This window comes from Lycium ferocissimum, chromosome 1 (assembly GCF_029784015.1).
Source record: "Lycium ferocissimum isolate CSIRO_LF1 chromosome 1, AGI_CSIRO_Lferr_CH_V1, whole genome shotgun sequence".
Classification (NCBI taxonomy): Eukaryota; Viridiplantae; Streptophyta; class Magnoliopsida; order Solanales; family Solanaceae; genus Lycium; species Lycium ferocissimum.
This window is the reverse complement of record NC_081342.1, coordinates 5,207,248-5,278,770: the sequence shown is the minus strand read 5'-3', so window position 1 is coordinate 5,278,770 and position 71,523 is coordinate 5,207,248. Positions and strand designations below refer to the sequence as shown.

At 33.9% G+C, this 71,523-nt stretch overlaps 5 protein-coding genes, 1 non-coding gene and 3 pseudogenes across 11 annotated transcripts in view; 5 read left to right on the top strand and 4 right to left on the bottom strand.

Annotated features, from left to right (window-relative positions):
* The window catches only part of LOC132030109 (1-aminocyclopropane-1-carboxylate oxidase homolog), a 1,709-nt gene extending 207 nt beyond the window's left edge, over positions 1-1,502 (bottom strand). The window contains exons 1-3 of the mRNA XM_059419633.1: positions 760-1,502; positions 160-481; positions 1-46 (exon numbers count right to left, since the gene is read on the bottom strand). The exon at positions 1-46 is cut by the window's left edge and continues 207 nt beyond it. Of these exons, the coding sequence (XP_059275616.1) occupies positions 1-46; positions 160-481; positions 760-1,307 (916 nt within the window). The 5' untranslated portion in view covers positions 1,308-1,502. The remainder of the gene's footprint in view (positions 47-159; positions 482-759) is intronic.
* Positions 1,503-14,195: 12,693 nt separating this feature from the next.
* On the top strand, positions 14,196-15,829 carry LOC132030264 (1-aminocyclopropane-1-carboxylate oxidase homolog; annotated as a pseudogene).
* A 70-nt stretch (positions 15,830-15,899) lies between these two features.
* LOC132030680 (1-aminocyclopropane-1-carboxylate oxidase homolog) lies at positions 15,900-17,567 on the top strand (annotated as a pseudogene).
* Positions 17,568-19,471: 1,904 nt separating this feature from the next.
* LOC132030428 (1-aminocyclopropane-1-carboxylate oxidase homolog) lies at positions 19,472-21,644 on the top strand. Its single transcript, XM_059420093.1, has 3 exons — positions 19,472-20,230; positions 20,644-20,965; positions 21,131-21,644. Exons 1-3 carry the CDS (start codon positions 19,683-19,685, stop codon positions 21,377-21,379), a joined length of 1,119 nt encoding a protein of 372 aa, XP_059276076.1. The 5' UTR covers positions 19,472-19,682; the 3' UTR covers positions 21,380-21,644.
* A 628-nt stretch (positions 21,645-22,272) lies between these two features.
* LOC132030026 (1-aminocyclopropane-1-carboxylate oxidase homolog) lies at positions 22,273-25,202 on the bottom strand (annotated as a pseudogene).
* A 2,746-nt stretch (positions 25,203-27,948) lies between these two features.
* LOC132029798 (uncharacterized) lies at positions 27,949-30,987 on the bottom strand. Its single transcript, XM_059419194.1, has 5 exons — positions 30,810-30,987; positions 28,903-29,017; positions 28,740-28,829; positions 28,503-28,601; positions 27,949-28,380 (listed from the first exon to the last, which is right to left on the bottom strand). The coding sequence occupies exons 1-5, from the start codon at positions 30,875-30,877 to the stop codon at positions 28,270-28,272; spliced, it is 483 nt and encodes a 160-aa protein (XP_059275177.1). The 5' UTR covers positions 30,878-30,987; the 3' UTR covers positions 27,949-28,269.
* Positions 30,988-32,533: 1,546 nt separating this feature from the next.
* LOC132031479 (U6 spliceosomal RNA) lies at positions 32,534-32,635 on the top strand. The gene has a single exon (XR_009408281.1). It is a non-coding gene; the product is annotated as a U6 spliceosomal RNA (small nuclear RNA).
* An 8,854-nt stretch (positions 32,636-41,489) lies between these two features.
* On the bottom strand, positions 41,490-50,786 carry LOC132068043 (putative late blight resistance protein homolog R1B-16). Its single transcript, XM_059461509.1, has 3 exons — positions 48,640-50,786; positions 48,179-48,549; positions 41,490-42,211 (listed from the first exon to the last, which is right to left on the bottom strand). Exons 1-3 carry the CDS (start codon positions 50,754-50,756, stop codon positions 41,490-41,492), a joined length of 3,210 nt encoding a protein of 1,069 aa, XP_059317492.1. The 5' UTR covers positions 50,757-50,786.
* Positions 50,787-59,573: 8,787 nt separating this feature from the next.
* LOC132029469 (actin-related protein 9) overlaps positions 59,574-71,523 on the top strand; it is a 12,796-nt gene continuing 846 nt past the window's right edge. For 2 of the 6 annotated variants that reach the window (XM_059418740.1, XM_059418802.1), the window contains exons 1-19: positions 59,678-59,842; positions 60,318-60,427; positions 61,000-61,059; positions 61,222-61,287; positions 61,531-61,633; positions 62,399-62,613; positions 62,870-62,990; positions 64,549-64,613; positions 65,946-66,035; positions 66,878-66,928; positions 67,084-67,215; positions 67,513-67,602; positions 68,113-68,195; positions 68,268-68,431; positions 68,510-68,553; positions 68,624-68,673; positions 68,956-69,001; positions 70,566-70,616; positions 71,358-71,504. In XM_059418740.1, coding sequence (XP_059274723.1) covers positions 59,755-59,842; positions 60,318-60,427; positions 61,000-61,059; positions 61,222-61,287; positions 61,531-61,633; positions 62,399-62,613; positions 62,870-62,990; positions 64,549-64,613; positions 65,946-66,035; positions 66,878-66,928; positions 67,084-67,215; positions 67,513-67,602; positions 68,113-68,195; positions 68,268-68,431; positions 68,510-68,553; positions 68,624-68,673; positions 68,956-69,001; positions 70,566-70,616; positions 71,358-71,501 — 1,773 coding nt within the window. In that variant the 5' untranslated portion in view covers positions 59,678-59,754 and the 3' untranslated portion in view covers positions 71,502-71,504. The other 4 variants (XM_059419017.1, XM_059419085.1, XM_059418871.1 and 1 more) reach the window with 4 other exon arrangements.

Genomic DNA, 71,523 nt, shown 5'->3' with positions numbered 1-71,523 from the left:
CCAATACTCTGTGCTCAACACTTATGTACCTGTCATTTGAAATAAGCTGAAAACAAAAGTAGCAACAATGTCAATAAGCACAACTGATATCAGTACCAAATAATGTGTTATATTCATTCTTATTGAGTAAATGGTTTAGAAAAGAAAAAGAATACTAGCCTGCAGAAGATCTCCCATGTTCACCACAAGAGCACCCGGTGTAGGAGGAACATCAACCCACTGATTCTGGTGACGCACTTGGAGTCCTCCGATGTGATCTTGTAGGAGCACTGTGATAAAATCATTGTCAGAATGTTTGTTGGTGCCTATCGTGAGTTCTGGCTGAGGGCATGCTGGATAATAATGGCCCAAAATACCGAGGCCCTCTGCGCAATCCATATCTTTCAGATGGCAACGATCAAGACCGAGACCTTCTGACAATAATTCAAGCAAGGAGCAGCCCAATTTCATCACATGCTTAGAGTACTCCATTAGTATATCTCTGCAGTAATTTCAACAAAATTGATGATATGTCACATGTCGATATTTGAGAAAACAAAATATACTCAATTGGCTCAAAGGGACCAGATTTCTAGTTGAATTACCTAGTTCCCCAACAATATCCACCAAAACTAACATTAATCATAAATCAGTTGTAAGAAGCACATAACCACAGCATAGGTCATGGCTTATTATTGTTTTTTGTCGCCGCAGGATACATAATTAGTTACTAAGTAAAAAATGAAGTTGGTTGGTTTTCTATAAGTTCAGAACATTTACCCGCATGCTGTTGGCAATTCTTCTGGACTGAGAGGATCAGGAGCCATTAAACAGAAAAGTGAGTCTCTCCAATTTGCAGCTGGAACAGAAGGGCTATACAAATCAAAATTGCTAGAGTGAAGAACCTTTTTCGTAGTATCTCGAGAGTAATACTTTTTCTTAACCTCGACATCTTGCTCAAAAAACTGTCGTGCTCCTTGCAGCATTTCTTCCTGGACGGATGTTGGAATTCCATGATTAACCACATGGAAGAAACCCCATGTCTCCGATGCATCTCGAACTTTGTCCACAATCTCTTTATGCTTGATTGGATCATTGGCAATACCTTCAAGGTCTATCACTGGAAAATTGAACCGTGTTTCATGTGTATCCAAGGACTCTGGTCTGTTTTTTGGTGGTAGAATGAATATTTGAGGCACCTCAGAAATTCCAGCATCAACAAGCCCTTTGACACCAGCCTTAGTATCATCAAAGGCTTTTAACTCACTCATTTTGTCATAACTACTCTGAACTGTAGCCTGAAAATCATTAGTGCTAGAGACTGCCATCTTCTTTGCTAGGATGTTATAAACTAGTAGAGTTTCTGAGGTACTTAGGACCTAATGGGATATTAAAAATGTTACTTCTCTATGCAAAACACTATCTTCCCTGTCCATTAAAATATAAGAGGCTGTCAAGGGTTAAAGGGCTGATGATTTTTACTGCAGATATTTCTAAGATGTGGAGGATTTCTCAAGATGAGGAAAGACAAGAGGAAGTGACCTAAATAGTGGTTAGAGTTATTGTCAATGAGCCACTAGCATACATGCATCTGAACATTAATTTCCTAGTACATTGAACTAGGTAAATTCTAACTTGGTATGAATCTAGTTTACGTTTTCAACAAGAGCCACTAACTTAGACTCTTGAACCACAATTGTCACTTCATACCAACAAAGTAGCTGTTTGAAGCACAAGAAAACAAAAGACTAGTGTTAGTTATTTTTAGTCCCTTTTGTTGGTCACTGTCTGAACCCACTGACATCCCCCCACCCACACAAGCCCCACCACCCAACCTCAAAAAGAAGATGAGGATAAGATGATGTAGTGGTAGATTAAGCAGAACAGAACTAAAATCTTTCAACATCTTAGCTAATTGTAGTCATGGAGCTAGTTTCTATTGACAGTAGGCATAACTCATTAATAACTAAGAATCACCTAAAAAGAACAAGAATACAGCATAAATGAGTTTGTTTTCTCAATAAATATTGTTACTATTTAATATGACAGTGAGAGCATCCTTGCACTTTTCTCTCCATGACTAACATCAAGAATCGTCAAATGGTAACATGCTGAACCGATCCGATAAAAGAAATAGAGGAAATTTCAGTATCTTTTTATTAAAACAAAGACTATGAATTGCTTAAATGCTGCAAGTATATTAGCAATCATCCATGGCTAGTATATAGAAAATGTGTAGCATATCAAAAATTAATCAGAGACATTTCTATACAAAGCTGATAAGTTGACAAAACTCTTAGCATATACTTGTCATTTGATATGAGCTGAAAAATACTCAAAAGTTAAGCAAAGTACGTCTCAATGCCAAGACAAGGTATTATGACTAGATCATCAGTCCAATTATTAGAACTTTTTAAAGACCCCAAAAATTGAACAAAGTATTTCCAATTGATGCTCTTTGGCTCGTAATGTTTCGATTAATGTTGTAAACTCCGGTCATAGTTATATTTTAGGGGAAATAACCCATATATACAGTCCACACATCTAGTTTGCGGCTGATGTAGCCCGCTATATCATCGTTGTGTAGATAATGTATCTGTTTTGTGCTATATACTTTGTATATATAATGTATATGCTTAGTATAATCATGTACAAACACATGAAACTAACTCAAATTGCAGTGTATAGATAATGTATATGCTCTTTAGAGCTATATATAAGTTGCTCAACTGCTTTTGTAACTTGTGCATCTGCTTGATGCCTTTTTAAACACACTATATATTATAAATAATGTATATGTTTTGTATAACAATGTATAAAAAGTGTATATCCCAAAGATGCTACTGTAGCATACCTTTTTTTTTTTTTTTAAAAAAAAAAAAAAGTCCTACTGTTTTGGGATACTTTAGTCAAAAAATAGATTTTGGGCTAAAAAGACATTCCAAGTTTGGGTTTTTCAGATTTTGGGGTAGCCTTTATCAATCTGTGCTCAAGATAAAAATTGTTTCCAAGGCAAAATCAGAAAAAGAAAAAGAAGAAATAAAACGACAGGAATATTTGACACCGTGGTTTCTGGAAAATGGTAATATTTGACACGTAGGCCAAGAATGCCATCTGCTTTGTTTAGAGGAAACTGAATGACTATTGGGACTAAACAGGTAATAAACCATTTTTTTGCACCGACTGGCCTTCAAAGGCACGGGTCTTTAATTTTTGTCCCTGAAAATACTGGTCTTTAATTTTTATCCTTCGCTTAAAAAAGTAATCGAAAATGTCCGAAGTTTTGGGTTTGAATTTTCGCTTAGTCAAAACAAAAAAATTCGCAAGGCAAGACATAGTGAAAAGTCTGATTCTGCCTTAAGGTCAAAAAAAAAAATATTTTGCCTTGAGGCAAAAAAAAAAAAAGACTTTACCTGATTTCTACAAAAGTTAGGCCTTAAGCCTTACTTTTGCCCGGATAGGCCTAAATTTGCACTTTTGCCCGGATAGGCCTAAATTTGCAACGAAATTCTGGCTTGCAAATTTTTTTTTAATTTTTTGACTGAGCCTAGGTCGAACCCAGAATCTCGAAATTTTTTAGGCGAAGGACAAAAATTAAAGACTAAGAATTTGAGGGACAAAAATTAAAGACCACCCCCGAATAAGGACAATCGTGCAAATTGTCCGTAATAAACTAATAGTTGGGTCAAATCTAGTAAATAGATTAGTGGCCACTGGGCTTAATTTTTCATATATTTTAAGGCAAACTTACATAAATAACTACCTTATTGTCCCTTCTTACCATTTGTAGCTACCTTTTCGAAATTAGCATTCGTAGCTATCTTTTGTGTATTCGAGTGTATTTGACAGTGTTTTCGCTGTATTTGAGTGTACATTTTCGCTCTATTTGAGTGTAAATGTTCGGTTGTATCTGACGTCACATGTATTGGGTTCGAACCTAGGCGGGCAGTGGCAGAACCACACCCAATAACCACTTTAGCCACAGAAGCTTGATATATTTTGGTATAGCTACGAATGGTAATTTACAAAATCACTGTAGCAACTAAATATAAATAAATTAAAAGGTAGTTATTATTAACAATTACCTCTTAGAAGTAGCTATGCCAAGTAACTATTCCATAATTTAATGGGAAAAGGACACAAATGGCCGCTGGGCCCAAAATAAACCCGCGCCCTGGCCCAATTCGCAGAATTGCCCTTCTTTTGGGGTGGTCTTTAAATTTTGCCCCTCTTATTTGTAATCTTTAAATTTTGTCATTCGGCTAAAACCCATGAGTTTCAGGTTCGAACCCGCACTCAGTCAAAAAATTTTAAAAAATTCGCAAGGCAGAGTTTGAATTTCGCTATGCCTCCACCGGCAGAATTTTAGTTATGTTTAACCAAAAATCTGCCGATAGGGGCAGACTTTGCCTTGAGGCATATATATATATATATATATATTTTTTTTTTTTATTATTTTTTTTTTTACTTTTCAAGGTTAACTTTTAGTTATGCCTCACTAAAAGTGTCTTGCCCCATAAGACATAACTAAAAGTACACCCCATAGTGCGCTAACTTTTTCTTAAGGAATAACTAAAGTTATGGGACCGGCATAACTATAAGTTCCCTTATAAGGCAAAGTTTATGCCTTAAGGAAAAGTTCGCCTTGGGCATACTTTTAGTTATGCCTTAACTAAAAGTACGTCTATAAGACATAACTAAAAGTATGCCCCATAAGGCGGAACTTTTCCTTAAGGTATGACTAAAAGTTTGTCTTATAAGGCAAAATCTATGTCTTAAGGAAAAGTTATGTCTTATGGGGCATACTTTTAGTTGTGCCTTAATTAAAAGTCTGCCCCATAGAGCATAACTAGAAAAAGACTTTTAGTTAAGGCTTAACTAAAAGTCTGCCCATAAGTATGTCGGACCCGACATACACTTGTTAAGGAATAACCAAAGTTATGCCGGACCCGACATACTTATGCCAAGTCTGCCCATAAGGCATGAGTATGCCGGGTCCGGTATAACTTCGGTTATTCCTTAACAAGTGTATGTCGGGTATGGCATACACGCGACCCAAACCTTGCCTTGCGATTTTTATTTTTAATTTATGCTTGAGCAGGGGTTCGAACCCAGAACCTCGTGATTTCTGCGCGAAGCTCAGGGTTGCAACGCGAAGGGCAAAAATTAAAGACCAGCAATATAGGGGGCAAAATTTAAAGACCACAAATATGAGGGAAAAAATTTAAAGACCACCCCAAAAGAATGACAATCCGCGCAAAAAAAAAGTAAACAATTCCCATCCGTTAGCCAAAAATCTGTAGCAAGCCTTTTGTGGCGATTAAAAGTCGACACACAAGATTTACAAAGTCGCCACTAAAGGCTGACCGGCCCAATAGCTCAAGCGCTATTTTTTTTTTTTTAAAAAAAAAATAGACTTTTTGTGGCGACTAAAAGTCGCCACTAAAGGCCTGCTACAGAAAAATCAGGCTTTTTAGTGGCAACTAAAAAAGTCGCCACTAAAGGTTAAATATCCCAAAACATGTATAATATGTGTATATTTAGTAAGAAATATTCCAAAAAACTCTGAGGCGATTTTTGTATATAATATGTATCATTTGTGTATAAAAATATATATCAGTACCTATCTGTAATATATAGAAACTGTATAAAATATGAATAACCAAGGTATGTATCATTTTTGTATATAATATGTATCATTTTTGTATATAATATGTATCATTTGTATATATAATGTGTATTATAGAATAGAAAATTATATCATTTTTGTATATAATATGTATCATTTTTGTATAGAAAGTGTATATATAATTTCAGCATGTGTATATAAACTGTATCAGTCTAGTATAGAAAGTGTATCATAAGTATAAAAAATATATCATAGAAACTGCATCATTGTGGTATATAATATGTATCACTATTGTATATGTGAAAAAGAAAATCATATCATTATTGTATAATATGTGTATAATAAATGTATAATTAATTTATAATTTATGTATAATAAATGTATAATTAATTCCGGCATATGTATATATATTGTATCATGCTTGTATATAAAGTGTATCTGTGTATAAACTGTATCATTCTTGTATATACTACTAAATATACACATATTATACATATTTTAGGATATTTCTTATTAAATATACACATATTATACATGTTTTGAGATATTTAACCTTTAGTAGCGACTTTTTTAATTGCCACTAAAAGGCCTGATTTTCTATAGCAAGCCTTTAGTGGAAACTTTTAGTCGCCACAAAAAGTCTGACTTTTTTGTTAAAAAAAAAAAAAAAGCGCTTGGGCTGTTGGGCCGGCCAGCGCTTGGCATTATTTTGGGCCGGCCGGCCATTTTTTGGCATTATTTTGGGCCGAGCGGACTCTTGGGGGTATTAGGCCCAAATATTGGCCAAATGTGACATTACTTACTTTGGGCCATTATACACACAATATCCTTTGGGCAATTGGCGCGAATGCCCTTCAAATGCGCTGGTCTTTAATTTTTGCCCCCGTAATGCGTGGTCTTTAATATTTGCCCTTTTAAGCTAAAAGATAATAAGAAAAAGACTTTACTACCCCTACCCATAACATATAAAAATCGAAAGTCGTAACGAACCCCAAACATCCAATTAAACCTATCCATCATTTCAACAACAAACCTTTCAATCGTTCCATCGTTCCAACATTTCACCGGAAAAATCTCCATTGATTTTCTTTGCTACAACATCGAAAAAGATAAAATACATAATATATATAGCGTTTCAATTGAATGTAATTCAACTTAATTTGATGCTTTATTAAGTTTAGATTTGTTAATATTTGAAAATAACAACAAATCATCTTCTATGAACTAAACAACTCGATACGTTGAGATTCATATTGCGAATCATAATTTTACTCAACAACATAGAATTGATCAAATTTATTGCTTTGTTATGATTTTGATTAGTTTATACGTTCCATTTGATTAGTATACAATGCTCAATGACTTAGACTTGAAATTATAGTAACTTCAGTTGACAAAAAATAATCAGGCAAAGTTCTGAACAAGTATGCCGGAGGAGGCAAAAGTTTACTTTACAAAAGAACAAAGTATGTTGTTAGCAACTTTCATTTTCATAAGTAAAATAAAAAAAATACACAAGTGTTAAGAATTAGACAAGTATGCGGAGGAGGCGAGAAGTTTACATTAGAAAAGAACAAAGTATCTTTGTTAGAGGCAAACTTTCATTTTTATGAGCAAAACAAAAATTTACGCAAGTGTTAAGAACTAGAAAAGTATGCGGATAGAAGTTTACTTTACAAAAGAACAAAGTATCTTGTTAGAAGCAACTTTCATTTTCATAAGTAAAATAAAAAAAAATACACAAGTGTTAAGAATTAGACAAAGTATGCCGGAGGAGCGCGAAGTTTACATTAGAAAAGAACAAAGTATCTTGTTAGAGGCAAACTTTCATTTTTATGAGCAAAACAAAAATTTACGCAAGTGTTAAGAACTAGAAAAATATGCCGGAGGAGCGGCGAGAAGATTACTTTACAAAAGAACAAAGTATCTTTGTTAGAAGCAACTTTCATTTTCATAAGTAAAATAAAAAAAAATACACAAGTGTTAAGAATTAGACAAGTATGCCGGAGGAGAGAGGAAGTTTACATTAGAAAAGAACAAAGTATCTTGTTAGAGGCAAACTTTCATTTTTATGAGCAAAACAAAAATTTACGCAAGTGTTAAGAACTAGAAAAGTATGCCGGAGGAGGCAGAATTTACTTTACAAAAGAACAAAGTATGCTGTTAGAGGCAGCTTTCATTTTCATAAGCAAAATAAAAAAACATACAAGTGTTAAGAACTAGAAAAGTACGGAAAAAGGAAGTTCACTTTACAAAATTACAAAGTATGCCGTGAGAGGCAAACTTTCATTTTTCATAACCAAAACAAAATATTATTAACAAAACAACACCAATAACACATAAGATTGCATAAAAATCAAAATTATTAACAAGACAATACCAAAAAATCAAGACACACATAAATTAACTTAATTCATGAAGTTATGTCGAACAAGCATAACTTTATGCCGGAACCAAGCATAACTTCGGTTTCAAAAATCATAAACTGCCGTGCCGGCATATGTTGCCTCGTACAAAAACATTCTTCAAAAAATCGATTATTAAACAAAAACGAACAAAAGTAACAACATAAAAAGGCTGTTTCCACAGCAAAACTTCAAAGATTCAACAAAGAGAAAACCAAAACGCATATCAAAATCAGCTAAAATATATTACGACATTCATAATACGATATTCAAAAAATCAAAATATATACATGGGAACGAAACTAAAGTTGAAAAAATCGTAGAGACACTATAACAAAACACTATAATTTTAAATAAAAAAGGATCAATTAAATATAAAAAATGACGAAGACAAAGATATCAATTCAACAAACAACAATTTAACATAAAAACAAATATTGAAACGAGCAAAAGATCCAAATTCGTACCTAAGTTTTAGAACGGATGAGATAGACACAAAAAAGAGGAGGAAAGAAGCAAAAAAAAGAAAAGAAAAGAGCAAATGACGAAATAGAAAGAGTTTTAATGGGGTAAGGGTAATTTCGTCAAAAAACTTTCATTAAACAGGCGGCAAGGGCAAAAATTAAAGAAGACATAAATGAGGGGCAAAATATAAAGACCAGCCCAAAAGAAGGGCACTCCGTGCAAAAAAAATGATATCCTTTTCCCTACTTTAATCAATATTCTGAGGTCCTTTTGATTAAAAACTGAAAAGAAGTAAAGAATCGCATAGGTCAAAGCCCAAGATTTGATTTTACTCTCTCCGAATTAAAAAGAATGTTCACTTATTATGTGTTTTTTTTTCAAAAGGGTATCCACTTAGCTAATAAATAAATAATTAATCTTATTCTTCCAAAATTGCTCTTATTAAGTGTTAAGTGATCAAGTCTCAATATTTATTTAATTAAGGATAGTTTAGTCAAATTACCTACATTTGCCTAGAAATTAGTATTTTCTTAAGGAGTGCCCAAGTGGTCACTCTTTTTGATCCGGAAGGAGTACCTTATTACTCCCTCCGTCCCATATTAGTTGTCCACATTACTAAAGATATTCATCTCAAAATACTTGTCTATTTACAAAACCAAGATAAAATTAATTAAAGTTTTCATATTTCGAACTTAACATTAATTGTTTTTTTAAGTAACCAATGTTGATTTAGAGTACAATATATTAAAAGTATACATTTATTTATGATTTCTTAAAGGATGTGTAAAGGGAAAGTAGACAAATAATATGGGTCGGAGGGGGTAAGAAGGAGAGGTCACATTTCAGGTCTTATTAAGTACTCCTGTAGCTCATTTTAATTGTTGTGCTTATAAAAAATAATTGGTCCAAGAAAATCAAGATATAATCAAGTAATCTTTTATTTATTTTACTCTTAATATTAATTGTTTTTGCAAGTAATAAACATAGATTATTTAGCATAGAAAACCTAAATGTGAAGAGTATACACATTGTTATGATAATTAGATTAGCTCAACCTTGTTTTTATAAATATTTACTACTTATTAAAAATATAAATAAGAGTATAATAAAAGTTCTTCTTATTAATTCTTTCTCTAGTCCATTTAGTTGTCGTTCTTACTAAAATAAAATGGTCCAAAATTGTTATTATTTTCAAAAATCAAGATATAATTAGTTTATTAGTTTTCATCATTACCGTTACTTAATAAATGTAGAGAGATATTAATTTGGTGAAAAAGAGAGTAGTATTAAATAGAGATCAAAGAATAAATAAGAATAATTTAGGGTGTGTTTGGTATGGAGGAAAACCTTTTCTAAAAAATGTTTTCCATTTTTCCTATGTTTGATTGATCAAAATGTTTTGAAAAATATTTTCTCAAGAAAAATAAGTTCCTTAAAATATAAGAAAAACAAATTCATTAAGTGACATTCTACGTTCATTGTCTCCTCTACCAAACTCCCTCACCCCCACCTCTTGACCATCTCACCCGCTTTACCCTTGAATGCCCGCTCCCCACCCCATGCCACCCCATTATGTTTTGTTAGACTACCGTAAAAATATTATTGGATTAGTATGTCTTCTTACTTGCTTACCAAACACTAGAAAATAAATAAGAAACCCACTTTTTTTTCAAAAAAACATAGGAAAACATTTTTTATGAAAAATATTTTCCTTCATACCAAACACACCCTTAATCAAATTACTTTTTTAATTAATGTTGGCGTGCAAAAAAAACATAAGCAAAATGGACCTATTTAACTAGTGTGAAGTCAAGACAATTAAGGATGAGAAGCATTGCTACCTTATTTCTCCATTTCAGTGTGAAAGGAGGCTAAGGATAAGAATGAAATACCTTAAATCAAGCTGCTCATACCCAAGCTTCAAAGGAAATCAAAGTGCTAAACAACCCCTATGCCATGGATTTCTTAGATTGAGCAAGAATCTCCAAGGTATGATTTTTCTTCAAGAAAGGTAATTTCAGACCCCAACTCTCATTTATTATGTATAAATAAATACACTTGTAGAAGGTAATTTAAATGTTGGTTTGAGTTCGTTGGAGCAAGCAGGCCTAACTTCCACGCTTTTAACATTATATGGGACTTTGCGCTATCTTATATTGCATTGTGATCATTTTATGACTTTTATTCGAATGATAGTACTTGTACTTTAAACTGTATTTTTCCACTTGGTTTGAATCAAATAACTACCGCAAAATGAGAGATGGAATCATGGAGAATTCATGGAATTAGAGCAATAGTAGTTCATAAGCATTTTGTGTTTCATGATTGAAACTCGTGGAAATCAAGGTATGAGTATACATGGATTACATGATGAGTTTATGATGTTCGGAATGATATACATGAAAGGAATTACGAAGCTTCATCATATAAAGTACAATAGCATTAAGGCTTTTCATGAACTAGGGCATAACTCTACTTTTGATGAGAATTTCATGGTAATCGTGGAAGAACATGGGGTGCGAAAGAACAACGATGTGTGGAATGTTTCCACACATAGAGAGTTAGCCTTACATACCTTTAATGGCTCCAATCTAACCAACTAAACCGATTCTCTGACGAAGAACACCAAAACTGTTGATTTGAGCTCTTGAGAAGGATTTACCGTGGAAATCCTATGTTTTGGATGATGATTCATGTAATGAGTGTTAGAATCGATTGGGAATCGTTAGAATGATCTTACCTTGACGTGGGAGGATGAGAGGAGATTTGTGGGGTCCATTCCCATAAATGAAAAAGAAAAAAAAGAGAAGTCTAGATTTCAAAACAAGTTTTGGCCAAAAGCTGGATTTGGTTCATGGGTTTTAGTTTTGCAATGCAAATGTCAAGTTGCAGGAACAGCTTGCAAGGAAACTAATCCTTTTGATTGGTTGAAGTTTTGGCTACTTTTCCTATAAATAGAAGCCATCGGCTTCTCATTCAAACACCCCAAACAAAAGAGAGAAAGAAGAGTGAGGCATTCATAGATAGAGAAATAGTCTATGAGGAAAAATGAGAGTGTGAGTGATATTGTAGTGAGGTGGGAAAATCAAAAGAGGGTTATTTCTTTTGAGTGTGTATTTAGTCTTTGGAGTATTTTACTCAGACGTACAAAGTGTAAAATCCTTGCTCTGGCGATAAGTTGCTCCTCTCGGCCTGTGGTTTTTCCCTTATTCAGAAGGGTTTCCAGGTAAAAATCTTAGTGTCATTATCCCTCGTTTTATTCTTGTTGATTACCGTATCTCCGTGCTACATTATTTATTCCGTTGTTAATACCGTGATTATTATTTCTGTGGCGGACTAGTTCCCAACAGTTTTTTTCTAGCTCATTTGGTTCAATGGTTCAATCCTTAGCCCAGGAGTATGAGGTGTTACACTTGTGCATTGACTTGAGAATGACAACATTTTGTAAAACTTGGAATTGATTGATAATTTGATATGAAGGAAGCAGTCCTTCCTTGACCTTTCCCACTATATTTCGTCTTTCTTCTTTCTTTTGATAATAAAATATGTACATAATTTATTTCATAAAATAAAGGTTAAATCTGTATGCGTAAAATTCTTTTTCCCTAATTTCTGCCCTTTGATTTTCTCTTCTTCGCACCTATTATTCTCAGTATAGATTCAGTAGTCTGAATAATTTGTGTTTCCATATCATTAATTGAAATAATAATTAACACAATATATCAACTAGTAAAAACTTTACTTTTTATTTTCCTTTTTTTTCCTTTGGGGAGGAACACAAAGGAGATTTCTTTCTCATACTCCATCCGTTCCTTTTTACTTGGCCCCTGTTGACTTCGCATTCCCCTTAAAAATATATTTATTTGGGATTGTTTTACTAAATTATCCTTATTAATTATGCATTAAAAAAATATAAGCTTGACTCCTAGTGCTTTATGTAGTTACTGAATGATAAGGTAACACTGAAAGAAAATAACAAATATCTTGATTTGCTAAAATAGACAAGTAAAAAGGAAAATTTATTTTTCGTATTAGGGACAAGTAAAAAGGAACGGTGGGAGTAGTTCAGAACAGAAGAAGAAGAAGAAGAAGGCTTGAATGGATAGTTAACACTTGATCCTTGGAAAATAAGTTCACTTAATGAAGGAAATTACTTCAATTTGAAAATTCAAAGTGAAAGCTACTTAACACACAAATCCCTTTCACTTTGATTTCTTTTTTTGAAAAGAAAAATCAAAATGAAAGGGATTTGTGTGTTAAGTAGCTTTCATTTGAAATTTCCGCAAGGACTTGGAAAACGACAATATTACCACCTATCACTTAATGAACTGGTCATGCATAATTTGCTATGGATTCTGAGTTTGATTTTGATTGTTTAAGTAAATTCTAGTCTAAGGAAAGGTGAATTTCCTTGAGCTAATGGATTTTCAAAATGGGAAAGTGATCTTAGCAGTTAAGAATACTAAGAAAATTAATTTAACATTTCCTTTTTGGTTGGAGTAACTAGTGAACTTATTATGGTTGATGAGATTAAAAGTTGGGAGAGAAGTTCGATATTAGTTTGAAATTAAGTGGTTTGGAAAAGCCATGTCTCTCTTCATAGATGATGTATGTCCAGTTGTTAGAAATAATTCTAAATATCATGTCTATTCAGGTCTCACAAAAGTTCAGAAGAAATCGGTCATACTTTGTCATATGACTTAGAGCCTGTTTGGATTGACTTATTTTTGGTGCTTTTAAGTCAAAAGTAGCTTTTAAGAAGTAGCGTTTGGGTAAAACAAAAAAGTGCTTGTAAGCACTTGTTTTTAAGCCAAAATGGCAAAAATAAGCCAAAAGCCATAAGCTAGAATTCCTAACTTATGGCTTTTGGCTTGTAAGTCAAAAGCCATAAGCCCATCCAAATGGGCTCTTAGTCGTGTCTAGTTTGAAGAATAATACGAAACTCCCTACCAGAACGTTCCTCTGATTGGGACTTATGACTTTAAGCAAGATATAGGACAAAGTAGTAAACAGTATGTTAGAGATAATTTTTATGTGTTAAATGAAACATATCCAAGTTTGTGGATATAACTTAAAATCCATTAAGAAATATATTTGTCGACTAAGTTTGTGTTACAAAATCATATATTGAGATCATCATCTACACCGTCAACTAGTGAAACTTTACCTTTCTATTTTTTCTTTTTGGGTGCAATGCTAAAAAATGGTTTTTTATTTTAGTTCAAGAAGTACAGAAAAGAGTTTAATAAAATATATTTCACAACTAGCCCAAGATCCACTGCATTTAGAGTCTAGAATATTTTCACTGAAAGAGTAATATCAAATGGAAAAGATTTGTGTATTGTAGCTTTCTTTTGAAATTTCCATGGCACAGACTTGTGCATTGACTTGAGAAAACAACAGAATGTCCATTCATCAATCATAGTAGTATTTTTTTACATGGTCATTCAAGGAGGAGCGTTGCAAATAATTGAGGAGTGGATGCCCATTACTTTCATTATAAAACACACTTGAAGAAGGAAGAAAAATAAGAAAAGTAGTTCCTCTCTCTTTCTACCAGTTCTTGTTTATATTTAGGTATACATTGCTTTTATTTTGTAAAATCGCCCTCATTTTGAAAATCCTCCATAGGTTACAATTTTTTGCTGTAAAATTAATCAACCCTTTAAAGTTTATACCTCAGAACTCAACTTATTTATAACATCAGAGCACAAAAAATGGCAGTCTCTAGCACAGATGATATTCAGGCCAGAGTTAAGGAAAGCTATGACAAAATGAGTGAGTTAAAAGTCTTTGATGATACAAAGGCTGGTGTCAAAGGGCTTGTTGACGCTGGAATCACTAAGGTACCTCAAATATTCATTCTACCACCAAAAAACAGGGTAGAATCCTCGGATACATGTGAAACGCAGTTCACTTTGCCAGTGATAGACCTTGAGGGCATCGACGAGGACCCAATCAAGCATAAAGAGATTGTGAACGAAGTTTGAGATGCATCGGAGACATGGGGTTTCTTCCAAGTGGTTAATCATGGCATTCCAACATGCATCCTGGAAGAAATGTTGCAAGGAACATGATAGTTTTTGAGCAAGATATCGAGGTTAAGAAACATTATTACACTCGAGATATCACGGAAAAGGTGGTTCTTGCCTGCAATTTTGATTTGTATAGCCCTTCTGTTCCAGCTGCAAATAGGAGAGACTTACTTTTCTGTTTAATGGCTCCTCATCCTCCCCGTCCAGAAGAATTTCCAACAGCATGCAGGTATGTTCTTGTAAAGATATGGCACTAGGGCCTGACTCAAACCAATAAGCTAGCTAGCTCATGAGAGGAGGTTTGCCCAAGTCTATATAAGGAGACCACTAGTACATTTTCCAACCAATGTGAGACTTAACCCAATATGACACTCCCCGCATGCCCAGACTGCTAACTGGAGCATGGACGACATAAGATGGGGGCCTAAACAGGGACTAACTTAACTCTAATACCATGTTAAGAACCCCCCCCCCCCCCCCCCGCCGAGACTGCCAACTGGAGCGTGGACGTGATGTCAGAGCTATCTACGCTCCAGCTTGTGGGGAAGTGTTGCAGAATGAACATAGTCAACTTTAGATGTAGTGCATATAGCTTAGCAATTATGTAGGGATACAAACAATAGGGTATCTTTTGATTCTTTCCTTAGTTAGAGCTTATTGTGTTTGTATATATACTTCTTACATAATGGAATAATACACAAGTTATTCTCCATACCTTATGTATTACAGCTCTGAACGTGAATTAGAAAACCAACCATTTTCATTAAATTTCTTTAACTAGTTACTAAGTATATATTATGTTGTGTTATGCCCACTGAATAAAAATTAGCTCCACGACTACAATTAGCAAAGATGATGAAATCTATTGTCCTGTTCTGCTTATCTGTGTAAGCTACTGCTATATCATCTAATATTCTCATCTTCTTTTTCGGGTTGGGTGGTGGGGAAGGGGGGAGAGGACTGGCAGTGGGTTCAGACAGTGACCAAAGAAAGGGACTAAATTAACTCATCTCTTTTGTTTTCTTCTACTGCAAATAGCTAGTTTGTTGATATGAACTATTGATGGTGACAATTGTGGTCCAAATTTCAAATGTCCAAGAGTCTAAGTTAGTGACTCTTTGACATTAACTCTAACCACTATGAGGTATGACCAAATAGCTAAATGTTCTCTTCTTCTTGTCTTTCCTCATCTTGAGAAATCTTCCACATCTTAGAAATATCTGCAGTAAAACTCATCAACCCTTAAACCCTTGATCGCCTGTTATATTTTTATGGACAAGCAAGGTAGATTTTTGCATAGAGAAGTAGAATTTTACTATCCCATGCTTCCCGTTAGGCTCTAAGTGACCAACAGGAACTCTTGTTGATAACATCATAGCAAAGAAGATGGTAGTCTCTAGCACTAATGATTTGAGACCACAATTCAGAAAAGTTATGACAAAATGAGTGAGTTAAAAGCCTTCGATGATACAAAGGCTGGTGTCGAAGGTCTTGTTGATGCTGGAATCTCCAAGGTACCTCAAATATTCATTCTACCACCAAAAAACAGGCCGGAGTCCTCCGATTCATGTGAAGCACAGTTCATATTTCCAGTGATTGACCTTGAAGGCATTGACAAGGACCCAATCAAGCATAAAGAAATTGTGGACAAAATTCGAGATGCATCAGAGACATGGGGTTTCTTCCAGGTGGTTAATCATGGCATTCCAACATCTGTCCTGCAAGAAATGTTGCAAGGAAGACGACAGTTTTTTGAGGGGGATATCGAGGTTAAGAAACAGTACTACACTCGAGATATCACGAAAAAGGTGATGCATGTTAGTAATTTTGATTTGTATAGCCCTTCTGTTCCAGCTGCAAATTGGAGAGACTCACTTGTCTGTTTCATGGCTCCTAATCCTCCCAGTCCAGAAGAACTTCCAACAGCATGCGGGTATGTTATGGACATGAATTAGAAAACCAACAAACTTCATTCTTTTCCTAGTAACTCAATATGTATCGTGTTGTAACAAAAATCATGAAAATTTGTTGGCTTTGTTATGTACTTCCTTGCAATATATTTATGCTTAATGTGAGTTCTGGTGAATACCATTGGGAAAAATAAGAAAACTTAACCAGAAGTCCGGTTCGTAGAGCCAATCAAGCATGGCATTTCTCTTTTAAAATATTGATATGTGCTGTTTCATTAATTTTATGAAATTGCTGCCGAGAAATACTAATGGAGTACTCTAAGGATGTGATGAAATTAGGCTGCTCCTTACTTGAACTATTGTCAGAAGGTCTCGGTCTCGATCGTTGTCATATCAAAGATATGGATTGCGTGGAGGGGCTCGGTGTTTGGGGCCATTACTATTCATCATGCGTTCAACCAGAACTGACGATAGGCATCAGTAAACATTCTGACAATGATTTTTTCACAGTGCTTCTACAAGATCATATAGGAGGACTTCAAGTGCTTCACCAGAATCAGTGGGTTGATGTTCCTCCTGCACCTGGTGCTTTTGTGGTGAACATTGGAGATCTTCTACAGGCAAGTATTCTATTTCTTTTCTAATCTTATATCTACTCAATAAGAATGGACATAACACCTTGTTTGGTACTGAAACCAATTCTACTTATCTTTGCTGCTTTTTTCAGCTCATATCAAATGACAAGTACATAAGTGTTGAGCACAGAGTATTGGCAAATAAAGTTGGACCAAGAATATCAGTTGCATGCTTCTTCTACACAGGTCCAATGCCATCTTCCAAGCTTTATGGACCGATTACTGAATTGCTGTCAGAAGATAATCCTCCAAAATATCGTGCCACCACAGTGAAGGACTATAATGATTACTTCTGTAAAAAAGGTCTAGATGGAACTTCTGCATTGTTGCATTACAAGATATAATCGTGGTAATGTAATAGTTGAGTTTATGATTGACAACTGAGAATTTAACTCTTGATGTATCTTATGTTGAAGCTTGAAACATGCACCGTTATGATTTCTTGATGTCAGCAAATAAATGATTGTCAATATTTCTTGCAGCATTGGAAAAGATATTTCATTTAGTTCTCTCTTTCTAGTTTTTATTTCTTCTTAATGTAGTGTGGCATGACTGATGCTAATGAGTGATGAAAACTAGTATGAAATTCCAGAGGTGAAGTCAAATGACCTCAAAGTTTTCAACTGCATATCTAAGCTTAGAGTCTCTAGTGAGACAGATTGGAAATTCCATATCAGAGCTGAGAATTGAACTTGTGATGTACAATTAGCAAAAAAAATAAAATAGGGCTTTTTCCATTTTTGGCCCTTCGGCCGAAATTAGTTACGGGGCGCTAGCCAAAATATACAAAACTTATACATTGATTATGTATATTATATGTATATTTGGTGCATACAATATGTATATTATATGTATATTTGTATTTAATATACAAAACCTATACATTCGCTAGCTATTATTCTTTTGAGTGGTCCAAAAAATGTAATTATCGCTAAAATATACTATAACCAAAGTTTCATAGATGTTGCTAACAACCTTGCTAAAAAAAAAAAAAAATGATCTTTTTAGTGATCTACTCAAGCAAGAAGGTTCACAAGCATTCTAACGCTTGAAATATCATCCATTATAGAAAATTAGAAATATTTCTTAGTATTAATCTTCCATATTATACGCTTTCTATTCATGCAAGCCATGGATGATTGCCAATATACTTTGCAGCATTTAAGCAAAATTTCATTTCTTAGTTTTAATGGAAAGGGTGAAAATTGCCCTTAAACTATCCGAAATAGATTACTTTTACCCTCTGTTAATTTTGGTATAAAAAATATCCTCGCTATTAGTTTTTTGCAAAATACTTGCCCCTCAAAACTAACTGAGCTCCAGTTTAGATTTGACAGCTATAAAGATATCAAGTAACTTTGTCCTTAGCCTTGAATATAGCAGTTTCTTTTAATGTAGTTCTTTTTCAACCAAAGGAGATTCCTAAGGTAACTATTCAAAAACAGCAAGGAAAGAGTTCTAGTATAACATTAAAAGGAAAACAAACAACAAAGCAAGTACTCCCTCCATTCCAATATAAATGATTTTTTGATTTTTCCTATGGTCCAATATGAATGATTTTTTCAAAGTCCAAACATGTCTTAGTTAAATTTTTTTCAAAATTATTTTCTTTTTAATGAGTTTTTCAACTGTTATCAAATCCCAACATTGACTATCTCTAGTTTTAAAAAAAGATTGGGAAGAAGTAAAAGGGTAATATTGACAAATAGCCTCTATATTAATGTCTTTAATTAACTTTCTCATGGGATTTGTCACACCCAAAAAATCATTTATTTTGGAATGGGGAGAGTATTGTTTTGTGGTTTGATTGTTTTCTTTTATTTAAAAAATAAAAATATGAGGTGTTTGATTGCCAAAAACAGTGAAGAAGAAAAAAATAACGGAACAATTAATTTCTTAGACAAATAGAGCCAAATTTGACATTTCACACAAAACTTGTGCATTAACTTGACCCTTGGTAAATACGTTAATTTAATGAGGGACGTCAATATGAAAATTCAAAGTGAAAGCAATTTGTGTTTTAAGTAGCTTTCATTTGAAATTTCCACAACAAGGACTTGGAAAACTAAAAGCAATTTGTGTGTGAAAGCATTTATTTTGAAAGCAATTTGTGTTTTAAGTAGCTTTCATTTGAAATTTCCACAAAAATGCCAGGTGTCCACTCGGGCTTTGGAATTTGACGGGCTGGTCCATCATTTTGATGAGTTTTAAAACAGTCAGCCCAACCCATCCCTACGAGGCCGATTTGTGTGTTGTAGTTTTCTTTGAAATTTTCATGGCAAAGACTTGTGCATTGACTTGAGAAATAACAGAATGTTCATTGGTCAATCATAGTCTTTTTTTTTTTACATGGTCATTCAAGGAGTGTTGCAAATAACTGAGTGGATGCCCATTCCTTTCACTATAAATACACACTTGATCAAGAAGGAAGAAAAATAAGAAAAGTTGTTCCTCTCTCTTTCTACCGGTTCTTGTTTATATTTTGCTATACATTACTCTTATTTTATCATATCGTCCTCATTTTGAGAAATCCTTCATAGTTTAGAAACTTCCTTTCTAAAGATAAATCAACCCTTTAAAGTTTATCAGGAACTCTACTTGTTTATAAGATCAGAGCCGAAAAAATGGCAGTCTCTAACACAGATGATTTTGAGGCCAAAGTTCAGAATAGTTATGACAAAATGAGTGAGTTAAAAGCCTTTGATGATACAAAGGCTGGTGTCAAAGGGCTTGTTGATGCTGGAATCAGTGAAGTGCCTCGAATATTCGTTCTACCTCCAAAAAACAGGCCAGAGTCCTTTGATACATGTGAAACACAGTTCACTTTTCCAGTGATAGACCTTGAAGGCATCGACGAGGACCTAATCAAGCATAAAGAGATTGTTGACGAAGTTCGAGATGCATCAGAGACATGGGGTTTCTTCCAAGTGGTTAATCATGGCATTCCAACATCCGTCCTGGACGAAGTGCTGCAAGGGACACGACAGTTTTTTGAGCAAGATATTGAGGTTAAGAAACAGTATTACACTAGAGAGAATGGGAAAAAGGTGATTTATGTTAGCAATTTTGATTTGTATAGCCCTACTGTTCCAGCTGCAAGTTGGAGAGACTCACTTTTCTGTTTCGTGGCTCCTAATCCTCCCAGTCTGGAAGAATTTCCAACGGCATGCGGGTATATGTTCATTTCTTTTACCTAGTATTAACTAAATATGTATTTATTTTGTGACAAAAATCAAGAATAAACCATGACACATGATTTATGCCTAATGTGAGTACTTTTGGAGGATACTGTGTTAGGGAATTAAGAAATTTAACTAGAAGACGTACTGGTCCCTGAGAGCCAATCAAACATATTTCTCTACAAAATAAAACTAGAATTAGCTACAAACTTATTCGCTAATCCGTAATCCGTCGCCAAATTGCTCCTAGCTAGCAGAAAGTTTTGATAATCTGTTGGAATAGTATTAGCGACAAATTTTTATGTTTAGCTACGGAATTTGTCAGTCGCTAATTCCTATTTTTTAAGTAGTGAATTTGTTATTTCAAATATTGATGATATGTCCTGTTTCAAATCAATTTGTGCAGGGAAATACTAATGGATTTCTCTAAGGATGTGACGAAATTGGGCATCTCCTTGCTTGAGTTGTTGTCCGAGGGTCTCGGTCTCAATCCATCTCATCTCAATGATATGGATTGTCATAAAGGGCTTGGTGTTTTGGGCAATTACTATCCAGCATGCCCTCAGCCAGAACTCACCATGGGCACCATTCAACATTCTGATGGTGATGTTATCACAGTGCTTCTACAAGATCATATCGGAGGACTCCAAGTGCTTCACCAGAATCAATGGGTTAATGTTCCTCCTATACCTGGTGCCCTTGTGGTGAACATTGGAGATTTTCTGCAGGCTAGTACTCACGTCTTTGTCTTTTTCTAATCTTATAGATATCTGATGCACCCCAACCATATGCATGAAAACGAAATTAATCATTGAAGCCATTTGAAAATCATATACAAATTGAAACACCTTGTTTTGATTTTGTACTGAAACCAGTTGTGCTTATTTTTTCAGCTCATGTCAAATGACAAGTACATAAGTGTTGAGCACAGAGTAATTGCAAATAAAGTATCAAGATTGTCAATTGCATGCTTCTTCCGTGAAGGTCCGTTGCAATCTTCCAAGTTGTATGCACCAATTACTGAATTGTTATCAGAAGACAATCCTCCAAAATATCGTGCCACCACTGCGAAAGACTACAGTAGTTACGTCCTTAATAAAGGCCTAGATGGAACTTCTGCATTGTTGCATTACAAGATCTAATCATAATAATGTAACAATTGGGTCAAGTATTCCTTTTTGTTCTATCTGTCTAGTTGTTATTTCTACTTAATACAGTGTGGGGTGACTATAGTTAATGACTAATGAAAACTAGTTTGAAATTCCAGAGCTGAAGTTTGTGTATTTTATACTTACAATTTACAAAATGTTATTTTCCCCCTAGTTCTTGTCATATAATTATCTCTCTACATAGACACATTCTCTGTTGAAAAGTTATCACCAATTTAATATCGAAATATTTCAAAGAATTGAAAGAAGAGCTCTAGAGAACAAACTATGAACATTAAAAAAGAGAAGTACACTGCTCAGGTTGATTGATCTCAAAAAGTTGGATAGTATTGTCTTTCTGGTCAGCATTTGCTCTCCATATGGTAGGGTTGATTCAGTCTTAACAAAAAATGTCATTTGTCAATTAAAATAGAAATAAATTATGAAAAGGATATATGGAAATAGAAAAGTCCAAATACAGACCCCTTGAAATCTCACAAAATGACAAAAAGTCATTGAAACTTGGATATTGTCGAGGTTTGAAAGTCTTCCTGAAAGAGTGGATACTGCCCATTGATATTGACCTCCCCATCAAAGGTGAGACTAATCTTTAATTCTCCTTGGTAATTTCCAGGAAACCAATTTTATATTTTCTTTTTTCTTTTATCTTTTATCTTTTTCTTTTTCTTTTTCTTTTTAGTGCTACTCTTGGCATTATTCTCTGTGTGCTACAGATTATGCTCTTTTTTTCTACAAAATATGTTTACACTTCCTGGGATTAATTTGACCAATAGTGAAATCGGATGCTTAATATTACAGAGACAGATCCATAATAAAAAGTTTATGAGTTCCTTCGCCAACCTCAAGTTAATACTATCTAGACAAACTGAGTTCATAATAAAATATTTATAACAATTTCACATTATCGTTGATATTAGTTTCTATTATTAACTGTATAAAAATCCTTGCATTACAATCCCTGCGTATAACTACAATGTGAACCAAACGACCCCTAAGTTTTCGACTCCATATCTAAGTTTAGATTCTGTAGTGAGACAGATTGGAAGTTCCATCAAGCCCTTTCTGGCTGAAATAATCATAGAAGTCCTTCAATGTCGTTGCGCGATACTTTGGAGGATTGTCTTCTGATAGAAGCTCCTCAATTGGTCCATATAGTCTGGAAGATGGCAATGGCCCTGAGCTGAAGAAGCTTGCTACTGATATTCTTGGACCAACTTTGTTTGACAAAACTCTATGATCTACACTTTTAAACTTGTCATTTGATATGAGCTGAAAATCCAAAGTTAAACAAAAGTATAAGTTGATTATGACCTATTAAAAATTGAGTAAAGAGACTTTTATGGAAAACAGAAGGTTAAGAAGCAGAGGATGATTCAGGGTCGCATCAGCGGGTTCAACTGATCCCACCGTTTTCTACTAGAACTACGTATACATTGACCGCCCGGTGCATGAAGCATCCTGCGTTCACACAAGGTCCAGGGAAGAGCCGCACCCCAAGAGAGAATAATGTTGACAGTCTAGCCTAACGCAAGCAGCTGGAAAGAGTTTGACGGTCTAGTTACATATCACATAAGATGGGTACTACAGATATTATCTTCAGAATTTTCAGTATACTATATATAGTAGTGTACTGAACTCCATCTACATAAGTAGAAGCATTAAATAATCACTTGGCGGTTCTTATTTCAATTTTCTCACTCTAATCTTTGTTAACTGACCTAACTACAATAGTTATCTAGAGACAGGACAAGTCAAAAAAGTTTCGGTAGTTACACTTTCTGATTCCACAGCTCGAAATCCATGGCCTATAATTTACAGGGAAACAACTTTACCGTTGCTCCAAGCTCCCCCTCAAAATATGTATACATATGCAATAAAAATTTATACGTACATATGATAGAATCATACTCATTCTGAACCCACTGACTCTAGATCCTGAATTCGCCCGGCTAAAAAGTAAGGAGAATAAAAAAGACTTGCCTGGAGAACATCTCCAATATTTATCACTAAAGCTCCAGGTGTGGGAGGAACATCAACCCAATGATTCTGATGAAGAACTTGGAGGCCTCCAATATTATCTTGCAGAAGGACTGTGAAGAAGTCATTGTCTGTGTGTTTGCTGAGGCCTATGGTTAGTTCTGGCTGTGGGCATGATGGATAGTAATTGCACAAAATGCTAAGACCCTTTGAACATTCCATTTCTCTGAGATGGCTAGGTTTTAGCCCGAGACTCTCTGAAAGTAACTCAAGCAAGGTGCTCCCCATTTTCATTACATGATCAGAGTACTCCATTGTTATTTCCCTTCAAGAATGCAAGTAGAGTTGATAAAATTTAATTGTCGAAAGTAGCTAAGAACTTTTAAATAGAGGCATTCACTTGACATGTACCAAAAGATGAAAGCATCATGCTTAATCATGAGTTCAGTATATCATGCTCCTATTTATTCCCTTTATTTTCTTTTATATGACAGTATCTTACTGGACTTAGAGTTTAAGATATAAATTGACTTTTATATTACTCGTCCATCCCATTTTATGTGTGTGGGTTCAGAGTACGAGGGTCAAAGTACATAACTTTCAGTATGAGTTCAAACATATATAAATCCGTCGAAGTTTCTCTGAAATAAAAGTTATATATGTGAAAAGTACATAAAAAGTAGTAGTACTTTAATTCACCACAGTAAATAATTCAAAACATTGAAAGAATTTAATTGTGGTCAAAGAAAATCTCTTCGACTTTTCAAATAGTAATATATAGTGCCACGTAAGATGGAACATGGGGAGTATATAACTGCTAGTGAGAAAAAATATTAAAGTGATAGTTGAAAAGTAAGATTGATCGAAAAAACAACATATCAGAGTCAAATGGTGTAATGAATTGGATATTCTTGATGGTTTTTGAAACTTGTGTAGATAGGGAATGGTGTCAAACATTTTATAGAACGTCCCAAAATAGAAAGAGTGTCATATAAATTGGACGGATGGAGTAGTTTTCAGAAATATCATATATATACCTGCAGGCCTCAGGCAATTCCTCAGGATTAAAAGGATCAGGACCCATAGTGGAATAAAGTGAGTCTCTCCAGTTTGCTACTAGAGCTTTAGGACTATACAGATCAAAATTGCTGTTATAAATCACTCTCTGTGTATAATCGCGATGATACTATTTCTTTTTAACTTCGATATCTTGCTCGAAGAAACGACGTGCTCCTCTCATCATTTCGTCCAGGACGGACTCAGGAATACCATGATTGATCACTTGGAAGAAACCCCAGGTCTCTGATGCATCTCCAACTTTTTCAACAATCTCTTTGTGCTTAATAGGATCTTTATTGATGTTTTCGAGATCTATCAACGGAAAAATAAAATGTGTTTCCTCGAGGCTCGGGGTAGGCCTCGAGCCCGAGACCTCTGGATGGATGAATATCCGAGGGATTTCAGTAATTCCAGCATCAACTAGACCTTTGACACCGGCTTTTGTGTCATCAAAGGCTTTCAGTTCACTGTTTTTATCATAGCTTGGTGAGGAATTGTCCTGAATTTGTTGTGTGTTGGAGACAGTTACCATCTTTAATAAAGGTACAGACAAAAGAATGTACCAAAAACAAAAATGTACAAACAAAAGAGTCTCCTAAAACTATGAAACTTCCAAATTTGAAGCCAGTTTTATGAAGGTCAGGAAGATGATAAGAATGAGATTAATTCCAAGCTATTAACAGCCACTTGGTTGGATAAAAATTGACATAAGCAGCAAATACTTTAGTTAAATCCTAGTGGTCCAGTAAACATTATTTAAATGGCGGCTTTCTTGTTTCTGGAAAAAGTAGTGAGCAATAATCTTATAGGGGCAGCGCTTACTATATATTGTTTTTAAACAATATCACATAAATATACCATAAAAATAGAGGCATATTTGCAGAACTTTATAAAACTGAGATAAAAGCAGCCTCAAAGGAGGCTAATCTTGATCGCACTCGTCAAACGGCTGATTTACGCAAACATCCACTTTTAAGGAGTCCGGAGCCTAAAGGGTATAAAAATACACGGTATTTACCAAAAGGGGGTGCCCAAAAATTTATATACCAAAAGGGGTATATCGTGGGCTGATCCACGATATACCCCAAAATTTTTTTTTCGCCTGACACCAAGTCAACGAAAAATTAAAAAAAAAAAAATTTAATTGTATAACGTGGACTGATCCACGTTATACAATATAAATTGTAAAACGTGGATCAGTCCACGTTTTACAAATATATTTTGTAAAACGTGGACTGATCCACGTTTTACCTCTAAAGTTTTTTTTTTTTTTTTTTTTTTTTTTTTTTTTTGCGAGCACTAAAAAAAAAATTTAGTAAACTTTTTTTTTTTTTGTAACACTTAGTGTGTTTTTTCATACTTTGACCAATGATTAATCGTGTGTGAAGACTCGAAACGTCAATATTTTATATAGAACCGATATTTTTTTTGCGTACAATAATGTAGGCTCAATACATCAAGGATACGTAGACGTTCGGATCGTCATTTTAGGGGTTGAAAAGGTGCCGAAGTAAGTTTTGTTTGAAAAAAACTTAGTGTTTTTTCATACTTTGACCAATGATTAGTCGTGTGTGAAGACTAAACGTCAATATTTTATATAGAACACGATATTTTTTCTGCGTACAATAATGTAGGCTCAATACATCAAGGATACGTAGACGTTCGGATAGTCATTTTAGGGGTTGAAAAGGTGCCCGAAATAAGTTTTGTTTAAGGTTTAAGTGTTTTATTTTTTAAGGTTTTGATTTAAGCGTGTTATTTTTTAATCACGATAAAACATTATTTTGAATATAAATATAATTCTAAAAATATAGGGAGAAAAACTAGTTGTAAAGTGGTCAAACTTTAGATGGTCATAACTTTGCGCTCGGACGTCCGTTTTACGCGTTTTTTTTTTTGAACTTGCGTATTTTTTCGAGATCTATGCGGACAAACTGCCGCAAGGCGGTTTGGCCGAGCCGATTTTTAAAAAAACGCCTTTTATCCCATTCAATTTCGATTTTCCCCCAAATTGGCGTGAAATTTTCAGTTTTATTTACTTATAAGATGATGATACGCAATAGATTTCAACGTAAAAATCCCAAGGTAATGTACCTGTGAATGTCAATTTCACTTCGCGGTTTCAATTTTTGAAAATAAAGTCGATTAATTTTCTCAACATATAAAGTTGACTAAAATAACCTTACGATCAAACAAAACTTTTTCGGCACCTTTTCAACCCCTAAAATGACGATCCGAACGTCTACGTATCCTTGATGTATTGAGCCTACATTATTGTACGTTAAAAAAAATATCGGTTCTATATAAAATATTGACGTTTTGAGTCTTCACACACGATTAATCATTGGTCAAAGTATGAAAAAACACACTAAGTGTTACAAAAAAAAAAAAGTTTACTAAATTTTTTTTTTAGTGCAAAAAAAAAAAAAAAAAAAAAACTTTAGAGGTAAAACGTGGATCGGTCCACGTTTTACAAAATATTTTTGTAAAACGTGGACCGATCCACGTTTTACAATTTATATTGTATAACGTGGATAGTCCACGTTATACAATTAAAATTTTTTTTTTTTTAATTTTTCGTTGACTTGGTGTCAGGCGAAAAAAAAAATTTGGGGTATATCGTGGATCAGCCCACGATATACCCCTTTTGGTATATAAATTTTTGGGCACCCCCTTTTGGTAAATACCGTGTATTTTTATACCCTTTAGGCTCCGGACTCCACTTTTAAGCTCACCATTTAGATTTGTCTCTATTTGTAAAAATTGTGCAAGTATAACCCTTTAAAATTATTCTAACCGACGACACAAGACTCGGATCAAATATTTATTCCTATATTGCTCAAGCTTACGGACAAAACATTACACTGTCATCTAACATTTACAAAGACTGACAAAAACTTAAACCGTAATCTAATGTTTTCTCATAAGATTTTCATTTTGGTGATCTAAAAAGTCCATAGATTGCAAGAGAGATAAAAAGATTGTCATTTTCTAAATAAATGTTCCAGAACAACCGTCAAAAAATTTCAATCGTCAAACTTATCTCTCCTCTAATTAAATTCGCATTTGGTTTGTTGCAATAAGTACCTCTTAATATCTATGTAGTTGAGCGACAATAAATCCCCATTATTTATCACTCCACTTACCTTCCATTGTACAGTAAAACTGCCCATCGTTCAAATCTGTAGAATTTAAAGCATTAGTTGTCCTCCTCACAAGTTGAACCCACTGCTTTTGAAAAAAAAAAAAAAAAAAACCTCACCAACATTTACTACAGGCAAAAGCTGTGTTTTCTTCAAAATATTAGCTTTTGGAATCATAAACGCCTGTATAGTGCACACCTGCATAATTGTTATATGTCCTTTTCTTTTTAAAGGACAAGGCTCATTTGGCATACATCTCGAGACTCTCACAGCTGTAAAGAGCCTTTAATAAAATTACCAAGATTTGAATAACTTTGGCTGGTACGCTATTGAAAAAGGGTTAAAAGTAAAAGGTCTTAGACATGAATCCAATTTAAAAACTTGTATAGTGTAATGTAACTGCTGCAAAATGATGAATTGCCTTTTGAGGGCTTTGGATGCAAGAGAACCAACAATCTACAGATAACAATGTAGATATCACCTAGATATTCCTCCTGTTGCACTGTTGATGTCTAAATAGTTCTAAAATCTTAAAATTGACGGCAAAAGGAAAACAGAGATAAATGCTAAAGAGGGTTGGGAAAGTACAACCGAAATCGAACAAGAGGTAAAAGCGCAGTAAAACTGCGGTAAAACTATGAGACCGTGAACCCATGCAACAAAAATGCGCCTATCTCTTCCTTCTTAATTAGCTTTTGCCTTGGGAGCCTTCTTCTTTGAGGAGGAAGATGATCTCCTGGGCATTGAGTTCTTCAAGCCGATGAAAAAGAATAGTGCACCGAGCAATGCCCAGTTCTGTTCAAAAGAGTGAAGAGATACGGCTCATTAATACATTGCAGATAAGACTCTTAGATAAACGGTAATTTGGTATAATAAGTGTGTGATCTAATCTCTTGAAGAGCAATCCAATGGCTAACCTGAGAGAATTTGAAAAAAAGTAGTGAAAATTCTTTCTTGTCAACATCATAGTTGTAGAAGTCGTATAAGACTGGGGGAGCAACAGCCTGATGCAGCAGCTGCATAAACAAACAAGATGAATATTATTGGTACAAAACAAGAAGATTCAAACGATACCTGTTCCCAAAAGAAACCCCACAAAAGGTTATTATTCAAAGGAAGTCCAATAAGAAAATGACACATAGTATGATACAAACCAGAAGATAAGCTCCAAGAGAGCTGCCGAAGATGAATAGAAGGCTTCCAAGACCCTTCAAAACTATGGCCCCCAGAATAAGATGTTTCATCTGTGGATCACACATATCATGTTACTTGGGTAGAACTAGAAAGAAGGTCAAATAAGCTGAGCCAAAGTGATACCTCCACATGTGGTACTTCAATTCCAGTGTGTGTCGCCACATGCTTTGACAAAACATTGAACTTTGGTCTTAATGCCTTTGCTGCTGGCCCGCCATCAGTCCCAAATTCACTGAACCTATAACCAGAGCAGCTAATGAATGATTCCGGTTTACAAAATAAAATAAAAAGAAGTAAAGAAATCATAACATAGTTTTGCAATTTTTCACCACTACCTTAAAAGGGTGGAAAATAAAAATAAGAACTAATAGGCATGTCAAATTTCTTTCTTTTGTTGCTAAATATACGCATATTAAATAGGATCATCTGGTAGACAATATCCCCACTATTGCAAGTCCAAGACAACCAATAGTTTTATTCTTCGTAAGTTCTTCAGCCCAAAGCATCCAATGCATACATATCAAACAATGAACTAAGCATCAAACCCAATAGCTAGGATCAGCTAGAGGACTAATTATATGAACCATCCAAATCAATTCCACTCAATCCCAAAATATTCAATGCACATCTTTCCATATATATTCAAGAAAATTTCATCACAAAGGAGATCATCCTTGAAGGTTGTTATCTACCCTTTGAGTCTAAATGCTTCTCGAATAATGATTCTATTGCAGAAAAGATAAACGACTACATCTGGTTGCACTCCAGTACATGTTTCAAACCACTTCAATAGTTATTACCCTCTTAACAGATTTTTTTTGTGCCTTCATCTAACAGCAGTACAGGACTTCAAAAAGAGAGGAAACAAGTCAAACAAGTAGCATATGTTTTTATATTTGACCCCATAAACCAAAGAGGATAGTTTATACACAGCTTTCAACACAATGTGGCAATAAACACAAGTTATCGACTTTCCATAGGCTTGAGGAAGGTCAGACATATGTACATCAAATGGAGCAAAATAAATATTATGCAAGTCATCATTATGTCCTTAAGAATTGGCTTCCATACAAACAAAGATTGTACATAAATATAAACTTAAGAAGTGCATCATAAAAGGATACGCTTGTTCAATCCATTTGAAAATGAGTTTAGTAATGTGTTTATTGAAAGAGAACAACTTCTTTTACAAATGGCACAGAAATTAGATAAGTCAGGAAGAACTAATGTGTTTATTGATTGGACAAGAGTATATATAAGCTAAACAAGTATTCCATAACAGACTCATAAGACAGAACCGTAACAGTTTACACCATAAATTACTCAGCCTTAATCCTTGATAATTACATCTAAAAGCAACAACTAACCTATAATACAACAGATGTCAAGCTCCCAATACCAAATTCAACAATCTAGATCGAGCCTCACATTTAAACTTTGTAGTGTGATTCTCCTCTAGCAATATAAAACTCCAATGACAGATCAAACGGTAAAATTGTGGAGGCAGCCACTAATGCTTGCATCAGTATAAGCTGTTTACATCACACCCATTGGGGTGCGGCCCTTCCCTGGACCCTGCTAACGCAGGACGCTTTGTGTACCGGGCTTCAATCAATGCTATACACAAGAAAGTACAAAGAACATAGGCCTTTGACTCAACCTATGTAATATTTGCTCCGTATAGCAAGTCGTATAGTTGTAAATCTACATCTTGAATGGATCAATACACAAAGCAAGAAATACAGTTCCAACCAACAGGTTCCTAACTTCAACATTCAAGTCAAGAAAATGGGCAGATCAGCATGCTGGCTAGTACAAGCAAACCAACAAACCATATTTATATAGTTAATATTTTGTCAAAAATACATATGATATATAATTCTGGATCCATACCATATCTGAAAGGAAAGAACAAAACCCAACTCATATAACCAAATGCAAGCACAATGAGATAAATGAAAAAAGACACATAGTGGTGGTGAAAAAACACATAGTTAGATCTGAAGAGAAAAGAAAAAAGAAAGGCATACTCTTGATAAGCAGAGAGAATGAAGACAGATACAAAGAGAACTCTTCCAATGAATGATATGAACGCCATTACAAGATTGCCTTCAGATTTTGGTTAATTCTTTTTCTCTCTCTACAACTACAAGTACAAAACAGAGACAAGTTCAAACAAGAGAGAGAAAAAAACAGGGATCCTGTTTGGTCTTAGTTTCGTTTATTTATAGGTTGTAATAATATTATATTGAAAGTTAATAAATTAGAGAAAGGAGGAAATTGTTTTTTTCGGTCCCTTGAGTATTGGAGAATTCAGATTTTGGTATTCAAATCCCTTTTTAACTTTTGTTATTTTAGTAGGCGTTTGGCCATAAAAAACAAATATTTTGCAAAGAATATTTTATTGTTAGAATGTATTGGAAGTGAAAAAAAGTGGAAAAAATAAGTGAAAATAGGGTTTTGAAAAAAAATTCAGAAAAAGTAAATGATTCTCATGGCCAAACGGGTCCTTAGGTTCTCAAAAGTATTCATGTTTGATATTTGTTTTGAGATTCGAATAATTAAAGTTGCACGGAAAATTCAGCTTTGAGTGTAACTACTTTTTATAAAGATGACCTCATTATGAGAGTTCAAATGAAAGAGTATTTATCACCCCATCATAACATATCTATTGATCTTCAGTTCGTTGTAATATGAATTTTGGTTCCTTCACTTACTAGGGATTTTGTGACTACCTAGTTTCCTAAATCTCACACTTATTTTCATAAAGTTTTATGAGTATTCAAATTAATTATCTCTTCATTTCTTTTTACTTGTCTGTTGTTGATTTGTCACTTCTTTTAAGAAACTACCATTTACCACGATTTGTTTTACTAAATTAACCGTATTAATTATGCTCTAGAAATATAAATTTGACTGGAAGAAAATGATATGTTTCTCTTAATTTGCTAAATTGATCAAGTAAAGAAGAAAATTTTATTTTTTTTAGTTTCGGAGATAAGTAAAAAGAAGTGAGAGGAGTACTTGAATTATTCATTTTATCAAGACATCATCTTAACAAGATGCAAGGTAATCACAAGATTCTTCCACACTTCAAGATGCATGGTAATCACAAGATTCTTCCACACTTCCTCTATAAATAAAAAGAGGAAGAACATGATCCTAGCTTTGAAGGATGATTTTGGGAACTGAACTTATGATATTAATTAATGACATTAAGAACACCATTATCTCCTATTACCCTAGTCTCTACACCATTAGTCACCAAGTTTCCAGTATAATTATTACTCCTATTATCACTAACCAGCCTCATGTTACTTAAGCTCAACAAACCATGTTTGATGCTCCATTTAGAATAAGGGGAACTAAGAATGCCATCAAGTCTTTCATCAGAATCATATGGTCTACATCATCTTTTCTATCAAAAATATAATTCTATATGTACTTAGATAAATCTGTAATTAATTATCGCATAAAGTTTTTAAATACCTGTATAATCATGTAAAAATAAGTGTGAGATTTAGAAAAGTTTAATTTTTCTAAAATCTCGAATATGGTATAAAAGCTAACAATTTATTAGCAGTAGATGAGTTTGAATATAGCAAAATTGATACTTACAATATTTAAATGGTCCACCTGAACTAGCTTAAATTAATACATAATTTATTGACTGATAACTTTAAACTCATTATGTTTTTGTTCCTTGTCTCACTATCTAAGAATCGTTTACATTGATATATATACTACAATTTAAGTCCATTCAGGGACATCCGATAAAATTGGAACGATACAAAGAAGATTAGCATGATCCTACGCAAGGATGACAGGTATAAATCGAGAAATGATCCAAATATACTACAATTTAAGGATCATTTATATTGGTGATGAAGATATTACTAAAGTAAAGATAAGAATGTGAGTTAACTTAATGAATAGTTATTCAACTTTTATTTTATTATACTAAAGTTATTAAACTATTTTTATAAAACCAATTTTATTTAAAAACGTCAGTTTTAGTAGTTAAGGGATTAAAATTTTAATATCACTACTTTTCCCCGAAAATGTTCACTTACCTTCTTTCTCTTTTGACTGCTTGGTTATATTTAAAGGCAAACGCTCGCGAGTATGAAAAATACTATACTCGCATTGTGATTAATGTAACTGTTGAAATGAACGGTTGATTGAAGGGAACACGTCTCATAACCAATAGCATTGAGACACGTGGCAGATGGATATAGCGAGTAGCTTACCCCTGTCATATATGGGTAAGGAAGGATTATTTTTGTGTCCTTTTCAAGTGTGTCCTTGTTTTTCAAGTATTTTCTTGTTGAACCCCTTTATAACTTTTATTCGTATCATTTTGGTCCCTCCGTTTATAACTTTTTCGTTTCATTTTGATCCCTCTGTTTCCCACGAAAGATAGGGTTATTGTCTGCGTACATCCATCCTACTCTCTTCAGACCCCATTTATAGGACTAGACTGAATATGTTGTTGTTGTTGTTGTATTTTGGTCCCCTTTTTTAGCAAATATTTACTGCTTATGAGATTCAGACATGGAGGATTCTTGTACGAAGTATTTTTCAAAAGATGATGCTTAATTTTACGGAAAAGGCTCAGTTATGCCATTGAACTATCGGAAATGACTCATTCATGCCACTCGTCAATAGTTTGGCTCAATTATGCCATTGAACTATCAGAAATGGCTCATTCATGCCATTTTTCATTAACGCAAGTTTTAAAATATCAGATATGACATTTGGCCTCCAATTAGAGGTCCGTGCTTAGTTTAATTAAACTTGACACAAATTTGTGGGTCGCTTTTTTGTTTAATTTAGGATTTAATTTGTGTTGGTTTAATTTAATGACGTGGACCTCTAATTGGTGATCAAGTGTCATATCTGGTATTGTAAAATCAACTTTATAGAAAAATGGCATGGATGAGCCATTTCTGATAGTTCGATGGCGTAATTGAGCCAAACTATTTATAAGTGGTATAAATGAGTCATTTCTGATAGTTCGATGGCATATTTGAGCCTTTTCCGTTAATTTTATTATTTTTATTTTACAGTTTCATTTGGAAACAATTCTTTTAACTATACTTAAAAGGCTTAACATTCTAACGAGGGCTCATGTTTAGTGGGGAAAAAATTCAGGCATAAGCGAGAACAAGCGATGATGAACATATATGTGTATTGTGAAATTACATATGATATATTTGTTTGTATATTATTAAACTCTATTCAAGTATGTATTAAAAGATGGAGTATATAATTAGGGTGTCAATGGTATAGTTTGACCGGTTATTCTATAAAATTTACACCATATCAAGTGATGGAGTATGTAATTAGGGTGTCAATGGTACAATTTGAGCGGTTATTTTATAAAATTTACACCATATCAAGTTTTCGGTTATTTCATTTTGCAGAACCAATTAGACCTTTTCGATTAATTTTCAATTTTTTTTTTAAAAAAAACATTGTGTATTCATGTTATGGTTACTAATAAAAGTCAAGGTTCAATATCATGCATACTTCTACAATACTTTGGTAAAGACTCTATACATTTTTACCGTTTAAAAGGTGATGGGTCAAGAAACCATTAAAAACGACAAAAATTGGCTCCCACTATTTTACGGTAATGTAAAATAATGTTAATCAAACACAAATAATATAATTTCGATCGCACAAAGTAGGAAAAATCAATCAAGATAGGACTCAAGAATTGAGTCTACTAAGATAAGTATCCAAAAAGAGAAATTTAAATTGTACGAGAGGAAAGATATTTAATACTTTGTAGCTTGCTAGTCAAGAGCATTGGAATACCTTGTCGCTTACTAGTTCCTACTATTAATTTAATTTCAATAGGAGTAATATAATAGGTTTCAGAGCTGGAACTTTAGGTGTTAATTATGTTGTCGGCTTGTAGTCTTTTCCATCATTCCGGACCCAAGGCAAATTTTTTAATAATGTATTATATTTAATATGTAAAAATATTATATTTAATATGTAATAATATTTTGCACATATAAATTTAATTGGTATGGTTCGGTATTCTTTCAATTTATTATTATAAAATTCAAAAACTATCTAATTATTCGGTACATTTATAAATTTATATAAAAATCGTCAGTTTTATTAAAAAAAAAAAAAAAAAAACCTAAAAATCAATTTTGTAAGGTACGATTCGGTCTTCTTAAATTGGTTTTTTTTAAATCATTGACACCCCTGACAACCAATATTAATCAGCTGAAAGAAGTAGATTTGAAGGACTATCATTAGGGAACCTGCATATGGAAGTATCATATTACCATTTTGCATCTTTTTTCAGCCGAGTTTTCCTTTTCGAATTGTTTTAAAAAATTAACCATAAGTTTAAAATATATTCAAATTTAACCAATTGTCCGTACCCCAGTTTTTTTTTTCTTTTTTCTTTTTCCAATGTGACTTTTATTGTAGTAAAAAAAAAAAAAGGTATAAAATGAAAACAAAAGAAATTCATCATTTTCCCATTTATTAATGTTGGGGGTTGGCTTAGCACATGCTATTCACTTTTCGCAAAGTCAAAAACTGGAAATGCAGGCTCAATAAATATTGTAGCATTTATTATTTATGTAAAAGGAAATAGGAAATGGTTAATTATATTCATGAGGTAATATTATAGCATGATATATGACGACTTCATACTCTTTTATCACCTAATTATGATTATTAATGTATATTTTTACTTAATTTAGTTCTTAATAATGATAAAGTAAATTAATTTAATGTGAACACCGGATGCAAATAAGTGTTTACAAATAGTGAAAGTTTTCCTTTGACGTTTGGTTCGAATAATTGAGAAGTTATCTTCTGAAACATGTTTTTTTTGTTAAAATTGTTTAACGAAACAAAAAGAAAAAATTTGTGTTTAAATAAACACCACATAAACAAAAGAGTTTTACTTATATGTATTATACATCGATAGTATTTTTTATATATAATGTCCTTTATATCTATTGTAACAGATAATTTGCCTTATTTTTAACAGTAAAAATATACCGGTTCGTATAGATGTGAATGCTCGACGAAAGAAAAGGATATTTGAGGTCCTCGTGTCTATTTGTCAAACAAATGTTGCATAAGTTCTCTCGAATTTGATTTTTGTGGTTATGATCATAATTGCAGTTCAAAAAATTGCGCGAAATGTCCTTCACATGGACTAGTCTCTAATGTTTGTCCCTCAAATTGGTGGTCTTTAATTTTTGTTCCTCATTGAATAAAAATTTGTGGGCCAAAGTACCCTTATTCTTTTATGAAACTAGAGATTCTGGTTCGAACCCGAACAGAGGTAAAAAAAAAAAAAAAAAAAAAAAAAAAAAAAAAAAAAAAAAAACAATTGTGCAACGCAAAATATCATAGCAAGCTATGCCTATTCAGGCAAAAGTATTGCCTGAAGGCATAGTTTCTATGTAGTTCTTTTTCCGACATAGTTTGTAGTATAACTTAATTTCTACATAACTATGTCGGACAAGGCATACTCTACATAAAAATTACTGTGCCTTAAGGCGTAACTTTTGTCCGAATAGGCATAATTTGCTATGAAATTTTGCTTTGCGATTTTTTCAATACTCTGCTGGGATCAAACCCAAAATCTCAGAAATATTTTCGCCACTTTTTTATTACTTAAATTGGCGAAGGATAAAAATTAAATACCAACGATTTGAGGGGCAAAAATTAAAGACCACCCAAAATAGGGGCAATCGTGCGAATTGGTCATCTGGCATTACGTAAGTACCACGTTAAAACACACTACTATTTGCCATTGATTAAGGAAAATGACGCATGCCTATATTTAGGGCCTGTTTGGAAAGCCACACGGTAATTGAAATTGGTGTAATTACTAGGGTAGTAATTACACAGCTTAGTAATTACATAATAGTGTAATTACAATGACCTGTTTGTTTGTCATAACATAATTACAGTGTAATTACAAGCGTGCTGTTTGGTTGCACAATTATAATTACACAGTTAATTTAATTTAAAAATAAAATTTAATTATGAAAATTTAAAATTAATATTTAAAAAATATTTTCCTTTGATAAATGATATTAAATTAGTTTTTAAATAACATATTGTTTCTTGAAAATATATTAATTAATAATCATATATATGTAACTAATATTGTAAAAAATAATTGATATATATTTTTCAAATTAATAATATTTAATTTTAATTAATTATAAAACTTAAAAGAAGACTTTTTTTGTAAGAACGTCATGGATTGGATGTTTGACAACAAAAATATATTTATAAATATAATGCCATAACATTATTCAAATGTTTGACACAATAAATCCATCAAATGTAAGTGAAAAATAAACAACATACAATGTGAAAGCAAATAACTTAAAATTGAAAATATAACCTAAATTCAAAATCCAAAAGAAAAAGTTTAACATAATGCTCTTGTGTCAAATTTCAACATTACATAAGTAAGTTCCAACATAACTTAAGTAAATATGTAACGACCCAGCCACCGCATATGCAAGATGTAAAACTTTTTTGCCCTCGCGGTTTTAAAACGCGTCTACAAGGGAGAGGTATCCAAGCACTTATAAAGCACTCTTCATTCTCCTCCCCAATCGATGTGGGATTCGCCTAAGGCAAGCCTTACACTCACACCCCCCCCCCCCCTCTTGGGCCTCAGCATCCTCGCTGAGGTTTGCCCCACCATCGGCCCAGCACCAAGACTCCCCGCTCCGATGCAACCGTAACGATCCATCGGTGTAAGGCTTGCCCAGGCGAATCCCACATCGGTTGGGGAGGAGAACGAAGAGTCTTTATAAGTGCTTGGATAGGCTCTCCACCCAGCAGACGCGTTTAAAAACCGTGAGAGACGAGGCTAAAGCGGTTTCTTCTCGTACGGTGGCCTGAGTACATTACAGTTGGTATCGAGCCGATCTTAGGGCGGTGGTGGGGCAAACCTCGAAGACTGACGCCGAGTCTGAGGAAGGAGTGAGTGTAAGGCTTGCCTCAGGCGAATCCCACATCGGTTGAGGTTTGCCCACAGCGCTGCACGGCCGCACGCTCGCGTACCAACTATAACCCGGGCCACGCGTGTAGAAATTGTCCGCTTTAGAGCACTTGGTTCCTCGCGGTTTTTAAAATGCGTACGTAGGGGGGGGGGCGAAAGGCTCTGCGCCGGACAATTTCTACATGCGGTGTTTCCGTTGACCGCGTGGTATCGGCCGGCCGGGCCTCGGCCGAGGATGTTAGTCCCAATGGGGGGGGGGGGGGTGAGTGTAAGGCTTGCCTTACGCGAATCCCACATCGGTTGGGGAGGACAACGAAGAGTGCTTTATAAGTGCTTGGATACCTCTCCCTTTTAGACGCGTTTTAAAACCGTGAGGGGCAAAGGCTCCAAAGCGGACAATTTTTACATGCGGTGGCCTGGGCTGTTACAAAATAATTCAAAAGAAAGGGAAAATATAAGTCTATAACCTCATTCACAACGAAATTATACTTTAATAACGTCACTCGTTATATGTCAAGTTTGTTAATTTCTCATTCTTTCAAATATTAAGAGGTGTAGTTTCAAAAATTATAATAATAACATGGTTATGCTATATGAATAAAATAAAATAAAAATACGAGCAATTACATGGAACCACAAGAAGTAAAGGTTGTGAATGAGAAGAAAGGAAATGAAAAATAAATAATACAAAAAGAAAAATACATTTAAAAAAATAAAAATAATTAAAAAATAAAAAAAGAAATTAAAATAATAGAAATAAAAAATAAATTAAAAATCAAAATAAAATAAAATAATACAAATAAAAAATAAATTAAAAATCAAAAGAAAATAAAATAATACAAATAAAAAATAAATTAAAATAAATAAAAAAGAAACAAACTAGAAAGTAACCCAGTAATTACAGAGTGTAATTACACCCAATTCTCAACCACCCCTTGAGAATTGGAGAGTGTAATTACACCCTTTCAATTACACTCAATTCCCACTAAACTGTGTAATTACTTGGTCAAACAAACAGGTCAAACTGTGTAATTACACCCAATTCCAATTACCTGGGTGGCTTTCCAAACAGGCCCTTATAGAAACAATTTAGTTTATACTTTTCATTTTGCTCTTAACGTCTTTTTTTATAAAACAAAAATCTCGGGACATAGTTAAAATCACAAATTTCAAAAATAAAATCTTTTTTTATGCCTAGTAAAATTATACCACATAAATTGAGACAGAGGTAGTATTATTTAGCATTTTCGCAGTTCCGTGAGGTTAATATCTTTTCAAAGACATTATGAACTTCTAAATTTGAGATTTATACAGATGCAAAAGCAATACAGGAAGGCAGAAACCTAGTACTTATTTAAAAAAAAAAAAAAAATGAAGAAAGAGAAGAACAATAGTCCTGTCAAATATGATGCTTGTTTAAATATACAAACATAATCTTTTAATTTTGGATTTAGGTTTTATTAGTGAGTGATCCAGGCTCTTAAAACTAGCCACAACATCATGAAGAGGAATTTAAGTAACAATAGTTATAATGGACCATTTTACTAAAATTCAGACAGATGAAAATACCATGTTCTCACAATATCTTTCAACCCATGACTCAACATCAATCCATAAAAAGGTAAATAAAGCATTAAAACCAGCAGCAGAATAGCACAAAGCAATCCAAAAGTACTTGTCAAAAGAGTAATTCAACTAATATGTCATACATCTTATAAAAACAGTGTTAAACTTGATTGATTCTCCAAACTGCTTCAGCTAGTCCTTAACTCTGAAAATGGAAAAGATGAAAGAAAGAAAATAAATACAATAAGTAGACAGCAACATCAAAAGGTAAACAAAATTTTACTCATACACATAAGCTTAACTTCACAGTACACCTGAAATTGTCTAGATTCCATTGCAAATAGCGTTGCTTCATTCTTTTTATCTATAATCTTATGTTGATTCAGTAACTTCAACGAGTGGATTATGAATATGGAACATTAAGTTCAGCTCCCAATCATCAGACTATGTGCATGTCTTGAACTAAACATATGAAGCTAACAAATTTGGGATGTCACTAACAATTATCTGTGATCTGCTTGAGGATACAGCTATTAGAAAGGAAATATAACACTATGTCTATTTAGAGAGAATATTAACCCGAAATGGTCCATATTTCTAATATTACCTGAAATGGCCCTTTTATACAAGGTTTATACATTGTCTACAGTAAGTGTATAATGTTGTATATCGTGTATATAAATATTGGTACAAAAAAAGTTGGTTATGCGGATGTAAATTAAAAATATGACTGCGTGGATGTAATAATTTATGTTGGATTGTGTAGTATTGAAATTATCCTTATTAGAAATGCAGCTTCCTGGTTTTTAGATTGACAAAAAGCTGAAGTCCACCTTTGATTGGTAAATTAAGCTGAAACAATCATCATAATTTAATTGATACTTCTCCCATTTCATGGCTAAGAGTAAATGAATTTTAATTTTTACAGAACAAGTTTTAAGCTCACACAAGGTGTCAAAACAAATACTAGTTTCTACTATATTAGAAGAGTGGGTTGGATCGTCGTCCCCCCACTCTTCTAATATAGTTAAAATAAAATAAAAATTAAGGCGGGCCCACTCTTCTATAATAGTAGAAACAAAAATTAAAAAAATTTAAGGTGGGGTCCACGTGAACACTTAGGAGACAATTGCAAAAAAAAAAAAAAAAAATTAAGGTGGGGTTCACGTGAAGAAGTAGGAGACAATTGTTAAAAAAATAAAAATAAAGTGGGGTCCACGTGAAGAAGCAGGAGACTATTAAAAAAAAAATGACATTTAAATAATGATAATAAGTTCAGAAAATGGTAAAGGTACGGTTAGAGAAAATTTAAAGAAGAGAAATTCATGAAAAAAGAAATAACTATTTAAATTGAACACAAAAACTGCTAAAAAAGTCATAAAACCAAAAGATTTAAAACTTATACCTTTGGGTATAAGTTTAGACACATACGTCACACAAATAATGAGGAATAATATCAAGAAGACGAAATATAAATGGTCAAGAAACATATATACATATTTTCTTAAAATGATGAAGTTGGTCTATACTTATAAATTTAAGACTACAACGGATGCTAACACATGAAAGCACTTTTTAGTGTTGTTGAGTAGAAAGAGATGATGAGATGAAACTCGGTAGGAGAAGGCGTATTTCAAATTTTTCAATTGGAGAACCAAACCAGGAAAGTCATATATGAGAGAAGCGGACTAAGTAAAATAATTTATTGGTATTTTCAATTAATTGAATTATAATACTTTCTATAATAAAAATTCCATAATTATATTACTAAAATGTACTCTCTCTGTCCTAATTTATGTGACATAGTTTGACTAGGCACGAAGTTTAAAAAAGAAAGGAAAGATCTTTGAAACTTGTGCTCTAAAACAAGTCATAGATATTTGTGTGAATTTAAATCATTTCATTAAAGGACAAGTTTAAGTTAAATGATTTCTAAACATAAAAATATATCATTCTTTTTAAGACAGACTAAGAAAAAAAATGTGGTATTATTTTTTGTGTTGGGACAGTGCTAGCACGGGATTTCGTCATCTAGAATATAAAGAAAACATGTTTAACTTCAGTTGCGCATTGGATCAACAACATACCTGATAATCAATTTAAGATGGCGTTTGGTGCAGGTTTTGTTGAGCTATTTGTGGATTAAGACCTGAAAATCAGAATATCCCATCTCTTCAACTTGTGTTCTCTGGATGACCATGGCTGACTCGGCAAGCCATTCGTGGCATGACTTTACCTCAATGGATTTTAGAGACGGCATGTCTCCAAAGCGAGAAGGGACAGCCTTCAGATGTCGACATCTTTTCAATACCAAGTGTTTAAGGCGTGGAAACGCATCATCTGAGACATCCCATTCTGAAAAAGAAGGATTTTCTAGCTTCAAGAATTTGAGTTGAAGGAGCTGCTCATCATTTACTTCCCTTGTATTGGAACTAATGGTAACTCCTAGCAGTTTGAGTACCTCAAGTTTTGGAGGAGTTGAGACCGCATTAAGATGTATGCGAAAATTGGACAGTGTCAATTTCTTGAGGTTAGATGGGAACTTCAACTGATTGATCCATGTCAATGTAGGACCGGAAGAAATCTTGAGCATCTCAACCTTGGTAAGGTTGTTAAACGCAGGGAACGAGCCATCAAATTTCAACACTTCACATCTCAGTTTCTGAAGATTTGGTGTTTTTGTCAAGATCTTATCCGCATTGTCCACACAAGAAAAACATGCTGAGGAAAGGGTTTGCAAATCATACATTTTCGAGGGGCTTTCCAAGAGTTCTTTTCCATTGCCCAAAGTGAAAAATGCTTGGTCATATATGTGCAGATGTCGCAATTTGACCATTGTCCAAATTGTATTTGTCAATCTGTATTAAAAAAATAATCTAAAACAGAATCTGAAAAGAGAAGAAACAATCTAACGCGAATGCGAAAAAGAAAGAAAAATAAATTCGAGCCCACCGAATTCACAATGTTTTCTTAAGGAAATTATTCCCCTCAAGTACCGAGATTATGGAATATATCTCCTGTGATTGAACGAATTAACTCACCAAAGATAGCGGTACCTCAAACCCGGTGAACGGTGAACCACTCAAGGCCGTAAATCACATTAGAATTTTTATTGTACAAGAAGAAAGAAGAAGATAATCAGAATAAAGAAGAAGACAATCAGAATTTTCGTAAGTAAAATCTGATGGAATGACTAAGTATTATAGCCAACAAAGGATAGTACGAACAAGTGTCATTGTGCCTTATCAGAAAAGTCACAACTATTCTTTTCCCGTTCACACCTATTCAAGAAAATCCTAACAATTCCCCACATGAATGGGGAATGACTCTATGATCAAGAAATATACGGACAAGTGTGTGATTTACAAATAAAGATTAATTGCATCTGGATAAGTAGGTTTCCTTTTGAACTTTCCGTAGTGAACATATGTCGGATATACTCGATCAATCGGTAGATTTGATATCTTTGAACCGTCGAGCTTTGGTGTATACCTAGATAACCACATGTCACACAATCAACCCTTTACCGTCTATGGTTCTCACGGTTGTGTTCGTTTCAGCCATGAACACTGCCTGGTTTCATAAGTGTATAGAGAATGGGCTTTCCTATCATTCTCTTTGAAGCGGCTTACACTTCACACTCACATAGGTGATTCCTAAAACGTGTCATCATGTAGATACACTATTTGGTCATACCTGCCAAACTTAGAAATCATTAAACAACTTAAGCTTTATTAACTCGTTAAAAAGCCTTAATGTTGTATCCTTGTTCCTGAACATTGTCTTCATCACGACAATGGATTGAGTTATTTGATAATGTCGAACTGTCATTCAAAACTTTGTTTGATCTCTTTGAACCTAGCTCTTGGGATCTCCAGTCTGCTAGGTAGAGTTACCGCCATGATGACTTGTCCTAAGCCTTAAATCCATTCCCTTTGATGATCTTTCAACTACCTCTCTAGTTAAGCCTTTTGTCAGTGGATCCGCGACGTTATCTCTAGACTTTACATAGTCAATAGTGATAACTCCACTAGAGAGTGGTTTTCGAACAGTATTGTGTCTCCGTCGCATGTGACGAGATTTCTCGTTATACATAATGCTCCCTGCCCTTCCTACTGCTGCTTGGCTATCGCAATGTATGCATATTGGTACCAATGGTTTGGGCCAGAATGGAATATCTTTTAAAAAAAAAAAACCCGGAGCTATTCAACTTCTTCACCGATCATGTCTAAAGTTACGAACTTAGACTACATTATGGAGCTGGCGGTCCAAGTTTGTTTGGACAATTTCCAAGACACCACTCCTCCACCAATGGTAACAACATATCCACTTGTGGATTTTATTTCGGTTGACCCGGTGATTCAATTTGCATCATTATTGCCCTCAATAACTCATAGGATATTTATTATAATGCAAAATAAACTTATAAAATAGGATATATCGCAGACTGCTGACTACACTTAAAGTGACATCATGATACCTGTGGATGGTTGACATCAGTTGTGGCCACAACCTTTTAAAAAAATATTTCTCAACCATTCCACTTCTTGTAAGTCTACTTCTTCAAATATCCAACTAATGGCACATTCACCAATGTGAAAATCCAAGCTATTGCCAATTATTATCATTATCATCAATTGGTTCTTAGATTTATAAACCAATGAATTTCTACATTGAATGAACCATCTTGTCTTTTCAAAGAGTTGTCTCTCAACATATACATTTTATCATGAAAAGTCACAACCTTTCAAGTGACATCCGTTCACGAAATTAATGAACACGACCTTTAATGAAAGACATACGATCAATCTCATCAAATTAGTAGTTCGAACAACTATTCCTTACCAAGAGGGAACGAGTTATGTGAATATTTCACTAACTAGCATATCAATACCACTAAAGGCATACCATGTCAATACCACAAAGGACATATATTGTGGGGTTGACATAATACAATATTGTCAATAAGTCAACATCTTTTGATTCTGTCGAAGTTTTATGATTTGTGAACTAGAAACCAATATCCTTTACTATTGGTGGCATATCCTAGAAAACACAATTAATAGTTTACGGTCCAATTTTTACCCTATTAGGTTTAGGATCTTGCACTTTAGACTAACACCCCCACACTTTAAAGTAATTCAAGTTGGGCTTTTCATTTTTCATATGGAATAAATTGTGTTTTCTATAGGCACTTGATTGAGTATTTTGGTAATTATAAGGATAGCTTCCCCCCACAAGTTCTACAGGAAAACAAGAACTTATTAACAAGACATTCATTTTATCAATGATTAATTGAACGTCATATTTATCAAACAATAGACAACGGCTAGCCTTTCACCAACATCCATGTCAATACAGATAATTGTATTTCAATAGACACATATTTTCATGAAAAGTCACGACATTTCTAGTGACACCCTTTCATGAAAGAACATAACTTTTCTGAACAAGTATATAACAAATTATCAATTTGGTACTAGTTAATCTTAGTGACCACCATATCAAAAATCCACTAAAGATTTTGTTCATTTGGCGTAATATACAAGAATGCCATCATTTTTCATATTTCTTGTTATTCCAAATTAAACACTCAGTCTAATATTGACTTTATCATAAGTCAGGAAGCCCCCACATTTCAAATAATTGAATGCTTTGTTCTTAGGCAACTCAAAATTAAAGGGCATATGAAGAATTTCTTTCCATAGCATCAAATCAAAATGCACATTAACGATTCTAAGTCAGCATGCATATAAGTAAATGCCCTCAAACATTTTGACGTTAGAATCTTATTAACCAAACTTCATGCTAAGCAATCATTCTTAACTGGTGCCAAACATTTTTTTTCTTCAGAAAGCATCACAAAACACCCAACTTTTATTTCCATCAAGCCACTTCAGTTATCCTGCAATTATACAAGACAAAGTACGACAAAATACAATTTTCTTACTACCAAACATGGCTTGTGGTTTTAACAATTCCTTTAAAGTGTCTTATCTCGTGATTGATTTCATTTGCAAGATGATATGCAAGAATGACGTGACAGAGTTTTCCAGTTTCAAATGTCAAAACAACAACTTGTCAAATTGGAACAATTAGATCAATTGCTAAAAGCATTTAGGCCATCATTTCTTTTTATGGTTCTGCCAACTAGGGCATGAGGCCATCATTTTTTTTTTATGGTTCTGCCAACTATAATTCAACCTTTCTATTTTATCAAATAGATTGAAGGAAATTCTTGTATTGCTCGTATAAAGTGAGGTAGAAACTTGTTAGAGAGTCACCAAATATTGCTTAAAAATTCCATGATATATTTTCCATTCTACATGGTCAATATACCCTTCACACGGGACACATTTGGAACGGATAAAAAAAAATATTCCCCACTATCACTATACTTAATTGAGATAGCATCCTTAACATAAGTATGGAACAAAATGCCTATTGTTCATTTCACTTTTAATTGCCGCTGCAATTTTGTCAGACAAATTCAACTTCCGTCCATCACTGATCACTCGCTGTAAATGTGATGAAATACTTTGTCTATGAACATTTAACCCCAAAGATAGTGACTGTCTAGGAATCAAAGAAGATGTTTCATTCTTCTTCATCTTAAAGAGTAGTTCTTGATAGATTTCAAAATTTTGACATATATCCAAAAATAAAATAAATTGTTTTACAATTCTTTTCCAGGGTAATTCATCTAATTGTTTAGCCCAAAATAATATATACATATTATTTTTATGATCTCAAGAATAACTTTCAAGTATTAATGTAAGCCTAAATCATGTCTTACTACCTTGAAAATATTATTCCACATATTCGTGCACGCTACCACATTATATACCAAATAATAAATTTTATGGCACACAAATAGAATATACTTTGAGATCATTTAATAATAAATGTCTACCCTAAAATTTATAAAAACTGAATTTCATAAAGCATAAAGAGTAGAAAATAAAAAGACGAGCAGAGTAAAGAAAGTAGAACCCGATTTTTGTTGCTTTCTTCTTGAATTGATTCATCCTTGAAGCAAAGCACGTGTTTCTGTGACATGTGCCGCATGTGCACGAAGTTTAAACCGGAGGGACGATAAATTTTTCAAACATGATGAAATTTTTTTCCCCCCCCCCCCCCCCCCCCAACAAATTGATCTGCATTTAAAAAAAAATAATAAAAAAAAAAATATATATATATATATATATATATATATATATATATATATATATATACATGCCTTTTGAAAACACAAATTTGGTTAGACCAAATAACAACTCCCCTTCGTAACAAGTCATAAAGACCTCTTATCACAATTAATTGATTCTCAATTTCCAAACCTTTGAATGCATAACCGAAGAGCCCACATGAGTGTCGTTTTCTTTACTTTCTTCTTATGCAAAGAGTAGTACTCCCTCCAAATTTGCAGTAAATGCACAAATGGCTTGCAGGAGTACTCCATGTCAATTTACCACTTTAATAGTTAGATTGTCCAAGGAAAAACGTGATACCCAAACAAAACAAAAGATACACGCCTGACACCCTTTTCTTAAACGACACAATCAGTTGATGAATAAACCAATGCCATCAACATATTTTGTTGGTGTCATAATAGTAATTCAACGCTGTGATTGACCACACCAACGTCATATATAATAATTAATACAATAATGAAGACACATGTTCCATGGTTGAATAGTTTTGTTTGATGCCGCCAATCGAAATTAAATTCCGATTCTTATCTACCTGTTTTCTTAATCAGAAAATAAACTGGCAAAAATTTTATATCTTCAAACCAAATAGTCTCTAACACATTCAGATTTAATAAAACGGAGAAGATTTTACCTTCTTCAAACCGAATAAACAACCAGCGAAGATTTTATATCTTCAAGCTAATTAAAAGTTACTAAATCGGTAAAGTTTTTATCTTCTTTAAACCGAATAGTAACTTGGAGTAGAAAATCACGCAGATTTTAATCTCCATACAGGGGAGTAGAAAACCACAAAGGTTTTAGTCTCCAAAAAGAGTACCGTTTTTTCTTATGAAAATAGTACCTTTTTATCTTTGAAAAGACTTTTTTTTTCCTTCTTCTGAAAATAGTACTTTTTCCTATTTTGAAAAGAGTAACTTTCTTCTTCCTGACAAGAGTGAATTTCTTCTCCAATCTTATCAAGGTTTAGTCTTAAAAACCGGGGTAGAAATAACTGAAAAAGTATTTTTATTTCTGAAAGAATACTTTTATAACTCAGGAAAGAGTATTTTTTATTTCTAAAGAAAAATTACTTTCTTCTTTGTCAAAAGAGTAAGATTCTAGTAGATTAACAGAATACAGAATATATAAAACTAATAATTTCCTTAAGATTGTTGTCAATCTGTATTCAAAAAATAATCTAAAACAGAATCTGAAAAGAGAGGAAACAATCTAACGCGGAATCTGAAAAGAAAGGACAATAAATTCGAGCCCATGAATTCGCGGTGTTTTCCTTAAGGAAATTATTCCCCTCAAGTACACGAGGTTATGGAATATATCCTCCCAAGATTGAACGAATTAACTCACCAGCGTAGCGGTACCTCAAACCCCGGTGAACGGCGAACCACTCCAAGGCTGTAAATCACACTAGAATTTTTATTGTGCAAGAAGAAAGAAGAAGACAATCAGAATAAAGAAGAAGACAATCAGAATTTTCGTAAGTAAAATATGATGGAATGACTAAGTATTATAGCCAACAAAGGATAGTACGAACAGGTGTCATTGTGCCTTATCAGAAAAGTCACAACCATTCTTTTCCCATTCACACCTATTCAAGAAAATCCTAACAGTAATGATACTCGTCCTCTAATCCCTTGAAGTATCAAAGTTTCAAGGTTCAGAAGATTGGAAGGGAACAATATGAATTGTTCAGCAGTGCGAGCAGCAAGATACCTCAAAAAAGTTAACTCTTGTGGGAAAGAATCAATAATTGTGAATTCCAAATCTAACACCCTAAGAAACTTGAACCTTCTAAAAATGTATGATGCATGGTCTATTGAAGAGAATGCAATTTTTCTAGACTCCCTGAATTGAAAAGATTTCACATGTGAGTAAGAAAAACACCAACTTCCAACACTATTGCATCGAGAATAAAGGGATATACGGCGTGGAGTCTTGTACTGTGGAGGGAAAATATGAGAAGAATCCATACTTTTGTCCCTGTCAGTAAAGAGAATGGTATAATTAATCGGGATAAGTTCAAACAGGTGATTCAAAAAAAAATAAAAAAAATAATAAGGTTTAGATTACCCTTTTATCCTTTCTACGAAGTTCTCCAATTTAGCTTTCTCCCTGCAAAATTCCAGCAACAGGTCATGACTGCGACGTGCCTTGATCTTACCATCAGAACTCCTTTTAGCAACCATCACTAGGTTTCTCTCAACGAGATTCTCCAAGTAATCTTTTGCTATATCCTCCAAAAGCTTCTCTGTGTGAGTTTTTACAAAACCTTCAGATATCCACAACCATGTCAATTTTGAGACTTGTATCTCTTGGTCCTCTGAAAATACTCCAAAGTAGAGAAAGCAAGTTTTCAAATGATGTGGTAAAATCTGATAACTAGGACTTATTGTGTCTTCCGCCTGAGCCTGAATGTGTGTACCTAAATTTGTTGCCACTTGCTCCCAACAATGTGTTTTCTTCTCCATTCTTGTAAGAATACCTGCTACCAGAACAATTGAAAGAGGCAGACCTCCACACTTTTGTGCTATTCTTTTGCCAACATCCGTTAAGACAAGGGGGAAACTTTCTCTATTGAATACCTTAATTTGTAATAGCATCCAACTCTCATCATTAGACAGGAACCGAAGAACAAGGGGATCACTAACATGTTTAGCATAAGAGGCAACGTCATAATGCCGAGTCATCAGAATAATTCTACTTCCGTTGTTAGCGTTGGGGAAGCATAACCTTAAGTCATCCCATGCACTAGTGTCCCAGATATCATCAATGAAGATAAGGTATCTCGTGCGCAATAAATGTTTGCGAAGTTGGTCTGCTAATACATCGTCAGCCTCTCTATCAAGTTTGTCCGTCTCACCAATAATATCACCTAAAATAGCTAATAATAAGTCCTTCCGCGTATATTCTTGAGACACACAACATTGGGCACGTATATCAAAATGAGAGACAACTGACTGATTAAAGTATGATTTGTTTGCCAGAGTTGTCTTGCCTATTCCAGGCATGCCGACGATTGAGATAACATCAAGGCATGATGATCCTTCAGTAAGCTTATCTCTTACTTCATCCATCACATCCTCGAAGCCCACCATTTCATCATGTATGCTTGCATCACTAGCAGATTTCGAATAAGTATGCGCACCAGAAGCATCTCCGGTGCTGTAAAATACTAAGTCAGACGCATCCATTTCTTGAACCTCTTCTACCTCTGTCATAAGTAATCTAATCTCCCTCGCAATGTGCAAGATCCACAGGAAAAGACACCAATCTGGAACAGCCTTTTTCATATAAGAATCAAACATATATTCTACCTCATAAACCAAACCAATCACCTCTGATGCAATACGTTGAAGTCCATCTTTCTGTTCTACAACAGCTTGGAAGTACTTGGTTTCTTTCTGAATTGTCTGCAGTGGGTTCTTGAAAGGAGCAAGTGAATCTGAATAGTGGCTTAGGAGCTCCTTCAAGTTGTCTAAATTGAAATCAGTAAAGCACTGTCTACTAATACTGGTTAAGTTGCACTGAAGGAGAAATGACTTCCGAGTGTGGATGTAAATCAGTGCCTGCATACTCTGAATGTTGCCGTGGATATCAAGAATTAGTCTTTGAACTTTATCTTTCAAATACATGACTTCCTTATCCTTTTCGTTGTCATTTAACAAGTAAACCAGAAGTCCTGCATCAACAATCACAGAGTCGATATCTTGAAGAGGAAATCCAATTTCCTGTACGGCTAGATCAATGAAATTAGCTCTCAAGATATCGAGCATCTCCTGAAGGTTTGCCTTTATCGCTATGGTTGGTATCCCTTCCAAATGGTGCAGAAGCGTCTCCAAAAATCTAACCTGGCAATCAACTACATAATCAATTCGGATAACAGGATACCATGGTGATTGTACTGGATTCAAATCTTGCAAGACACCGACATAGATATTGCAGATGCATGACTCAATGGGATGAATCCTTTTTTCAAGATCAGAAGGCAAATCATCCATTTCTCCTGGAACCAACTGTTCATGGCCAGGTAAAAGCAACCAGGCAAGCATTGCTGTTTGCCTGGCCACAACCAAAACATGGGTGAAAAAAGTATGTTGGCTATGAGTTCCTATGCATCTGTCGGAAACAAAGCAGATTAAACTTCTAAGGAACTTCAACTCCGTTCGAATCTTTTTAATTCGATCCATGGTTGGACGATTACATTTCCATAAAACATTTAAATTCTTTAAAGCATTTAAATTATTTAAAGCCTCTCTACCTCTCAAGGTACGAATAAGTTATGCGTACACTCTTAACTTTCCCATACCCCACCTTGTGGTGTTTCACTCGGTATATTATTGTTGTCTTTAAATTCTCTACAGCAGTATCAATGAAGTCCGTTACAGTATTCGGAATAACAATACCATCCATGCTGGGAGAAAGTTGTGATGATACTTTGGATCTGTTACAGCGAAGCTTGTAGTGCAATATACAGATAACGCGTGAAAGTCTTCACTCCATGGTCTTGCTTGTTCAAAGTAGAGCTTGCTTAGATCAGTTGCAGCATCTTTTAAAAGAGATTGGACTTCATCTATGACATCTTGTTCATTTAGGAAGCTTTGCAATTTGAGTATAAAATCCAGGAGCTTAAAATCATCCTTTATTCTCTTATATGTTTGTTTTAATCTACTAAACCAACCCCGTAATCCTTTAATCCCATGCATAGTTTCAAAGAAATCAGATTTCTTTGAAGACAGATACTGGCGTTTAAATGAACCCCATCTCTCTTCAATCTGCTTCAAAGTTTCAAGGAGATCAGGTTCCTCTAAAAGCATAAAAAATGAAGCAAATTCTTCTTGAATGCACTGCAGTATTTCAAGAGGATGAGATGCCTTTAAAGATTGATCATATTTAAATGTATGGTTCAATGATTCCTCTCCAACTCGCTGAAGATTTTCAAGTAAAAGAGAAATATTTGGAGACAAAGATTCATCTGAAAACATTCTCTTTTCATTTCTGCAAAAACAAAAACTTTTACTAGTAGAATGTAATTAGGTCCTTCAGAAGTATTATTTTCTTTTTGTGTTTCCTGTTTGGATTCCTTTCTTTAAGGATTCTGTAATTTAGTTACTGTGCAAATGTAGAAAGCTTGCAAAGTGGGTCCAGCCATCCATATTAGTTTGTGATTGCTATGTCCATAAATTTTAGATTTAGGCCCCGTTTGTCCATAGATATCAATAAAGAAATTTACTTTTTTTTAAAATTTTAGAGTTGGAGTTGTGTTTGGCATAGTTTTTGAAATTGTAGTTTTTGGTGAAATGTAGTTGTAAAAAAATGAAAAAAGTGAAAATATTTTGAAAAATAAATTTTTTGAGTTTTTGGTATTCCGGAATACAACTTCAAGTTGTATTCGAATTTTCATGGCCAAACGCTGATTTCGGAAAAAAGTGAAAAAAAATTCCGGAATAAAGTGAATAATTCTTGTGGCCAAACGGGGGCTTAATAATAAAGCTAAGTGGAGAGGTATTGACTTTATTTCTTTGCAACACTTTAATAGAATTAGTTTCTTGGTCATGCCTCATTACCCTTAAATGATCAGCTTTCTTGTTTGAAAGTGCTTTGTAGAATTTTAATTTAAATGTCATAGCTTCCATGAGAAGTTTTGTACTGTAAAAGTTCCTTGGATTTAAACTAGCTGGAATTCTTGGACTTAGCTTCCTTGTCATTATATTCTTCTCAATTACAAGGAAACAAGAAGCAGGACTCTTTCTATAATTTCCCTGCTTTTGGAAGTTCATTTTCTAAAGTCGTGTGGTATAATTACAGTCCCTTTTTTTTTTTTTTAATAATGATGATGTTTGATCAGCTTACGTGTACTTTGACTATTTCAGATTATCTTTTTTATACTTCTATCCCAATGAAGAATTATCAGAGAACCCAAACTTCTGGAAGGATTTTCTGTCATGATTTTCTCTTATTTTCAGTTTTCTTTGTTCCTCTTGTATTTGGACAATTTTCCTTTAGGAATTTATAAATGAAAACATTTAAATTTTTTTTTAAAAAAAATTAAGTAGAGTTAAATAGGTTTAGTTAACATTAAATAGTAGAAGAAAAGATGGTTTAACTAGCCTTATTAACTATTTTAAGTAGCCTTAAGTAGGATTAAGTAGCACACAATAGAAGACGAAAAGAAGGATTAAAAAGAGCAAAGTAGCCTTAAGTAGGATTAACTAGCAGAAAGTAGCACAGAGTAGAAAAAGAAAAGAAGGATTAAGTAGCATTAACTAGTGAAAGAAAAGATAAATTAAGTAGGGTTAAGTAACATCTATATATATATATAAAGCTGGGCAATAGGCCCGCCTACGTGGCGCTCTCATAGAGCAGAATTCTTATTTATTTTTTTTGTCAAATTTTTGGCCTTTTTTCTTAATTTTTCAATTAAAAACTAAATAATTTTTATGAGTCCAAAAGTCGCTACTAAACCAATCATCGCATCGCTCAACTGGAAAACCATAAGTCAATCCAATAATCCCATCCTTCAACGGGAAAACCAAAAACCAAAGCCTCTTCCTTTCTGCTTCTGATTTGTTCTTCTACAAGGAAGTTTTGACGGAAGGTTAATTCCTGATCGTTTCTACATGTATCGTATCTGTCAAAATCACATCGCTCTCAACGAAGATTTCAGCCTTAAAATAATTGGTAATCTTTTTTCTTTTCCTCTTTAACCCTCTTTCTTGATAATTGCCATAATTGAATCAAATTAATCAGGCTTTATAATTAGCACATCAGATACGTAACATGCTTATCCATCGTTTTGACGAGTTTATTAAGTAAATAATCATATCATAAACCTTTGCCTTTTCTTTTGTTAATGAAAAATTAAAAGAAAAAATTGAATTTTTCTTTCCGATTTGATTTGTCAAAATCATTGTCCGATCGACGTATAGAAGATGCCAATGAATCAGTTTACCCTATATAATTGAAATCTAAACGTAGTTAAGCGCTAAAAAAGTTTCTTACACTTCAATTGAGTGTTTACATTAATTTTTTTCTGAATGTTTACTCTCTAACTTCTGTTTTCCTTCAAATAAATATATGCAGATAAAAAAGTATCAAAAAGCGAAGGCAAGAGAAATATAACAATTATTAGAGTGAAAATATGGATTTCCTTGATAATGTGGTTGAGGAGGAGGACGAGTTTACTAACTTACAGGGACTGATCTGTTTTTCTTTTTCTTCTTGCCTTTCTTTGGCTTCAATTACACAAAACTTAGAATGTATATGTTACAATCCTACACTTCAGAGAAGGTATGGGTATATTTCTGACTAATACTTTTGAACTGGGGGGTCAATTTTTCAAGTCTTCTTCCCATTTCATTTCCTCAACTTTGGTCCATTCAACTAAATCAACCAAAAGTATATTATCTTCTAAAAAATAAACAGTATTTGATTTAGGTGTAAATATACCCATTGCTATATAGAGCGAGAACTTCCAAATGTCAGATATGGTTGTACGTATGATTTCATTTTCTGAAACTTTTTTCTCATTTTTTGTGAACTATCTTTGTTTAATAGTTACTCCCACCGTCTTAAAAAGATTATCTTAGTTTGACTTGACACGGAGTTTAGCAAATAAATGAATGACTTTTGAAATGTGTGGTCCAAAATAAGTCTTAGATATTTGTGTTTGTAAATCATTTCATAAAGTTAAATTATTTCTAAATATAGAAATGTGCCAATCTTTTGGGACAAACTAATAAGGAAAGTAAGACAATCTTTTTCAGATTGAGAGAGTACAATATTTAGGCACGTAGATAGATTTAGTTACTGGTTGTAGCATTCAGTATAAGAATATACCACATCTGAATTAACTGGTGCTCCAATTTAGATGTGTCATTCTTGGAATAAGGGAGTGCATTTGTCTTCTCTGGTTGTCCATCAGTTTTAGCGTTTTTTTATAGTTATAATTGCTGCCATAGATTATTAGAAGTAAAGTTTTCAAGATATAAATATGGATGCTCAAGGAAATCTCTCCCTCATGAGTTTTAATTATTGACTATAAAATTTTATTATGTTAATTAAGGGGAGTTAGGTTATGCTCAATTTCTTTTCATCTATATGGAGTTTAGTCAAAATCTCTGAATACTTTCATATAGTCTTTTGGTTCCCCAATTAATCTTTTGAATAATAATGAGCTTTTTCATGAATGAATGTCGCCTATTGCTGTGTATGAGTTGATGCTAATACATTTACAGTATGTCTTATTGATCCTGAAATACATTTACTAATATTTCTCACGATTGTGAATTGTGAGGTAATATATGGTACATACAATCTAAATGAAAAGAAAAGAAATAGCTTTATGACAACTAATATTGAAAATGTTTTTAGTTGTCAGTTAAGTCTAACACCAGAATTTTTGGCATGGTCAATGACAGATTCTTATACAATTTGCTTTGCTTTCTTTCTTTTTTTGTTCCTTAATAGAAAAAGATTAGTATTAAATTCAACAAGGTTTACTAAGACCGCGCGAAGCGCGGACAATTTTACTAGTTATTAAGTATTTTGAAGTAGTCTTAAGTAGGGCTAAGTAGCACATGGTAGAAGAATAATAGTGGGATTAAGTATTTTTAGGTAGCATTATGTAGGGTTAAGTAGCATAAAATAGTACATAGTAGAAGAAGAAAAGAAGGATTAAGTAGTCTTAAGTAGGGTTAAGTAACATAAAGTAGGATTAAGTAGAATAAAGTAGCACAGATTAGAAGATGAAAAGAAGGATTAAGTGGGGTTAAGTAGAAGAAAAAAGTGGGATTAAGTACTTATAAGTAGCATTAAGTAGGGTTAAGTAGTACATTAGAGAAGTAGAAAAGAAGAATTATATATGTAGCGTTAAGTAGCGTTAAGTAGGGTTAAGTAGCATAAAGTATCACATTATAGAAGAACAAAAGATGGGTTGTGTAGGGTTAAGGATTAAGTAGGTTAAGTTGAGTTAAGTAGCATTAAGTAGGTTTAAGTATCATTAAATAGTAGAAGAAAAAATGAATTAAGTAGGGCTAAGTAGTCTTATTAATTATTTTAAGTAGCCTTAAGTAGCACATAGTAGAATAAGTAAAGAATGAGTAAAGAGTGTTAAGTAGCATAAAATAGCACATGGTAGAAGAAGAAAAGTGGGATTATGTATTTTTCGGTATCCTTAAGTAGAATTACGTAGCATAAAGTAATACATATATCGCAGAAGAAGAAAAGAAAGATTAAATAACGTTGAGTAGTTTTAAGTAGGTTAAGTAGCACAGAGTAGAAGAAGAAAAGAAAGATTAAGTATCATTGATTAGGGTTTAGTAACATTAAATAGGTTTAAGTAGCATTCTACTAGAAAAAAAAGATGAATTAAGTCGAGTTAAATAGTCTTATTAAGTATTTTTAAGTGGTCTTAAGTATCATAAAGTAGCACATAGTAGAAGAAGAAAAGAAGGATTAAATAGCGTTAAATAGTCATAAGTTTGGATTAAGTAGCATAAAGTAGAATATAATATAAAAAGAAAAGAAGGATTAAGTATCGTTAAGTAACATTAAATAGGGGTAAGTAGCATTAAGTAGGTTTAAGGAGTTTTAAGTAGTAAAAGAAATGGATTAAGTATGGTTAAGTAACATTGTGAAGCATTTTTAAGCAGGGTTAAGTATTATAGCGTAGCACATAAATAGAAGAAGAAATTTTCAAAAAAATTAAGAAGGTAACTATAAATTCAGAATATATTCAAATTTAGGAAAATATATGCACCATAGTATTTTTTTTTTTTTTGGGCTCCATCTTAAGAAGCTGAATAGAAGTCCAGCCTCAATAAAATATTGTTGTATTTATTATTCATCAAAAGAAAATAGAAAATGGGTTATTAGTTTATTAGAATATGGAATTTGCAAAGATTATCAAGTTTAAACTCACGAAATTTCAAACTATGTGTTCATGTTCAAATGTAACTTAAATTTTTTACATACTTTATAAAATTTAAATTCAAATACTATATTTTTAGATGTTAATCAATTCATGTCCATAGATTTCAAATATTTTTTTTACTTTATTTGAAATTTATGAAGTTGGAGTTAGAGGTGATCGTACTTTTTGCAATGCAGTGGAGAGAACACTTTACTTATTTATGAAAATGGATTTGAAGAACAAGTTTGGATAACTTTTTTCAAATTTAAAAATTTTATAACTAAACACTGATTTTGAAATAAAGTATAAAGTTGTTATGGAAAAAGGGAATAATTCGCATGGCCAAACGGGCCTAATAACCCTTTTCAGGTTCAACTCATTTTTTTTTTCCTACTTGATATTTGGTACCCCCTTTGAAGGTTTAATGTGATTTCGCGTCGGAAAGTTTCAAACTCAAAATTTATCCCAATGGATATTTCATTACTCTCCCCGTCCCAAATAAGTGTCGTTTCAGGATAAAAAATTTCCAAACAAATTATTGCTTTAATTCAAGATAAAAATTGGCAAATGTTTCTGACCTCTTGTTATGCTTTTATGCTTTCTATTGAGCCGAGGGTCTTTCGGAAACGGGCCCTACCTTGGTAGGAGTCGGTGTCTAACAGACACTCTACTCCTCCCTTAACCTCACGTTGTGGGATTTCACTGGGTTGTTGTTGTTGTTGTTGTTGTTGTTTCTAACTATATCTTTAGTATTAAAGAAGTGGTCTTTTTTAATATTGTTAAATTTTCAACTAATATCTAATAAATAGGGGTTGTTTAGTAAATTCACATTATATTTATAAATTTCTTAATGAGCGCGATTTTTTATTTTTTTTAAGGATGACATTTATTTTGAGACGGAGTGAGTATACCCTAAAGAACTACTCCCTCCGTCTCATATTACTTGTCCATTTTCCCCTTAAGAAATTATCAATAAAATGTATATTTTTACTGCCCTACCCTTATCACTCCACTAAATTGCACTCTAATCAATATTAATTATTTTCAAGAACACTTAATATTAAGGACAAGATGGGAAAGATTTAATCAATTTTATCTTGATTTTGTAAATGGACAAGTAATTTGAGACATATATAATTAGTAATGTGGCCAAATAACATGGGACGGAGGAATTACTTCTTAATAATACTCAATTCTCGAGAAACAACTACTACTCCCTTTGGATAAAAAAGAATGTCCACTTTGCTATTTCTACACCCCTTAAGAAAATATTAACTCCTAAGAAAAAATATGTAATTTGACTAAACTACCCCCAATTAAATAGGCATCGGGATTTGATCACATTGCATTTAATATGTGCAAATCTAAAAAAAATAAGGTGCTCCCTCCGTTCACTTTTCACTTTGCACGCCCTTAAGTATTAATAAATAAAGTATTTTACTATAATACCTATATTAATTAGTGCATAGTCTCATTAAACTTGGAAAATAGTTAGAAATGAGTAATTAATGTTAAGGGTAAAACAAGAAAAAAAGTTTGTCTTTTCTTAATATGCTAAAGTGGACAAGTAAAAGTGATTTTTTTTTAGCATAGTGGACAAGTAAAAGTGAACGGAGTGAGTAAATTCTTTCTTGATTTGACAAGTGGACAATCTTTTTGACTCAAAAAAAAAAAGTTAAGTGGACGTTGTTTTTCATCCGAAAGGAGTAATAAATAGGGACAACTTTATAAATGACATTTTGTGTTCTTTTTTTCTAAAAGGCAAAATACACAAATTGGCACCTAACGTATCACCAAAAAGTCACTTTCATACCTTAACTATATTGGTGACCTATTTTCCCCTTCAACTACTTAAAAGTGAATTTATTTAACCCTTTCCACACCCCGATCTAGGTTTAATCAGGTGCATTTGTGGCACTCGCCCTCTAAAGATGCCACATGTTTAATGACTTAATTACCGTGCTAATTATCCCAATTATTCCTAAAACTAACCAGCCCCATATTTTTATCCAAAAACCCATTACATTTCACCCAACCTACATTATTTCACCCACCCGTAAAAAAACCCTATCAGCCATGAATTAAACGATTCCACCTCCAAAACCTAAAATTCTTGCCTAAAACTCCAATATCTTCTACCAGGATTTCTTGGGGTCCAAGAGGTCAATAGAGGCAGAAGAAATCCATGTTTGCATTGCACATCCTTCAACTCATGATCATCCTCTTGCTTGCAAAGCCTACTCAAGCCTATTTTAGTCATTATGGAACCTTCATTGCCAGAAGAAACAACCAAACAAAGCAAAATTAGTCGAAGATTTCATACAACTGAAACAAATTAGCATAAAAATTCAAGTGATTTAGGGAGTTCAAGAAACGAAAAATAATGGGTGATTTTTTAGAAATAAAATCGAATTAAGTTACCTTGAATTCACTAAAACGTAGCTAGAGCTTCCAATTAGGGCTTATTCGTCAGAAATTTGGTGTTCTAAAATTGATTTAGGGTTTCTTCAGGTAGAGACGTGTATGGATTTTTAATGGTTGTGGGTGAATTTTTTTTTTACCGTTGGGAGTTATTAATGGGTGTTTAATTATTTTTGCATTTTTTTAATTTATTTTTTAGTTTAATGTACATAAAATGAGCTCCAACGCGCTAAAAAATGTTGAAATATATGCGCTTGCGTCGGGGTGTGGGAAGGGTTAAATAAATTCACTTTTAAGTAGTTGACGGGTAGGTCAACAGTATAGTTAAGGTGTGAAAGTGACTTTTTGGTGATACTATAGGTGCCAATTTATGTATTTTGCCTTTCTGAAACGACATACTCCCTCCGTCCACTTTTACTTGTCACGGCACGCCTATTAAGGAGCCAAAAATAGAATGAAAAGCTTATCATATTACCCCTAATTATTGCTAATTCAAAAGTCTTGAAAAAAGGAATTGAAAATTTTGACTTATTAATAATAAGGATAAAATAGGAAAAAAGTGATAAATTATGTCTTGATTTTTTAAAATGGACAAGTAAAATTGGATAACTATTATTAGTATAGTGAACAAATAAAAGTGAAGGAAAGAGAGTATTTGTAAATCTAATTTTGTGGAGAGTCAAATTAATTTGTACACAAATTGAGCAATTCAATTTTTTGGTCTTTTTTCAATAGTTGTCATTCTCCTCCCTTAGCACTAGCCATGGTACACTACTCACTTTCACCATTGTTACACACATGCCTTCTCTTTTGTATATTCAAATTAACAAAAAAAATCTAACAAAATTTCATTAATGGCATATACACAGGATTATATGAAAACAGCAGTTCCTACTAATCTATTCAACGACCGTGGTTCCAATATCGTCGTTATTAATCCAGGTCCTAAACCCTAATCTCTCTCAATTTTCAGTTATTTTTTGGGAAAATATTTACGCCACGTAGCCCATACTTTGAGTAGGCGATTAGCAATAAAAACCATATATTTTTCACTTTATTTGGAATTTTGAAGTTGGAGTTGTGTTTCGTCATACTTTTTGCAAAGAATATTTGGTTGTTTGAATGTACTGAAAGTGAAAAAAAGTGAAAACGGGTTTTTAGGTGTTTTCCAAATTCCAGATACACTGATTTAGCTCATATTTGTGTATAAGCACCTTTTATACACTATTATACATTTTATACAAGGTTGATGTACATTATGTATAATGCTTTCCCCCATATTGTATATTGGGCTACGCGGCGTAAATTTTTCAAAAGCTGTGTAATTTTGATAATTTCCTTTTTTTTTTTTCTTTTTTCTGTTAGCTAATTTATTAACCAGTGGATAAATTATGTGAAATATTTCAATGTAATTTAGGTTCGGCAAATATCAGAATTGGATTGGCTCAACAGGACATACCATTGAATATACCTCATTGCATTGCCCGTCGCACTAGTCAGTTACCTAAACGAAATGTTCAAGATCAAGTAAGCCCAAATTTTGGATTTTTTTTTTAGTAAAGTTTGCAATTTTATATGATTTTTCTCAAAATTAAGTTGTGAAGTTTTAATTTATCTTTAGTTTGTTGATCAAATTTTAAGTTTGTAATTTTATGTGATTGAATTTGTTTGGCATAATACATGGACGGACACTTAAACTTGGCCTCTACTAGCAACTAAATACTCCCAACTTTGAGAATGCACATCTAGACACCTCAACTCGTCCTAGTGTGTCAGCTGAACACTCTAACTTACAAAATGAACGTTAGCATCGGGTTTCCACTAGATACAGTGAGGACGAGTTGAGTTGTCTAGATATTCATTCTCAAAGTTGAGGTTTAGTCGCCAGTTGAGGTCAAGCTAAGGTGTCTAATTATGTATTATGCCCTTTCTTTTAAAGAAGTTCAAACTAAAATTTGCAATTTTGTGTGTTTCTTCGCAAAATCAAGTGTTGGAGTTTTAATTTATCTTTATTTTGTTGATCAAATGTCAAGTTTGTAATTTTATGTGATTGAATGTGTTTTTATGACATCTTTTTGATTTTTTTTTTTGGTGCTTAGATGCTGAATACTCAAGTTACAACTGCACAGCATATGGAGCGGGAAAGAGCGTATGACATTGTTAGTACATGAAATATAGTAAACAATGTTCAATTATATATGTGAGCTTGAAAAAAAAAAAAAAGATGTTTAATCATATATGTGCGGATATGAACCTTTTTATAGATTGATGACATGAATATTATAATATATGTTTAATGTTTCGCGTAATTTTTTTATCAGATTGCGTCGCTATTAAGAATTCCATTTTTGGATGAGCAGGCAGCTAACAGCTCTTATCCACGCAAGGTACCAGGAAGAATTCTCTATGCTTTTCTTTTACGTATAATATGAAACTTATTTCTTGGATTCTGCAAGATTTCCGTGTAAATGTGCGGTAAGAAGTGGTTATTGGAGTTATGGAAGCTCGATTTTATCAAGGAACATTTTCACAGAATTAAAACTAGTTGAACTATAAAGTATCTACAGTCATGCTTTCCGGAATACCACTATCGACAAGCTTTTGCATGTATTTTGTGTTTATCTGTGCAGATGGGGCGTGTAGATGCACATCCTCCGCAAAATGACATGAAAGAGGCAAATTTCACTTGGACTGATGTTTTTGAGAAAAATGTCCCTCATTCTTCAACAACAGGTGAGAACTGTAACCTCTTCAGTCTTTGAATGAAGCATTTATTCGTTTAGGTTTGGCTGTTACACTTTGAATGCTGAATGTTATAGTGGTGTATAGTTTTCTTGTAAACCAATTATATGTAGAGATACACAAAATTTTGTAACTCTTTTGGTATACATTCATAAACTGCTCACTCTCCTGTGTCCGCAAGTGATGTCCTAGCCAGTTAGTTGATTGGCAAGTAGCTCTGCGTTCCAGCTGGGAGGACAATACTTTCTGCTGTTAATGTCTAAAGCAGCTGAATAGTGTCTTCTCGATAATTCTATGAAAGTTGCTGTGGGTGGTCTAGTTCATAGACTTTTCTGGGAGATCTTTATGCATTTAGATATTAACTGATATTCCAGTGTCAAGCTTCTGGGGTGACCTATGAGCATTATGACAAGCATATTGTACGACAACTCTTCCATAGTTGATTACCTGATCTTAAACTGTGGACTTGGAAATGATGTTTTTCTCTCTCAACATTTCGTTTTGAATAATGACTCTTTTGTTATATCTCTATTGGAAATTAGCTTCTACCAGCAGTCCATATAAAAGATTTCAATGCTTAGATACCATGCAAAGACTACTCATTGATCAGAACCTCCATGTTGGAGAGATGATATTTTCTGATTAGTTTAGCTTTTGTTTGTTTTTCAATAGTAGCCGATACAAGAACATGCTTAATTTGTTTATTCTGCTATTTTCATCTTTATTTCAAGAGCGAGTAAGTATGTTTTGCAATAGCAGAAGGAGATGCACCCAACGAGGGTGGTACCAGCGAGTCCCCCACTCTGAAGGAAAGCAAGATTAAGGTTGAACCTAATTCCAGTGCACGTAAATATAGGGAGTACATATGTGGAGAGGAAGCTCTACGAATATCCCCAACTGAACCATATTGTTTGCGCCGTCCTATACGCCGAGGTCATCTTAATGTATCTCAACATTACCCGACGCAGCAGGTAATATCTTGTTTCAAGATTTCTTTAGATGCATGGAAATTTTGATGTGCATCTGGTTCTTCAGTTGTGACTCACAAGTTAGTGACTTTACTTTTGAAATTAGTGTTTTGGGATTTCCTGTTAGAATTTTTTCATTGACAGTCGTTCTGAAATTTTATCTGTTGGTTGTCCAAAAGGTATATAAATGTAACTTGTTTCAGATTAACTAGACTTCCAATGACTAATATTTTTTAATATACCACTCGGGAAATTTTAGGTTCTTGAAGACCTGCATACTATCTGGGATTGGATTTTGGTTGAGAAATTGCATATTCCTCATCGTGAGAGAAACATGTATTCTGCAATCCTTGTTATTCCAGAGACATTCGACAATCGAGGTATATATACTCTATTTTTTATTCCTTTTCATTTTTTCTGTGTCTAAAACCAGAACTTTGGTAAATCTATCTTTAGGCTAGAATCTAGTTATTTTGGTCAGATCTGCAATACGTGGGAAAAAAATTATAAGGTGCATATCGCACTGGATCTGGGAATTTAGCTGCTCATAGTCCAGCTAGCTTTGCTATTTCACATCTGCATAAGGTCTCTTGTGTGTTTCCCTGAGTTGGTGTGTAAATGCCAGAGTGTCATCTATGGGACACCTGTTTTCATTGATGAAGTGATTTATAGTTTCAGCGTTGCAGATAAAATAAATAGTCTACTAATTGGATTATCAAGAGAGATATGTGTGTGTGACAGTGGGAGTCCCCAGCTGCTCAAGCCTTAGTGGGCAGGTTTACCGACATTTGTGCTTGTGTGCTGTAGTAGGTGGAGTTCAGGTTTGTGCAAGTTGGCTCGAACACCACTATCATTTTAAAAAAATGTGACAGTGTATTCTCTTACATATGCGCTGTCCCTGCGGACTGAAACGAGGATAATCAATTTAATTGACAATAGATTGAGCTGAATCCAAAGAGTTAAGGCAAAGGAGAGCAGAAGTATAAGAAGAGGAAAGAGAATTCAAAATTTGTAGGTCCAAAAAGAAATTATCTCCATGTTCCTTCCTCTTCCTACTGCTAATACCAAGCTACGAAATGGAAAGAGCAGTACTTTCCCTTTACCTTTCCCTTATCTTCCCTGGTTTTCCAAGCATTATAATTTCCTTGCCACTCCAAATGCTGAAGATAGCGACCCATCATAAAATGGTCTCTTAGAGAATTTCTCTACTCATCCATTACGTGGAATTTGAAATTAGAAAAACCAGAATGCAGAGCAAGAGCTTTGAAAGAGGGTATTGTTATCCATGGAGATGCCCAACAATTTGGTGAAGAGGAAATTTTCCTATGATTTCCTTGGATTGTCTTTATTTTCTTTGGTAGGATATCTTAGGGATTGCTGGTAAGTTACTAATCTTCAGATAGATGAACCCAGATTGAACTGCAACAGTGATAGAGCATTTTGAAAAGATTTAAATTTCATCAAATTAAGTACAGAAGAAGAAGAACAACAAAACATTAATTTCATGTCAATCTCTATGCTAACTTGCCACTGCTGGTGGGTGACAAAAATGTTCTGGGTTTTACTTTCTTCGCCTGGAAATTCTTTCAAATTTCACCACCTTCACTGACTCATCAATCAAACCGTCCATTTTCCTCTTAGTGCTTCATCACAAGAAATCTAGTGCTAACTGGATACTGGACCTTTTATGTTTTGTTTCCATTTTCTGAGACTGCTTTTTCTTTCATAAAAGCTCACAAGAGGCTTCATAGTCCATGCACAAACATTCTAAGACTGTAGATGTTGTCAGTGACGATTCTATAGCCGAACACAACCTAAGGCATAGTAGTTGTTGTTGTAGGTGTGTGTGGCTTTACCATATGACCACCCCTTTCCCCCGATATAACACTTCTTGTTCCTTATAAAAAATATAATGCTTCTTGTTGTTTATGCAAGCAGAAATTAAGGAAATGTTATCTATCGTGTTGCGTGACTTATGCTTCAGTTCAGCAGTAGTCCACCAGGTAATGTTATGTTGCTGAGCTTTTTTTTTTTTTTTTTGAAATTGGTAACTGTATCTATATTTCATCCTGAAAACAGTACATAGGTTGTACTGAACCATATTTACAAAGGTATTCCTACTTTCTGAGATCCTACTCCTACATTGAATCTAATACATCAATGTTGCTGAGCTTTTTTTATCATTAATATAAAGTGATTGTATGCACACAAGTCAGACCTAAATCTTCATTCTTATTTACCTCTTCAGAGTATTTTTCAACTACCCTCCTTCATGACAGCACGAACTTTGAAAAATATAGATTACTTCTTCATTCTATTTTTTAGGAAGATCTGGTAATTGCTTGTCCTATGCTTTCTAATCAACAGTAAAGCCAAGAACATTTGTTTGTATGGTATGTATTGTATAATCATAGAAGACCTTACATATTACTACCTTCATTGCAGTTTTCTAGATATGCTTGCGGCACTTTCTAGAAGGGATTACATTTAGTTTTCTAAGGGAATTTTAAGCTCCTTCTTAGAAGTTGTTGTTAGGCCATTTAGTGTAGATCAAAGTTATACATTCTATTTTCATCTAAGTGAGGAAAATAGGAAGATTTATCTAGTACACCATTACGCTTAGCAATAACTTACCCAACAGATAGACCCAACTTGCTTTCTCATGGAGCAGCTACTTCTTGATAAAATGAATAGAAGGTCAGAATCTATTAAAAACACCCATTTATTTGAAGTTGGGCATAGTGGGGGTGGGAGGTGGTGTGGCACGGTAAGTAAATCTCTGTATGGTTTAACTTGATAATTTTGCTCCCCTAGATCCTATATTTAGGGTTCCCAGTTGACTCTTATTGCAATCACAAGATCTAAAGCTTTACTCCCCCTTGGTTCCAGTTTATGTGATAACATTTCTTTTTTATTTCATTCCAAAAAGAAAGACAACTCTCTTAAATTTGGAAATATTTTAACATAAACCAATTTTATCCTTAATGACAAGGTTTTTCGAGCCACGTGAATGTTATGGCATGTTTAAGACTTCAAGTTTCAAACAGTCTTTCTTTCTTTCTTGAACTCCGTTCCCCCTCCTCATTGATGAAATATTCTTAATTACATGAGGAGGGCTAAGGAAGAAACATTCGAGGACGTTAAAAAGTTTGCTGAAATAGGAAAACTTTACTCTTGAATATGTAGATCGCCTGTTCTTGGAAATGCAGACTACTGAAAACAGCTAACTGGAAGTGCTAACTGTACCTTGTAATCAAACAGTGCTACTGTAGGGATGAAAATGTAGGCTCAAATCATCTTTGTTATTCATGTTTTGTTTGAATTGGGTAAACCAGGAAGGTCTTGCTGCAGCTTTTGGAAATGGTTTACCAACAGCTTGCATTGTCAACATGGGAGCTCAAGTGACATCTATTATCTGTGTTGAGGTATGGTGGTTTACTTGCCTTCGATATAGTTGGAAAGTTACAGTTAAGCCCCCTTTTCTGGAACAGCTTTTTTTGTAGCACCCCTGTATTAGAAACGGGATCCAGGATAAGGATTCTAGTGACTTTGATACTACAAGGTTGTTTGCTTTGTGTGTGTGGAAGCGGGAGGGGGTTATAACTGGACATGAATCATGATAACATTCTGAAAGTAGTTCTTGTTACTAAGGCGTCACAGTAATGGTAACTTTCCTCTTTATTTCATTAATAGATTTTCTGAACTGTTCTTGCCACCAATTATGACAAGTCATGATTAATACATCCACACCCAAGTATAACAAAATTTCCCATTACCCATGTTCTTGATATTAGGTTAAATTATGCAAGCAAATTGGGATTCTTAGAGTGCTATTCTATCAACAACAATAAGATACCCAGTGTAGTCCCACAAGTGGGGTCCTTGTGGGGTCTGGAGAGGGTAGAGTGTAGGCAGACCTTACCCCTACCTTGGGAGGTACAGATGCGAGAGTGCTATTCTATCATTGCCATGATATCTTTCATTAAAATCATTACTTCCCTGTGATTACTGCTTCAGCATGAATCCCGTCACTTGAGCAAGAATATCAGGGGCAACCACCATTTGGTCTCACCAATTGCTCTGCCAATGGCTTGTTATCAATGTAGATGACATACAGTTTATACATCTGCTGTTACTGGAATCATGAAGCAGGAGAATTCTGTGATATTCTTGTGCTTTTTAGCATAGAACATCCTGAAAGTTTCAACTTGACCTTTATGCTGATCCCCCATGTGTCCCTATGCTAATGGTTGATGCTGTTGGACAGGATGGAGTGGCTCTACCCACAACACAAATATCTTTACGTTTTGGTGGAGAGGTGAGCATTCAGTGGAAAGTGTGGATTTTACTTTGCGGAGTGGAAAAGTCGAGAAGCTCAATTCTTTTTATCTTTTATGCTTGCTTATACTAGAGAGTTATTTTCATTTTTATTTCTTGGAGATGCCATCTTAGCAAAAATATTTGTTTTTTAAGGATATATCAAGATGCCTTCTCTGGACTCAGAGGCATCATCAAACATGGCCACCAATTCGAACTGATGCCCTGTCAAAGCCTGTAGATTTGCTGATGCTTAACAGACTTAAGGAGTCCTACTGTCAGATCAAAGTGAGTTTCCTAATTTTTTAAAAAAATATTAAATTTAAGGTTCTTAACCTTTATATGCTAGAAACATGTATAGCCCATTACTGGATATTCCTCACTTTGGTAATCAATGTATGATACTGGGAATGTATATCCAAAATGTCTTTGTGATGAATAGAGATAATTAGTGGATGATCTTCAGTCTATATGTTCGATTGGTCACCTTCTATTGTAATCTACTGCACCGTTGATAAAACTATAGTTATGAGTTTGATGCATCGTTACATGAACACCTAAATGTTTAATTTATTCCACTGTCAGGAGGGGGAAGTAGAAGCTGTTGCTGTGGTACATTCATATGAAGATGGAATGCCACCTGGATCTCATAAGACAAGGCTGACTGCTCTTAATGTATACCTCTTAACTTCAAAATCTTCTTATATTTAGTTTGCTTTTGTTGAAGAGGATGTGCGATTAATGTCATTTGTTTTACTTTCACATTCTAACGTTTCTAAGATAGATTCTGCTTATGCCTCATAACTCTGAGGCAACAGTTTCAATTGCAATAGATCACAAGGTTACTGCTTACTAGGGAGTGCAGCTAGGAGTTTTTTGTCATGGTTAGACAAGTTGCATTGTGTGATCCAAACAAGTTTTTTATTAATCATAATTTAAAGAAAAATCCAAAATTAAATCATGACATTCTTTTGCAATTGAAGCTGAGATTTCAGGTGAGCAATTGTAACATGATTTTGCTGTTGAACATGAGATCCCATGTTAACAATTGGCCAAACTACAATCTTTTACAGTATCAAATCCCATCTGTATTTCAATAGAAAGAGGCAGACTTGGTACTACTTGCTGATGAAGCTGAACTGTTGAATGGACAAGGTTTGATATTAAGTGCTTTGTGCCTGATAGTTGTTAATACAGGTTCCCCCTATGGGTTTATTTTACCCAACGCTTTTGGTTCCAGATGTCTACCCTCCGCCACCCCGCTCTTGGTAAGTTAAGTACATATGATGTCAATAAATCTTTTCTCCCTCCTTCTGTGCTCAGTTATTGCATCTAAATAGGTTTAACGATTATGATGATATGCTTGAGGACACATGGCAAATGGACTTCCCTGGTGGTGGTGCATATCCAATGTGGGAGAGCTACCCAATTTTCCAAACAAAGCCAAAGAAAGAAGATATTATTGGACTTGCTGAGGCTATTACAAAGAGCATTCTTTTGACAGGTGATAATTCTAATCTATTCTTTAAAGTGGTAGAATTTGGATGCACTCTTTCTGAACCTTGTTTCATACAATTAACAGGACGTATTGACTTACAGAGAAAGTTGTTTTGCAGCATGCAACTGGTTAGTTATTTGGACATTCAACCTAAAGTTATTGTTGTAGCTTGAAATCTGATATTTTTCAATTCTCCAGATTGGAGGAGCTGCATCGATTTATGGTCTCATTCCTGCTGTGGAGGAAAGGTTTGTTTCGAGTCTACTTTTGCGTAAATTTTAAGCAGTGAAAAAGAAAACAATGCCCCTGTTTCTGGAAGTTGGACATAATTATATATATACAAATAATCAATGAATATTTTACCCTGTTTAGAAGATTGTTAAAGCATAACTAGACGACTGCAATTTGGTATGCTATCAGGTAAGTGCTAATAAGTAGAATTTTCACAATTTTCTAAGCTATACCAATGGTTTAGGACATCACTAGTATCCTTTGATGAATTTATGCTTACTACTCTCTTTTGTATGCAGAGTTTTGCATGCAATCCCTTCACATGAAGCAATTGACACTGTGGAGGTAAGTTTTGAGCTTTTGATTTCTTTTGCTCTTCTAGTTTGTGGTCGTTCTTTAATATGCATTTCCAAACGATCTTGCGTACCTTTGTCTTCTCTTTGCCAGATGCATATGTCCGGCGTCTTGATTTAATCCAATAGATTATATCTCAGTCCTGCCCCATTATCATCCTAAGGTTTCATTATTTGTTTGGCCTTTTCAAATATATCCTTCAGATGCTTAGGTTGTTTTTAGCTTGCTGATGACCATAAATGGGGAAAACAAGGGAAAGGAGAATGTAAAAGCGAATATATTAGAGTTCCTTGATATTTCCTTAGGAAACATGCACATCTTTTGCTCTCACTTGTTGATGAGTACAAAATGTGATTTTAGCTGATTTAGAGCCCGTTTGGCTTATCTGGTTGAATGTAGCTGATAAGCATCAAGTACTAATAAGGCCTTTTAAGTGTTAAACTTGATCTTATAAATAAGCCATTATCTGTTGGATGGAAAGCCTTTTAAGTGTTAAACTTGATCTTATAAACTTGATCTTACAAATAAGCCATTATGTGTTGGATGGAACTGATAACAAGCAGTTGATATGTTTGGTTACAAAGTGCTGATAATCACATTTCTCTTTTCAAATGACTTAAACGCTTTTGAAGTTGTTCACACTAAAAAGGAGTAGATTATTTGGCACCTTGAGCCTTTTTTTTTAAAAAGGAGTTGATTATTGCAAAATTCCTATTTCTTATTGATTCAAATACAAATTAACTGATGTATCAATTTACTTTGAATTGATCCGTTAGGACTATTTTTAATAAGTAAATGCAATAGGGAGAAGGATCTAACCGCAAAAGAGAGAAAAACAAATGGTGAAAATGGAATGAAGAGGGAGTCAAGAGTTGTGTCGTGAAAAGGGTATTTTGGGGATTAAAAGTATTAGGGATAAAATAGTAAATTTCTTGTCGAACTAAAATGCTTATAAGCTGAAAAGTCATATGTTGGGGTTATCAATTTATGACTTTTGGCGATTTTGGCATATAAGCACTTTTAGTATTCACCGAACGCGTAGATAAGCCAAACCTTATAAGCTTACTCAAACACCCTCTTAGTTAGAAATTTTCTTCTATGTCCTGTCTTTTCCCTCTTTTTTCTTTCTGACAGATATAGCAATCTTAATTAAGACTCATATATGAAATGAATGGCTACAAGACAATTCTGAAGTGTTTTTGTTCTGTTTAGGATTCATATAGTCGACACCAACTTGCTCAGAATTGAAGTGTAGTACTTGTTGTTGCCCTTCTTTTTCCCTGTATGTAAATTCCTTCGCCAACTAATCCAACTTGTTGGTATACATATTTAAAATGGAACATGTGGTAAATATTTGAAATGAAAACTCTGAAGAATCTTTGGCTCTTGAATAGGTGCAATAGAAAGTATTATGTATGGATGCCCATCCTTTTTGGGGACCTATACCGTCCTTGCAGACTTTCAATATTTTGTTTTCATCTCATCTTTTATTCTCTTTTTATATAGTAAGTTGCTGGCAGGAATTTACATTTACATTTGTATGTACATATATTAGGTCTTGCAATCGAGAACAAATCCAGCGTTTGTGTCATGGAAAGGCGGAGCAGTAAGTAGACACTATTTTTATTAGAGGTTCTGCTTAATGTCCATCACACTATTTTCTAATAGCTAAATCTTACATCCTGGTATTATGACTGTGATACAATTTCGGGCTTTGTATATGAAGTTACTATAAGGAGGTGGTTAATAATAAACACGCAAGATAGCCCTCACACCACAGTTATAAAAAGGAATGAAGGAGTTAATAAATAATAACTTTCTATTGTAGCATTACCTGGAGTATGTTTTTGTCACTAAAGAAATTAAGGGCACTGAAGAGAATTTATCTGAACAGTGTAATGCGGCTGCTAATTGCATCAACTGACCAGTATTACATCAGCTACATGGTTTAAGGGACAGTTGATGCTACAGATTGTTGTGCCATTGAACCTGTTTTGGTGCATAATCTATCAATAATATCTCAGTTCAAGATCAGGAGCCTTAGAGGGATAAGCATAGTATTCTGTCGTGCTTTTTATTTAATAACCTTAGTTCCTGAAGAAGACTAAGTGGTACACTACTACACTTGGGTAGAATTCTTCTTTTCTAATAACCACGAGGTCAATTTGAGATTGCTATATATGCAGCAGGCTCAAAATGTACTTGTCTTGTTGAGGTGACTTTCTTTTAATCATGCGTAAGGTGATACCTGTTCAACCAAATCCCGTATCACGCTTCACTTTTAAGTTTGTATGAGGACTCTATAGAGTTAGTATTACTTCTACACACTCTAAATATATCTCTGCAGATCCTTGGAATTCTTGATATTGGTAGGGATGCCTGGATTCATCGAGAGGACTGGATTAGAAATGGGATTCACATTGGCAGTAGGAGAAAGTACAAGGATTCATTTTATGTTCAAGCACAAGCATTGTGCTATCTGAATTCATAAGAGGTACAAATTAGATGTTGCT

Bases quoted from the DNA above. Each gene is read 5' to 3' on its own strand.
- LOC132068043 (XM_059461509.1), bottom strand. From the start codon at position 50,756: ATGGATCGAATTAAAAAGATTCGAACGGAGTTGAAGTTCCTTAGAAGT. The intron at 48,550-48,639 runs GTAATCTAAACC...CTTTACTGACAG, and splicing joins TTCGTAGAAAGGATAAAAGG to GGACAAAAGTATGGATTCTT. The intron at 42,212-48,178 runs TGTTAGGATTTT...AATACAGATTGA, and splicing joins TAGAGGACGAGTATCATTAC to CAAATACAATTTGGACAATG.
- LOC132029798 (XM_059419194.1), bottom strand. From the start codon at position 30,877: ATGGCGTTCATATCATTCATTGGAAGAGTTCTCTTTGTATCTGTCTTC. The intron at 29,018-30,809 runs GTATGCCTTTCT...CTCTGGTTATAG, and splicing joins ATTCTCTCTGCTTATCAAGA to GTTCAGTGAATTTGGGACTG. The intron at 28,381-28,502 runs GTTAGCCATTGG...TCTTTTGAACAG, and splicing joins TTTTTTTCAAATTCTCTCAG to AACTGGGCATTGCTCGGTGC.
- LOC132030428 (XM_059420093.1), top strand. From the start codon at position 19,683: ATGGCAGTCTCTAACACAGATGATTTTGAGGCCAAAGTTCAGAATAGT. The intron at 20,231-20,643 runs GTATATGTTCAT...CAATTTGTGCAG, and splicing joins GAATTTCCAACGGCATGCGG to GGAAATACTAATGGATTTCT. The intron at 20,966-21,130 runs GCTAGTACTCAC...TTATTTTTTCAG, and splicing joins ACATTGGAGATTTTCTGCAG to CTCATGTCAAATGACAAGTA.